This window comes from Netta rufina (genome assembly GCF_964035555.1).
Source record: "Netta rufina genome assembly, chromosome: 5".
NCBI classification, from domain to species: Eukaryota; Metazoa; Chordata; class Aves; order Anseriformes; family Anatidae; genus Netta; species Netta rufina.
Window position 1 is genome coordinate 12,769,551 of NC_140128.1, and position 71,731 is coordinate 12,841,281.

General features: G+C 47.0%; 1 protein-coding gene across 4 annotated transcripts; it reads right to left on the reverse strand.

Annotated features, from left to right (window-relative positions):
• Nucleotides 1-10,884: 10,884 nt before the first annotated feature.
• On the reverse strand, nt 10,885-51,128 carry PRDM11 (PR/SET domain 11). Of its 4 annotated transcripts, XM_084288216.1 has the most exons (8): nt 50,918-51,128; nt 36,744-36,862; nt 36,106-36,209; nt 35,126-35,388; nt 34,084-34,151; nt 18,370-18,557; nt 14,515-15,165; nt 10,885-13,655 (listed from the first exon to the last, which is right to left on the reverse strand). In XM_084288216.1, exons 2-8 carry the CDS (start codon nt 36,857-36,859, stop codon nt 11,491-11,493), a joined length of 3,555 nt encoding a protein of 1,184 aa, XP_084144342.1. In that variant the 5' UTR covers nt 36,860-36,862; nt 50,918-51,128; the 3' UTR covers nt 10,885-11,490. The 4 variants fall into 4 exon arrangements, with proteins under 4 accessions (XP_084144342.1, XP_084144343.1, XP_084144344.1 ...); XM_084288217.1 differs by lacking the exon at nt 14,515-15,165; XM_084288219.1 differs by lacking the exons at nt 10,885-13,655; nt 14,515-15,165; nt 18,370-18,557 and adding exons at nt 23,692-25,180; nt 26,948-27,360.
• Nucleotides 51,129-71,731: the final 20,603 nt, after the last annotated feature.

The following is a 71,731-nucleotide window of genomic DNA, read 5'->3' on the forward strand; positions in this document are numbered from 1 at the left end:
CAAATGACCTAGTTTGATTTTAGTCTATTTGTGCTACTGTAAAAGAGATCAAAAAAGCACAGATCACCGATAGTCCCTAAAACATCTCTGGGATATTTGAGAGTCGTTACTACCCTTAGCCACCTTCTGCAGTTGTAAGGGGCAGTGGTTGCAGTTTGTCTCCTGTAAGTGTAGCACTTTTTCAGCAGACAACTTATTTCCCTCATTTCTTGTCCCAAATATCCTTGCATGATGATAGGAACCATCTTTGCTTTGAAAAGAGGTAACACTTCAGAAATTAATGGAAAATTCCCTTCAACAGGACTGGGATAAGGCTGGGAAAATTTTCAGGTTCAACTGTTCTCCCAGGCATTACTGTGCTTTCAACACTTTGAACAAAAGTACTCTGAATTTTTTTAGCATCTGTCATCAGTACTTTGTGGGAGTAGTGTCCCAAGACACACATTTTTTACTGGAATGGAGGAGGTTGTAATTTGGGCTCTAGAAATACAGCCCAAGGTTTGCCCAAATTTTCCTGATGTGTGTGGATCTGAGATTCTGGACCTGATCTTCATCAAATGGTGTGCAGGAAACTGGATGTTACTTTAATTACTTGCTTCCTGTGATGACCATTGAAAAGGCAAACCGTGTAGTTATTTCCCACATCAGTGCTGCCACCTCTGCAGCATAAAGACACAATAGCTGTAAATTGCATACTCTGCGTTACAGCTCAACTGTTCTTCACCACTGGCAAGCACATGATTTATAGACAGCAATATGGTGGGAAATAGTTTAACAACTGTATCAGTAGCAGGGGTCTGAGTTAAGCACAATGACATTTAGTTAAATCCGGGAGCCAAGGTATCTTGGACCACGCTTCTTGCACTCTTTTGGAGCTCAGTTTGAAGTTTGATTGGATTGAAGGGCAGAGCTTTGGCAGCATCTTTTTTTGTGTTTCAGAATGTAACTATGTCTCAAAATGAATTTGGTTCGTGTGCTGAAAGATAAGCATGATGAGCAAATATAAATACTTGACACTTTATATTGTTTTATTTTGTGTTGGTAATATCAAACTCTACAACAGTAGTGGCAAAGTGAAATAGTGTTTTGTGGCCTTCCAGCATGAGAAGGCTTTTCTGCTTACTCAGTCCTTCAGTGTTTGAATGTGTTTATTGTACAGAGCAGATATTGTTTGTCAAGACTATATTGTACGCACAGTCCAAAGCACAAACAAGAGCATGAGACTCAACCATTGTGTCTAATGTTACAGCACAAAATGTAAATCACCACAAGTAAATAATTCCAAACTGTATTGGCGTTGTGTCTGTTTGTTTGCTGTAGGGTAAGTCCCCTGTGCATGCGGCTCGCAAGCCAGAGGTACAAACTACTGGGATAAGTCCACAGGAGGTCCGCTGAATGGTACCTCCAAGGGATGGGTATGTGATGAGAAGGGGAGCAGCCAGGAGTAGAGTCCTGTTCTGGCCAAACATTGGAAAGCTGATGGTTTTTCATCAGGGTGGTAGCTAGGCAAAGCTGTAAAGGCTTTCCTGCAGCTTGAAGAGGTTAGGGAATGGCAGTCAGCTTCCACCCAGATAACAGGCTCCATCCCTGAAACAAAGCTAAGAAGTGAACTTGGATTCAGCCTTCTTGCTGATCTCAGTGCTTTCCGGGGGGTGCTGATGATATTCTGCAAACCACGCACCAATAGGAGCAAATACCTGCCTAACTGACCTAATACTATCACCGGAATTAGCTGGTTCATAACAAGACATGAAGATCAAAAACTACACATAAAAGAAACTGAAGACAGATTCGGGGGGCAGGAGTGGGAGCTATTTACCTCATTGACAGTTTGGGGGCAATCTGTCACCCATCACACTCAGTGCTAAAGCACAAGGAGAAACAGCAAAGTGAAGTCTGACGGAGCTCCAGGCTGCTGTTGGCTTCACAGAGAGGGTTGCTGCTCGTCTGTCAGCTGCACCGCAGAGCTGATGCTGCTGGAGCATTCGCCACAGAGGCGGAGGGAAAGGAGCTGCATGTATGCCCCACAGGGCATTGAACAGGGGCAGCGTGTTTGACATGGACAAATCTTCCTGCCCAGGGGATCAATGCTGGGCTCCTCAGTAATTGCCAGCCCAGCCTGTTCAGAAGGAGCAACAGCCTCTAGAGAACCATCCTCCTTCTGCCCCTACTGCTCATTGCCACATTGGGTTTATTAGAACTTTTTTTGCCACCATTATTTAAAAATTAAAATGGGGCTGGTCCTTAATCCTCTGTGTGCCAGGAGAGAGGGGCACCTAACCCAATGGATTTGTTGCAGCTATGGTAAGTGCTGGGCATAGAGGTCTGTAGCCTGTTCCTCCCTTTCCTTGCACCTTGACTGGTGACCTCTGATAAACTGAACAAGGAAGGGGCCCCAAATGTCCCTGGAAAGACACCTCAGGTCTGACACAAACCTGCTGGCTCTGCCAGCCCCATCTCTATCCTGGCCCTGGTGTGCCTGCTGTGCCGCCTCCACGTGGCTCGTCCACCCTGCACCGTCTCCCCAGAAACGGGAACAGCTGACAGCAGTGCAGACAGAAAGCTTGTTTTTCCTCTTGCATCAAAACAACTTAAAACGAGGGACTTCAGAGAGCTGAGAAGTCTCGTTAGCGCAGATGCTGTTCCGCAGGAGCCTTTGATTATCCGTCGGATATTTTTAGAGCCCCTTGTAAACGAGCTGTGCTTCTGTTTGTGTGGCAACAGCTCTGCGAGCAGCTGCATCTGTTCCCCTGTGCCCACTGCTGTGTGCTGCCGTGGGGCTGGACCCTGTTTCCCCTACAAGCCTCCTGTTTCCAGGAAGGGACAGCATGTTTGGTTTTTGGCTAAATTAAGTTTTGAGTGCCAGCTGCTAACAACAGCCATCTCTGTTGAGCACGGCCAAGACACCAGCAGAGCTGGGGAAGAGCATGCCAGGCGTTAATGCTATGACAACCATCACTGAGGAATTTTTCAATTTCCTTTTCACTCGTATTGACATGGGAATCAGTGGTCCTAAAAATGAAGGGCACCTTTAGCCCTAGACCAGATAAATTCGTGCAAGCTTCCCTTCCTTACATTGACTCAGATCATGTACTTTGCTTGAAGGAATCTTGCTTTTAAGTCCTCAATCTGCAGTTATCAGCAAGGAGGCCGATCACTGCCAACAGCAGCAGTCAAGTGTCCGCAGCACAAAACCACTTCTAGGAAATTAATTACAAATCAGCAATGAATTTTACATGCTGCTCTTACTCTTCACACATGGCTGATCTGCTGAAAGTGAAGCATCACCCTGCCTGGTGTGCTATCAATTGACTAGCAAAGACAAAACCCCAGGGACAGGGTTTCCACTGCTGGCTGCCGAGTGCCCAGCAAACCCCAACCCCATGGAGCTGGAGCTAAGCCCTGGCTGCTGGCAGGGTTTAGCTGGGCTTATTTACTTCTCAGAAACAAACGAGTTTAATCAGTGCAGTGAAAGCTGCCAGAAAATGGCAAATTATTTGTAATACTTGGATTGTTCCGTGTCTTCAAGGAAGTCACTAAGAAAAACCTTTCCTAAGTGAGCACTAATTTTTGGCTATTTTCACTTCAGAGTCTGGAAATTGCCTCTTGCTTCTAGTCCCTACGGCTGTCATTGTCTTTGGCTAAAACTGGGGACACTGAGTTCTGAAACCGATGTACAGCTACTCACTGGCAGTCATTTGTGCTCCTGAGTGCGTGTTTTCCCCCTAGGCCCAGCTCTCCCATCAGCTACAGCCTGTGAGCCCCCTAAGCCCTAACCTCCTTCAGGGCCAGAATTTGTACTCATGTTTCCTTCTATATAGGACTAGCAAAGTGCTCAGCACCAGTGAGACACAGCAAGTCAACAGGTCAAAGCCCTTGACTGTGAGGATTTATATTCCTATGGATTCCCTAATGGGGAAAAAAACCCTTTCTAAACCATACACATCCATTGTATTAAGTTTGCTAAGAGTTAAATAACTTGCCTACCTCATGTAACACTAGTTGATTCACTGGTATCCATTTCCAGGATTAACTGGAAATCTCAAGATTAACCCATACCCAGTTAAATTAAACAGCCAGTCCTGTTTACAACAGTTTTCACGTCTCAGGACTGAGGCTCAGCAATATTATCTGTACCAACCCTCTCAGTTGTAGTTCTGCATACAGTATCCCTCCTCCTGTGTTTTCTGGTTCTCTCCCACTGACATACAGACACATTTACATTTGAGAGAGTAACTGTTTGAGCTGGAAGGGCCTTGCCCGCCTACGTTTCTGTCTACCAGATGTTGGCAGCCTGTGCTAGGGCTGGCGTGCAAAACTGAACCAAAGCAAAGGAAGGATGGGCCCCGTTGCACCTTCCTGGGGGTCTCAGTCCCCAGCAGCTACCAGGCTGAGCCAGCGAGGGGAAGAGGTCATACTTCAAGCTTTAACAGCCGTTAATTCAGGAAACACGACTCACAGAGCTCATCCATGGATGCTCCTGCTTGCCCTTGGTAAAATGATGTAGCTCCTTCCCAGGAGGTGGTGGACCTGCTCACTGAGCAGCTGGCAGGAGCATTTTGTGGGATTTTTGCAATTACAAACAGCATGTTTGGGAATGGGTCACCTAAGATGGAGAGCTACCAGTAGGTCAGGAGGCTGCAGCTTACCCTGCCGGATAAATGATCACTGGACCCGTGCCTTACACTCACCATCCACCAAAATGGGCTGGGGATGAGGGGGTGCATCTGTTTGGATGCCCTTGTTTTGGGAAAATCACGTTAACCTCCAATAACAATAGAAAGCATCAGCAACCCGACTTGATAAATTTAAATGTTTTTTTTTATTAACAATCATTTTACATTACAAGGATAATATGACAAAAGGAAGGTTCTCGTGTACATACTATGATATATCAACATAGCTCTATTCGTATCCAGTGTCCTAGGTCCTTTCACACAGGTACTATAAAGCATAGTCTGTAAAGTAATAACATTTTAATGTTCTCCAAAAGAGTGATATTAACATATTAATACATATGTAGTAATAGACTTCTAGATATTTTTCTCTCATTGTGTGTGTGTGTGTGTGTGGTGGGTGGGTGGGTGTGAGATAGCTTGAAACAGTTCAGCAGGGCTGTGCTTGGGTGGGGGTACGGAGAGGTTTGGGACAAAACCTTCTGTTTTGTGGAAGTAAGAACGAGAAACGCATCTCGCCAACAGTCGGGTGAGCCTGTGAGGACGCCACGACTGGCAGAAAGCTCTGCAGCCCTCCCGTAGCATCCAGGACATTACAGCATTATGAGACGCGGTTCCCCCACCTGGCCCAGCGAGCTTATTCGACGTGAGGTGCAGTGCATCAGAGTCCGTGGCCCGGCGGCAGCGTGCCCGCTGACCGAGCCTGCATGAGTGTCAGTGGCATCCGGAGGAGGGGGCCGGGAGCGAGGAAACCCTCTCTGAGGTTGGTGAGGAGCGGGGCCGGGAGCTGCCCGCTGCGGGCTGAGGTGGATTACCAGTTGTGTGGAGGCGAGAGGCCTTGTTATGGGGGGCGGGGGATGTGGAGTTTGGGGGGAGCTTGCACAGCGCCGGCTCGTGCGATACCAGTGTAAGCCAACTGTCGGGATTATCGCCCACCCTCCTCCCAGCAGAAGGTGAAAATGGAAACAACCGAGCGTGCGGTGAGGTGGCCACCAGACCCAGCCAGGCCTCTGCTCGTGGCCTGTCACCGCCAGACCCACTGCTGGGCCCGTGCCGACAGCTGCTGCGTGAGGAGAGAGGCACGGGGGCAGGTGGAGGAGCTGAACCACGGGAACCACTGCCTGGACCCACCCCAAGTCCCAGCACAGATATGCTGGGCACGTAAGCACAGGTCTGCTTGTGCGGCAAGCCCTTCTTGCTCGCCGCTCTGGCTCCATAGAGCGTCCCTGCCAGCTCTGACCGTGTGATCGTCCCTCAACTCACAACGCACCGGCTCTCCTTGCTTTATTCCAGCTACATCGCTGATCACCGACTGACTGATAACCTGTGCAAACGCGCTCTCTTGCCCCGTGCTGTGCTAATGACAGCAGGTGGGAAAAGTAGAGCCGTGCTTTCGCGGCACGGGTACGCTCAGTTGCCAACCACATCCATGCAGAGACAGAAAAGTGCATACGAGGGTGGGATACACGTCTGTCCAAGTGTGAGCACACAGGACCTTCACCAAAGGCTTACTCAGAAGAAGACAAGGGCACTCGAGTGTGCTCCCACACCATGACATTCCTGTGTTACACAAACCTTATTGAGCACTTGGTGAACATGCCAGCAAGGAGCCCCCTTGCCCTAACCACAGCAAAGCCCCTCTCTGTAGAGTGCTATATGTGTAAATGTAGGCCTCAGTGTATGGCTAAAACTGTCCCAAAGTCCAAAGTCTTCAGTGTTACATGCCTTGTGCCAGAACACAGGGCCAGCCTTACACAAGGGTGGTTGATTCTATCTCTATATTATATCTTTATATCTATCGAAAACATAGAAATATATAAATATATAGGATTTTATTTATAGATATATAAGCATGTGATTTTTATCTTTTGTACGGTGTGTATATGTACTGGGATGTGCGTATATACAATATATAGACTGTATGCATATGTACTGTATACATACACTAGCTTACATGCACACACATCATACATGTCTCCAAGGGAGACAGGAATTGCATAGGCATTACTGCATTGAATACAATGGCTGGGGGAGCAACGTACCATTTCTCTGCTTTTAAGACCTCTTTCGACAGGGCTGAGAGGGGAATCTGCAAAAGCAGAGCATGTTGCTGCTTATTTGCAAGCCGGCTGTTTAAGGTGTTTTACCCATCGGTCAAACAGCAATACAAATGAGATAAAAAGGAAAGGGGACACCGAAGACCCTGCGGGCCACCTGGTTGAGTTTGTGCTGTGAGAAAGAAATAGACGGAGCCTGAATCACGTCTGAGGATTCCTATCAGCAAAAGCGCAACTGGCACGGGGGACATCGCTGGGGTCAGCGCAAACCCCAGCATGGACAACACACCGGGACCCTGCCCATCGCCTCTCCTCCCCATGGCTCCCGCGCGCTGCTGCTGGTATGGGAAGAGCTTTGGTCTCTTGTTCCGTGAGGATTATCCCTGCTGAGTTCGGTCTCGTGGCCAGAGGGCCCTGGATCCCGCAGCCACGGGTGAGCCCTGCAGAAGGATGTGCTTAAGGGGTTCTGCTTTGCAGCAGGCGATAAGAGTCAAGGAGCTTGAGCAGAAATTGGCAACCAAAAAGCCCATGGGCTAGAAGTACAAACCCTGGGGTTTGAAGAGGTGCGTGTTATTCACAGTCAGATGCCCTAGCTAGGAAGGGGAGGGGAGGAGAAGATAAAGAGCTCATCTGAGAAAAACAAAACCCTCCTCTCTCTGCTGCTGTGGCCGCTCAAGATGCTGTGAGCAATATGCTCAAAACAACCTCCCCTTGGGTCAGGGCAGCGGGAAGGGCACTGATTAAAGCCGGTGCACAGCGACCTCCCAGCCGAGGTGGCCTTTCTCTGCCCTGCACCGTGACCTCCCTACCGCTGCCACTGCCCGGCCTCACATCCCCTCGAGCCGGCTGCTTGCATTTGCAAACAGGGCACGGAAAGGCACCTGCTCTCAGGAAAGGCTGGCCAGGCAGGGTGCCGAAAAGCCAAGGGCGCTTTGCATTGTTATTCCTCTCCCCCCCCCAGTCTTGCTCGTGCGGGCAGTCACGTTTCCATCCACAGGACTATCCATGTGAGTAACAGCTACAGATCTGAGATAGGTGGATAAACCTGGAGGGAAAACTTGCAAAGCACCTGCGCTTGACTAGTACAAAGGCTGGGTTTATTTTCTCATGTGGGGGTGATGGGGAGTTCTTTGTGTTGTGGCTGCTGCACCGAGTGCTCATTTCCCCCCCATGACCAATGCAAGGGGTCTCTGACCTTTCCCGCTCATGGGTATCAGCAATATCCAGTCCTGGGGAATTGCTCTTCCCACAGACACTGCTCACGGACACACGCAAAGTTATTTGCAAAAGAAACAAACGCTTTCCCTTTTTCAGCTGGCTGCCTGGAGAAAAAGTCACCCGCTGCACGTTTCACTTTGCCGCTGGGAATAAGAGCACCCAGTGAAAGATGTCGCTGATGAAAGTGGGATTTGCAAATGAACCAAAAGGAAGGAGTGGCAAATTACAGGAATCATTTCTGAACAAGTCTCTGGCAGCTTTTACCTTGCCAACCAAGGCAAGGTACCATTTTTTTCCCCAGTGGCAAAAAAAGCAAAGAGGTTTGGAGTGGAGGCTGCACGCAGGCATTTTAGGCGGCTCAGCACAAGCACTGGGGAATTGTTCCTGTTTACAGAGGTGCCTGGAGCCTGTTCCCAAGTGTCTCTTCCCTCACGTAGGCCTCCGTGAAAAAAAGCCCCATGCCAAGGAGTTTTCAGTGCTGCAAACAGTAAGGCAGGTGATTTTTTTTTCTCCCCCACAAAGAGGTATGGAGTTGAGAAAAGGAAAATTAAAAAAGAGGAGGAGGGAAACTGTCTTGCTGGCCTCTCTTACAGCAGCTCACAGCAAATATATATATTTTTTTGTTATTTTTGCTCCTGCTGCCACACTTCCCTAGACATCTGTGCACACCTTGAGCAGGAAGACTCTCCCACATCTGCCTGTCTCCAACATCTAAGTTTACGTCGCCCATCTCCAGGTCAGGGACCCACCGAGCAGCCATTCTTCTACAGGGACTCTCTTTTTGCTTTTACCATCTCCTCAAATTGTAATTAAGGAGGAGACCTGCCACCTCCCTGGAAGGAAACAGATCCGTCAGCTTTACGGCAGCACCATGAGCAAAAACCAACTGCTGGGTCTGGAGGGCCACAAACAGCTCGTGTACAGAGATCCCTATTTTGTGGTCACACAAAGAGCTGCCTTGAGTCTGTACCATGCCGGAGGGCTTCCGGCTTAACTCTTATGCCTTTAGGCAAATGGATCAATTTGATCACATCATTTACTGGGAAAGGCAGGGAAAAAAATGCAAGAACAGTTTAGGCAAATAAAACAATTTTCTGCTTGCTAGGCGCTGTGTATTGATGCCCCAACCTAGCCCGCGACGTGCCAGAGGGCAGTGGGGAGAAGTGTCCGTGCCCACCCACTGTTCGGAGGCACATGGGGGGCCCCGGCGCATTTGCTCCCCCCCATCCGAACGAGCCCGCGGCAGGCCACATGTCATCTGAGGTACGGTATGAGGGAAAGGGAGTAAGTGCTACGGACTGCAGCCTGCCCGCCTGGCCATCCCGCGGCATGTGCGGGAGCTGCTCTGCCCCTCTCAAACCACACCGGGGCCGAGTCAGGGCAGAAGAGGCAAGGGTTGGCCACGGCAAGAGCTCCAGCCAGGCTCCACCTCTCCTCCTCGCCATGGGGATAGAGGGAAAGCATTTCCAAAGCTCGGACAAAAACACCAGCCTGGCTGTGTCCGCGGGTCTGAGAGCTGAGCCGGTAGGCAGTGGCTTGGTTGCCCACCGACATTAACCGTGCCGGTCTGCTGAGGGCGAACGGGTTAGTGGGAGGTGAGTGAGATCTAGGTAGAGGTGTGTGTTTTCCTGGGGAAGACAGTGTGTGAACCCTGGCAGTGAAAGTGACTCCGAGAGAGATCGGTTCCAAACATGCTACATCTCCATTGAAAACAAACGAAAAAAGTTTAAAAAATAAAATAATATTATATATATATATATATTTATATAAATGAAAAGCTATCAACTAGCAGCAACGGTTCTAGAGATATCTTAGCACCAAGACCAAGGGCAGGGGGGTAACAGGAGAAAGGAAAGGTTCAGTGTTGCTGATACCACCATCATGTTTCCAAACAACACAGCTTGGCACAAAGCTCATCCCTCTGGGAAGTGAGAACCTGTCAGCTCGGAGACCTTCTGGACAACAGGTTCTCACTCCCATGATGGTCTGGTCAGGTTGGTGCTGTCCATGCCACATCAGCGGGGCAAGGCACTAGCATCTGTGGAGTTTTTGCACCTTTTTTGTTTCTTTTTTTTTTTTTTTTTTTTTTTTTTTTTGCTTTTCTAACCTGAAGTGATATTTTTGTGAAAGCGTGGAGCTCGTTTACTTTACAACAATAAAACAAAGAAGAACCCCAAGCCCACAGAACAATCTCTTTTGTGATAGAAGGTGCAAGTCCCCCATTCACATTTTGGCTGGACTCCGCATCCCTTCAAGAAAGGAAGAAATGTTTCACAGGAAGAAGTAGAGCATCCCTTCTTCCTGCTGTCATCAGTCTGCTGTGCTGTGGAACATGTTACCTTGGTCACAAGAGAATACGTGAACCTTTATAGGACATCATCACATGATTATAATCCAAGATAATCTTGCATTGATAGCCCCTGCTACCAAACTGCAGCAGGTTTTTCTTTCAGTCATTCCAAACAAAACAAAACAAAACAAAACAAACAAAAAACCCCACAACAATCTAGGATTATAAAGACATAGTATAAATAATGTAAATTAGAATATAATTTTTTAAGCCTTTGAATCTCTGCCCAGAGATGGCTCTTGACTCATTGGCTGTCTAGCTTCCACAGCAGCCCTGGTTTTGAATGAATAGTTGTATATATATATATATATATATTTATTTCCTACAATATAAAAATATAAATGCAAAAATTTCCCCCTGCCTTCTCTATTTTGCTATTTTATAGTCTGCACATGACATCATGTTATAATATATGTATGATAGACTGGTACTATGGTTATCATAAAAGGAGCTGAAAGCCAAGTATTACTCTACAGCCCAAAAGTAGGGAGAACTGAGAAAGGGGCATCACAGTTTAGTGGAGGCATGTGTTTCTGAAAAAAAAAAACACAAAAACAAACAAAAACCCAGCCCCAGCCCTTCCCTCCACCCAGTAACCTCTGTGAGTGCGAGAAGCTCCCACTCGAACAGAGAGCACCAGGTGGAGCTGGGCAGCCAGGGACAACACGAACGCACAGGATGCTCTGTCGGAAATCAGAAATCTGACGGTCGTCAACAAAAGGCTCAAATGGCTCAATAACTGGACTGAACAACGAAAAGAGAGGCAGAGATTAAAACTGAGGAAAACAACAACAACAACAACACAAAAATCAACCCAACAAACCAACAACACACATACAAAGGAAACCGCTGGGAGAAGGAGGCTGACAAAGACCCGTCATCTAGCTTATAGATTGTTAGGTTTGAACATGTAGAGTATGGCCCCAGCACATGCTTCTAAAGAATGAAATGTTGCCACCTACACTGCAGCTGCCATGGTTGGAGACACCAGTAAATTTCTAAACATTGTCTCAATCTTTAAAATTCTGCTTAGCTTCTATCAGACGCACATCGTCTTAACTTTTAAATTTTCAGTGTGGGTTTTTCCTTAATATATATAATATATATATATATTTTATATAATATATCAAAGTTTAGAGTATAGATTAAAAAAATTATTCAACAGCTTTCTGATCTGAGGCATTCCTTTCTAAATATCGGGGTAAAACTCAGAGCCATGGTCCATGCTCTGCAACATCGGCTTCTGATCGAGCGACGACATCCTGCTCAGCATCTCAGCTGACAGTGCGTAACTATTGCCCGACTTTTCCTCAAACCAACTATCTAGCGCCCGTTTGCAATCGAAGTTGGCAATGGGCGGCCCGTTAACGGCAATCGTCAGCAAATCACTGAGCTGCTCCAGTGTGAGCCGAGAGCGGTTGTTTTTGCGCACTCTCTGCAGGGCGTTGCGCCCCTTCTCACAGCAGGCCGATGAGGTGGGAAGGACTTTGAGGATCTGAACTATTTTATTTAGGAGGGGGAATCTCTGTTTGTATTTACAAATGTGACTGAGTAAGTCTTTAAAACCATTTTTGGTATAATAATCCACCTTGAGTTCTCGCCACTCCATCAGCAAACTCCCTCGGGTGTCCATCCCCTCTCTGCAAACCTCTCTGGAAAATGATGGGACCGTCTCCAGGTGTTCAAATATTTGTACCATATCCTCCTTCCCATAGCTCATGAGCTCATCAGTGCTTCTGGGCCAAGCTGCAAGGTCAAATACCTGACAGGCTTTCACAAATGTCCGGCTACGGGAATCGAACCTTTGGGCTAGGATCACCTGGGTCTTCTGGCAGATCTTTTCTCTGATTGACTGGAATTTGGCTTCAGCCACCCGTAGGTTTTTCACAGCAATGCCATTAAAGCTTTCACGGAAGTTTTCCTCAAATTCCTGCAGGTACTCCCCAGGCGAGTCTGCTAGCCGACTGATCTCCTGGATAGCCTCCTCTATTTTATCGTCCACCTGCGACACAAGAAGGTACTCCCCTTGGAAGACATAGGCAAGGCGTGAAAGCACAGCAATCACATCCAGCAGGAAGTAGATGAGTTTAATCGACTGGTAGTCCATTAGGAACTGGAGGAGGGCCAAGGCAATCGCGGAAGCATCTGCCCTCTGGGTCTGGCCGCTGACGTCTTTGAGATGGGCCACGACCTCCAGGTAATCCTTGATGAGAGCGTTGAGCACATTCTGCTCCCCAATGATCCACTTCACTGCTCGAATGTCCCCCAAGAACTCAGTCTCCTCGCACAGAGTGGCAGCAGTGACCCTCAACTCGCACATCAGTCGGGGAGAGTAACGATAGAAACTGAGCAGCTGCTTCAGATTGTTTTCCAGCTCCTCCAGGCACGGCAGTTCTTTCCCACTGATTGCATCCAAAATCTCCAAATGAGGTCTGTGTACCATAAAGGGCAGGCAGAGAAGCCACGGCAAGGTCTTTCTGATTGTCATGAACAAGTTAGCTCTCAGGCTGGCAGTAATGTTAGCACCATCAACTCCCAAGCCAATAGTTGGCTTCTCATCCTGCAGTCGGATTCCCAAGCTGGAAAAGGCCCTGTCTAATGCTTGGAGGTAACTGTCTGTTGTAGAAAAGCCCAGTTCTTGAAGAGACAGGAATTCGGTTGCCGGAGGCCCATCGCTGCTCGTGTACTGTACATAAACTGCAACTGTGTCGGCAAGCACGTCATCGCTCTGCCCATCCAGAATGATGCTGAGGAAAGGAGACTGTCGGATGCGCTCGACCAGGTCCTCTCGAAGAGCCCGGGCGATATGGTGGATTAAGATTTGGCAGTCTCCCTCATTCATGTATTGATCCACCACCTTGAGTTCACACTTTCTCAGTAGTTCTGCCAGAGGCCTGAAGTCATAGTAGGGCCTGCCTTCCAGAGCCAAGTGGTAGGCCGTGTTGAAGAGCAGGGTCATATTTCGGCACATCTCTTCTGTCTTCTCTGGGTGCATTCTGAGCTTGTAAAGCTGCAGGCACTTCTTGTGGAGGTTGCTCTGGCTGTGAAGCTTTATTGTGTGTATCTTGAACTGCTTTGAGCCAATGATGAAGGCTGAAGTCCGAGAGGATTGCACTGTGTACTGCCTACAGACGTGACACCACATTTCATTCAATGTCGGGGAGTACCGCAGGAACCAAAACTTTTTAAGCCACTCTTGCTTGAACCGCCGTATCCTCCGGCCCGTTGCAGAAGACATCTTGGAAGGCTCGTCTGTAGCAGCAATCATGTCATTGGAAACTGATTCATCAGCAGAATCCACCTCTTGATCATCATCCTCCATGATGGTGGGAACAGAGATGATGCTTTCTGAAGCTGGAAAAAAAAAAAAAAAAGAAAAGGAGGAAAAAATAAGGTATTTAACAAGACTTTGAGCTAGAGAAGCATACTACTTGTGACAGTAGAGCACTGCCTGATGAGCTGGACGTACCCTGCCCACAATGCGCTATGGGTACAATTTGAATTACATCTTTGAAGGAAAAATAAATCAACATTTCTGCATATGAACTTTGTCTCCAACATGCCACAAAGGACAGCAAGAAATGACAGTACATCCTGGCTACTTGCACAATACATGATATGACCCAAATATTCCTTTGGTGAAGGTTCGTGGCTGCTCAATAGCATGCTCCTGTCAGAAATGAAGTACCTTCAAAAAGGGCCCCTTGTTTTGTGGTAAGGTAGTGGAGAAAACAGAGAGTGCCTTCCAGTGAAGGCACAGCCTTCCTGACACAGCCAGGCACACATTATTTCATACACAAAGAGCGCAAACTTCAGTGTTACCACTGAGTCATTCGGACTTTCAAGCAATGCTTCTTGGTAGCATGTAAGGTACTGGGGAGGGGCTTCCGCTGAAAGAGAATGCATCAAAAATACAGCAAACAAACTGTCTGCAATGGAATGTCTCTTTTATTGGCAGTGCATGATTGATTACAATGGCAACAAATAGAGCGAGTCGTCATACAGAGTCTTTCCCAGACAGTGTCTTCCACTGTGCCTCCAGCATCAGTTCTTGTCCCACCCGTTCACAAAACCTGACAACGAACCTTCCACGGAACCACGTGTTCACCTGAATACTCAGAGCAAAACGCTTTAGATGGGTACACAGCACACAGGCATCTCCCTACTTTCCTTAGGCAGGGTTTGGAGAAGGCTGATACTCGGCAAGGCTTACCTGTGGGGTCTGAGAACTCTTGGAGCTCGGGTACCTGGGGCGGTAGCTCGGGTGGCTCAGGTAACTTCCCAGATCTCAGCATGTCTAACTCAGCCTGCAGCTCCCGGATCTTCTTCTTCAGGCGGATGCAGTTAGGGCAGAAGGAGGTGGTGGGGATTTCATGGGAGTTGCCCTGTGCAGAGGCCAGTGACAGCTCAGTTGGGCTGTCTGCTTTCAGAGACAGAGGCTCTTCTTCATCGTCTTCAAGGATCCCCACTTCTTTGGCAGAACTGAAAGAGGAACCATGGGGGATCTTCCACTCCTCTTCACTCCGGTTTCTGCTGAGGTTCAGGGAGCTGTGCTGCATGGCAGTGCCACACCTCTCAAAAATGTCTTCAGCCTGGTATTTAGATGCTGTTCTGATGGTAAGTGGTGTACTTGTTGCTAACTGGTTCTCTTCAAATTTGGCAGACTCCAATGAAGCCTCCAGGACATCTTTGAAGATGAGGTCAATCTTTTTTTTCTTTGTTTGGGGGTGAGATTCCCCCTCGTCACAGCTGCGCTTGTAGGGGCTCTTCCCTTGCTTTAACGTAGTGAGCTGGAGTGGCCCCCTCATGTCCTCTTGATTTTCCACATTCTTTTCTGACTTTTCCCTCTGTAACCTTTTGTCTCCTAGAAAGGAAAACGAGGGGTGGGGATTATCACCGGGAACCGAGCAACATCCCTCAATCTAAAACTTGAATGAAAAAAAAAAAAAAAAGAACAAAAAGGTAGGCTGAATCCCTGCAGGTCTGTACATTGCGTTATAAACCAGGGAACTGACACGACTCAGTGGAAACCGAGGCTCGCGAGAGGAGGAGCCCTGCTAATGGGCACGTCCGCAAAAACAGAGACAGTCCTGGGTAGCCACAGCGGAGTAGGACCCACACACTTTAAAGAGAAGAGAAACTACAGGCAGCCTGTTTAACCTAGCGGTATAACCAACCTGCGGTGGAAGGAGCCTATGAGGTAAATCACTGATCATGGTGGAACCTAATGCCCAGAGCCCAAATGCCATTTTGGCTGGCTGGAAGACCTGTGCCTGTTTTGACTTGGTAAAAGGTATCGAGTGTACAGCAGTGCAGCGAGAGATTCAGACTGTTTCACGAGAACCCCAGCATCTGTGCACGCCACAGCACAAAGGTTGCATCCCCCTTTACTCTTTTTCAGTTTGGAGGCTGCTCCAGAAATGCAAAGGCAAAGGAGTAAAAATAACTTGCAGTCTTAAAGCCCAAGGTACGCATTGTCAACTGAGCTACAATGGGTGTATGCCCTCCACAGATGGGATATCTAGCTTGTGCCAGTGGAGTCTAAGAGCATGGCCATTCAGTGATTAAAAAAAACAAAACACATTAACAAAAGCAACCTCATACAAATTATTAATTGCTTAAAATAAAGGGAATAGCCAGATTTCCTTACCTGGAAATTCAAAAGACGATAGGTTTGGCTCAATTTCCATCATTCTTCTATCTTGTAAATAACTTCAAGCATTGATGGCTTCCCAAACAAGACGCTGCTTTATGCTGCTTTTTGGTTTTGTTTGCTTTTAAAGTGTATTCATGCTTTCATAAGAGTTACGGAGTAAAAGCTACCGTTCCCTCTCTAAGGAGAGCAATGCTAAGAATGCAGAAAAGATGCAAGACTCAAAAACAGTTAGAGTAAGGCACCATAAAAAGGGTTGGCCTGCATGGCAGGGGTTATGTACTGGGTTTTGATGCTGGCTGGGAACCCCAGACACTTCTTGAGCAAATCCATAACAACAGCCCTTGTTTGCAACGCATCCTGTTGGAGAATTTATACAGACAGAGCTTTGGGTCTCTGTCCTAACATTTTCTGTTATGGACTCTAAGAACTATTGGCAGAGGTAGGGTTTTAGAGAATGGATCCTTCTTCTTTCTTGGTGATTTTTTCCCCTAGCCAACTGAATGATTTGGCCCTATGGAAAAGCCAGAAATCCCAAGACGATCCCTCATATTATTGGTATCAACTCCAGTGATGAGGCGGGTCAGAAACTACCGATAGAAACAAAACCCAGGAACCATGTTACTTTCTGTGAGTTAGTAAAGCTTGTGACTTCACTTTACTGGTTCATCTGCAGGGAATTTGGAATCTTTTAAACAGGAAACAGCCCAGCAGATTTTTGTGCCCTTCTCTGATCGCACCCCCAGTGCCCTCCCAGCTGAGGATGCAATGTCTCAAAAGTCTAGCAGTGGCCCTAAGTGATGCTCCATTTTAACAACACTCCTGTGCTCCTCTTGCGAACACAGCCTGGAGCCCAGCTGGTTGAAGGATGGGCTCACTGAGATGTCAGGAGTTTTCTAGCATGGTATACACAGCCACCTAAGCTTCTGCCCAAGTGTGAGGCAGGATATTGCAGGTCCTAAGGAGCTCAGAGGCAGATCTTCACAGCACTCGTAGCACCGAGCCAGCTGTGTTATCATTTCAGCTGACACAAACCATGATAAATCAAGACTAAAGGCAAGTCTATAGGGCAGGGCTCATAGCCTTGGAGCCCCTCCAGACCAGTGCTGCAACACAGCTCCTCTCAGGGCACAGCCTGTCTGTTGCAGTCCTTTCAGAAAGTACTAAGCCATCTGGACAGCTAACATCTGCATGGGATGCAGCAAAACCACTGCAGCATGTACCTTATCACTCAGTGATTAATACGGTCATTAACAGAGAAACGCACATTCATACCGGTGTTAATTCAGACGTGGGAATTGCCCAAGCACGGCCATCAAGATGTAACAACTGCAAGTGCATAAGAACTCCAAGGTGATGGAGGACAACCATCTTTTTCAGGACATCTTGTCCACCCCATGCTTAAAGAGGAGACACCTTTTACCAAGTCAAGGCAGCAACAGCAGCTGTGTAATAATATACACGGGAATTTTAATTAGAAAGTTATTTTTAGTGTGGCTGCCCCTCTGAGGCCCTGCTGTTCTGTGGCTAGGCCTGGAAAGAAATGCCCTTAATTAACTTCAGGTCTCAGCATTGTACAGATGAATAGATGCATTAAGAATTTTTGCCTTCCTCTAAAGCTTCCTGTAGTGCTGACATTACGCTGACCTAAAGGACCGCTGGGTTTGTTCCAGCATGACTATTGCTAAGACAAGATAACAATTTTTATCCAGGGAAGAATCAATCTGACAAGTACAAAGCCTCCTGTACGCTGTACAAGCACTCTAAGGTTGTAAGACTAAGGAGCTGATGTCGCGCCGATCCCAAATTATCTTTCTGAAGAAAGAGGAGATAAATTAAGCCAGGAAAATGGACATACAAACACACCAAGGAAATCTCTCTTTCATATGCACGCAAAACCAGCCAGAACTCCCTTGAACAAGCTGCTCAGGGGAGCCAGAGGAAGTGGTATGTTCAAAGACAAACCCAGCGCCTGTCTCTGGGACCACCAGTTTGGTGATCCTCAGGCCAGAAAGTTTTGTGAGAGGGGATTCCTGGGCTTTGCATCAGGCCCTGGTAGCACACAGACTATACAACACAACACGACACAACACAACACAAGATGGCACAACACAACACGATATGACATGACATGACACAACACAACACAACACAACACAACACAACACAACACAACACAACACAACACAAATCTTTCTTTTATGATCCCGTGACAGTGTTTACATTGTCCTTCTCATGCAGCAACTTCCATCCACGGCACACAGAACTGGGGGCTCTTGCCCAGATGTGAGCTGCGTGTACAAGGGCAGCTCTCCTCGCACAGCCTGGGCATCACCTACTTCACCCACTGCACTTGGTGCAACCAACGTGGTGGCCAAAGGGGACTGGGGAAAGGGTGGAAAGAGAGGGACTCACCTCTTGTGAGATTTCTGTTGATGGTCTCCTGGGACATACTGTGCAACCGCTTCATGTAGTCCTCGCTGTACCAGACCCGCAGCTTCTCCCCAGGACGGATGTCACGACAGGCACGGAAGTAAATCCTCTCGCTGTGCTGGAAGGCCATCAGGTTCTGTTCCCTCTCCTCCCGGGAGATGATCACATACCTGAGGGCGAGGTGAGAAGGCAGGCGTGAAGCACACATTTTCTCTCCTGCGCCCCCCCCAGCCCTTGCACCATGATGACAACCGTGATGATGCTGGAATGACCTTCAGAGAGAGCCATCGACACAGCCAGACTGGAAAGCATGGAGTTATACGCAATGGTGTGCAAATTGCCAGAGGTATAGGACAACGAGCATGGACACCCAGGGAGCACTAAACCAGTGAGTCCATTTCTGCTGGGGAAGTGACTACACTGTACATCCGACCTGAAGGAGTATCTCTGCCAGTAATGGTGATGCAGGTTCTCACTGGCAGAAGACTCTGCCTGGTGATGCAAACAAGGACTTCTAGATTCCCTACCAGCATTTCACATCCCAGGGCCTCGCTTGTTCTTAGGGGCATCCTGAATATGGCAGGGCCACTCCTCTGGTGTCTTTCCCAACATTATCTTCTTTTTTAGTAGAAACCAGATTTCCTTGCTTCTCTTCTCTTGGTCAAGCAGAATTGAGATAACTCAGGAGAGAAAGATGGATACCCAACACACACAGGGGTATTTGCTGGTAGTCCAAAAGGAAACCAAGCTCGTGCCAGTACTGTAAGATTTTGCATTTCGACATTCAGCCCTGAAGTCTAGGGAAACACTAACTGAAATGCCAGCACCGTGCTGTGGGGACCTCTGGGCAGTGCCAACAGAAAAGTTGCTTTCTGAGCATGTGGTTTGTCTTCCAGATATAAAACGTTTAAGTTTCAGCTCAGCAGAAACATACTAATTCACTACTCCAACCACTTGGCACCCTGTGCAACTTGGTTAGACAGAGATCTATAGGTAGGATCATACTATTCATGAAAAGGCTTGGTAATAATGGCTCTAGCTGCCTCTGTGTACAGCCTGACAACTGCCCAGGACTAGAAGACCTGCGAGCAGACCTGACTGGTTCACAGCTGAAAACCTTTTCCTCTCATGTGCCATTTGCCTCAGTTATTCAGCACTCCCTGCTGCAGTGACATTAATGGAGACGAGCAGTGTGTTGCTACCAGCCCTTGCCCAAACGTTCCCTTCTAGCTCACAGGCATTTTCTTGGCTTAAGGAAGCTGTCAATTTTTCTCTGAATGCCCTTTTTTCTCTGGCCACGTGCATGCACAGATAAAGACACCAGCCCACATGCATGTGACCACTCTCACCCACACAGATAAGGTCATAAACTTGGTCAAACTTCCCACAAAACACAGAAAATGAGTCGGCAGTGTCTCAGACCGCCCAAGGCTGCAGCAGTTCTGGTTTTAATGTTAAGCAACTGTGCATGTGCCTGGAATCAGCTGCATTTTTCCCAGCTGTGTTATCCGGGATGCTCTGCAGTCTTCAGCAATTATTTAAACAGGCTCTGACATTGCCAAAATAAGCCAAACATTGACTTTTTATTAACTCTTATTTTTATGTATTTTTTATGACAAAACTAATAAACCTTTAGACCACTGGTTTATGCATTTGAGAAGGAGCAGAGGCCTGACGCACTGTGGTGGGAAGGAGGTCCAGCAAAGGTGCTCAGCTGCTCCTGCCAGGCTGACACTTCTGGATGTTAGTCATCACAAAAGCTGTGGTGGTCATCCAGACAGACCTGCCACTGCACCCAGAAGATGCAGCCATTTGCTGCAGTCAGTCTGATGCTCTGCTGCGTGGGTGATCCTCAGAGATGCTCTCCCCCATGCTAGCAAAATGCCAGGATGCCTCCCAGCAATGAGGGTTAGAAAATTCTCTAAAACACTATTTTGTACATAGAGGGGAGAGACTGGTTAGCCACTCCTCTCTTTTCTTATGAAGTATTTTATTAAGCATTAGTGTGCTTTTCCTGCTGGCTCTCCTCCTGCCCCTGAGCTCCTCCAAGGTTCTGCCTCTGAGAGTCTGTCAGCGCTGCTGCCCAGCAGCGACTGGCACTGGAGATCTCTCTCTGAGAGGTTAAAAAAGCCCTTCGCAAACAGTTATGGAATAATACGGTCATTAACACGTTTCTTCATGGCTGCTGGCAGCCCGGAGCTGGTTTACGTTGTGAGAGAGAAAGGTTGTATCTGCAATAATTTCCTGAGGTAATGTGAATGCGGATGAGATCATCCACAAAGACAAAAATGCTTTCCAACCAACGCTGCCCAGCCCTGACTCCAGCAGCCCCAAAGGCACAAATTACACAGGTTAGGAAGGATTGCATAAAACTCGAATTCCACTTGTTGGGCTAAGACGCCCAGTGCTGCTGCACGTCATGGTTTGAGCCACTCCTAAACCCCACTCTGCTCAGAGAGGCAGGGCCACAAACTGCCTGAGGAGACCCCATGCCCAACACGCAACTGGTAAAAGGCAACAAAAAACCTTTGTTCAGACACCTGGGACAAAAATGGCACCGCTGTCACAGCAGGTTTCCTGTGGGACTGTGATCCCTGGAGGAGGAGCAGGGATGGGACCACTGCTGGGGCAGGCCCAGCCATCTGGAGCTCCAAGGAGGACGCTTCATCTGCCCTGAGGCACGGACCTCCCAACCACTTGGGCCCTGGGATGGACAAGGCTCCTGGCAAGGCTTGAGGACAACAAACTCTGCCCAGGCTGCTCAGGACGAACCGCTGAGACAGTCCTGGCACTGAAGGAGAGCATCTACGAGCTCTGCTTGCTGCTGTGGAGGCTTGGATCAACCCCATGGCTGGTGGAAGCACAGCTCCACAGGGGCACCTGCCCCAGCTGTGACTGTCCTCATAGTCCTTTTTTTCTAAGCCATGGCCCTTTTAGGAAGCCAAATTGTCACGTTTTGGGATAGTCCAGTGAGCACACTTAAAAAAAGGCAAAGTATTTTTTGGCAGCCAGGGCCTTTTCCTTCCCAGCCTCAGCAGCAAGGCAACAGGAGCAGCTGGGAGAGGTGGTGGGGTACAAGGGAGACCTTGCAGCCAGCAGCTCAGGCTTCTGCTCCTCTCCCAAAGATTTGCCCCATGCCTTCCCCCTCCCTGCTGACCCCTCCACTGCTCATCCTTTGGCTAGCCCCAGCGATGCTCTGTGGATAGCCCGTCATCAGAGCACCACCAGGAAAAGGCCACGGGTCTTTCCAAAGTCAAGGTGGGTCAAGTCACGGTGCTGCCGTGGCAGGAGGTGCAGCAGGAAAGCTGCTAGCAGCCCAGGCAGGCACCATGGCGGCCACCACTCAACCACCGCCCCAGCTCTCCGATGCTGAGCGCTCCTGAGGAGACTCAGAATCTGTGACGGGTAGGGTCTGGAGCGACGTGTAACATGTTCAGGCAGAAATTTGATGAGAGAAACAAATGACTCAACAGCAGCTGTGTTAAAAGTGTTATATATTTATTGCAATCTTAACAAAAATACTTTGAGAGAGAGGATTTTTTTCAGCATGGACAAGACATGGAGACAGCGGGGCTGAGCACAGCAGTTTGCTTTAACACGGGCACTTACTTCAGTTAACATGCTGTGTGCAGGAGGAAGTATCCTTTGCGAGCCAGTACAGAAAAGCCATTCCACCAAGGGGTCTACACAGGGCAGGCAACAGGTCCCCAGAGCTGGGCCAATCTGTAATAGTCCACAGAGGAAACTGGGGGAGAACTCAGTCAGTCCATAGTACAAGGTCCCTTCTCCAGACCAGAGCCCAGCCTCTGGGGGGTTGCACGAAGGTTGCAATTCCTGTGCAAGGACAACGGGTTCTCTCTCTCTCTCTCTCAAGGCATCTGTGCAGGCAAACTGTTGGCAGCGACGATGCCAACAGCACCCCTAACTCCCTCCAGCGCTCAGCACTGGCGGGAGCCTCCTCCTCTGCTGACCTGAGGGTTCCCGCATGGAATCCCCCCAGACAACATCAAAGGAACTAATCCTATCAGTATATCCATGGGAGAACATCAGCAGGGACCATTTATTATAAAAATATAAAATCCTACCTCTAATATATAGCAGCAGCACTGTATTGACTCAGAAAGCCTTTAAAACATATCACCATTTTTCATTTCTCCATGATTCATATTATTAGATCCACTTAGACCATTTTCCCCAATCTTCCCTTCAACTGAAGAGAGACTGTGACTTTTGCAGAACACAAACGGTACAACAGAAGTAAAAGGACATCCTCACAGGAAGGTAAGTGCCCTGGTCTGGTGCCAGCACTATGAGGAACTTCCTTTGCACAAAACCAAACCGGGTCATTCCTCAGAAGAAAGCAGGTCTTTCTTTTTACCAGACCTCTACTTCCTTGAGCCAGGGCCTTTTACCAAACCACTAAAAATAAATTACTCGAATTAGGATTACAGAACAATTAAGAAGAAAAAAGGAAAAGAACATCAGGAATGCCTGACACAGGAGACATACAGTCACCTTCCCATCAGAGAAGCTAGTGCACTATGCTTTGAAAGGACAGGCCAACAGATTGAAGAAGATCCTTCAAGAAGACATAAAATGAGCCATCCTTCTGCTATTCTGTGCTGTCTACGTTCCATTCCTGCTGAAATCTAAACAACTTTTTGACTAAGCCTGTAGCCCACACGTTACGTGATGATGGGTATTCATGTTAACTTGAACAGTTTTCAGCAACCCACCTTTCCCCACAATAGAACAGCCCAGAGAGCAGTGGTGTGCTAACTGTATGTGGATAACACCTCGGCCCTCTTCCCTGCTGAGGCATGACATGATAATGGTCCAGATTCATCCGGAGATGGGGGCAGCACAGTAGGTGCAGATGTGCAAATCAAGCGGAAAACAGAGATGCTGTAAAAAAGCTGTCACGTATGTTATCACCACCTGAGGTGACATTATTAAAGATTAGTTTAGGAATTGGGATTGTACATGGAAACCTCATGCAGCACTAAAGCAATTAAAATGTTTTAACAGTTCTCTCTTGCATCTCTAAGGGAAAAGGAAGCAGTATAAAAGCAACATGTTCAAGAACTTAAACTATACAGCTGGGAATTGAGGTTGTAAACTCTTCATGATAGAAGAACACAGTACAGATTCCACCCTAAGTAATACTGAGCAAGTCCCAAGTAGCTGTACTGAAGTTGACAGAGTTACAGTGACACAAAACCAAATTGTCCTTGAGGTCAGAAGCAGGCCCTGTATCTTCCCTTGTTTCTGTGCAGTCTCTCACATTTTGAGGAGGGAGAGGTGATTCAAAACTAAAGATTACAACATGCAAGGAAATAATATGATACAATTTTGTTTAAGAGCTGTCATATTACGAAATAACCATATTTTAAGTGCAATTGTGAAAGGTAGGTGAGGGTTTCAGATAAGACTGGAGGAGACAAAGATTAAACTATTTGATATAAATGCACGTGGTATTGCAGCATCCAGGCACATGCCATAGCAGCCCTTCTCAGCAGTCTAATGCCACACAAAGCTCAGATCTTTTCTCCTGTCATTCTGATGGCAGAAAGCTCTCTCAGCTTTGAGCTTTCTTCCCTTCCCTGCATATGCTCTGCTTTTGTATACCTTTCCCCAAACCTATGCCTAACAGTCACAGTAAGCCCTGAATTGCCCATTATTGCTGAACACAAGATAAAAATAATGAGCAATAAATCTTTAGAGCTGTAAGGATGCATCTGTTAGTTAAGACTCTGCAGAGCGCATACACTAATTCACAGGAAGATGATGGGAAGGCTGTATTAGGGTAGATTTGTGGGTTGATTGCAAAGGGAGCTCTCTAGGACACTGCCTCAGTAAATAATGTTTCACAGGCACAAAAAGAGATCAAGATAATGATTCCCTACTGTATCTCTTAGCTTACAGAGTGTTTAAAGCATGGGGAAAACAGTGAAATCTCCTAATCTCTATGAATAGAAAGATGCCCTACATCCCAAGCTCTATAAGGTCTGAGATTCCTCTTTGCCACTGCAGAGGGACAGCACTACTGTTCAGCTGCCATAATTCACAGTGCTTTATTGGATGTTAGCTGGGGGATGGATGGGCTGGGGGTGGCTGTCGACCTTCCCCACAGAGTACTAATACACATGTAGAGGCCACGCGAGCATGCAGCAGCTCAGCACAGGGCACCCTTCTTTACAAGAAGCAGACTAAAAATGGTGCTTTCTCTTTCGTGACCTGGTAGTCCGTGCAGGAGGAGTCTGTTTTGAGGGGGTTTGGTTAGACTCTGCACTGGGCTCAGGGGCTGGTTTTGTGCAAGCTGCTTGCAGAAGAGATCCCTGCACGACACTAGGACCCTGTATCCTATGGAAAGCCTGGACCCCATCACGGATTTCTGACAGGGTTTGGCACATCTGGCCAACCTGGCTGGTGAGGTCAGCCATCTTCTGACCGATGACATGCATGCTCTCTGCCATGTCCCTGTGAATAGCCACCAGCTCCTGGCAGAACTGCCTGAACAGCTCTGTTTGCTGCGAGTGGGAATGAAGAAGCTGGCGATCGAAGCTGGAGAGGGGCGGGCTCCTTGTGCGGGGGCGTGGGGGTCTGCAGGACGAGGAGGTGCGTGGTGATGGACGGTGCAATTCCTGCCTTTGGCTGATAGCTTCTGAGTGCTCCGACGAGGAGGAGGTGTGGAGGAAGGAGGGCCCAGAGAGCTGGCTGACTCCTGCACTGGCCCTCTTCAGCGAGGAGGAGCAGTGTTCCCGAGAAGTGCCTGGCATCTCTTCATCTTCAGCTTAAACAGAAAAGGAAGCATGAATTATTAACGTGAAAACCCTCACAACTCTGACTTCTGTTTCAAGGTATCTCAAAGCGTGTGGAAAAAGAGTTCCCCCCCCACCCCTGCAGCCTGTAGATGCTGGTGTGTAACTCAACATGCACGCGCTGCAAGGTTAGCAGCTGGCTGACAAGCTTAGCCACAAGAGGCCTGAAGAGTGGGCAAACCCAGCCAACTGAGGAGGAGTCCAAGCTGCCACAGTGTCTTCTACATAGCATTATTCATTACTAGAAGATCAACCAATTTCAGACCATAGCAATGACTCACTTTCTGCAAAATCACAACTAGCTAGAACACTCCAGTATTTTGGGGAGACAAAGAAGCCTGGCCTTTGGTTGAGCCTCAAAATAGCCAACACATTTGGTTCCTCATGCCAGACCCCTGCTCCCACATTATTTCTTACATCCTCCTCATCAAGAAAGACACAGATGTAGCACTTGCTGCTCACAAAGTCTGTGCTGCAAGGCCACTATGTGGCTTGCCACCACTGGGTAAGGTGAACAGGCAGTCAGGCATAGCAGCAACAGGACCTCATATTTACTGGGCAAGCACACTTGATGCAAAAACAAAATCAAAGCAAAACACTACCAGAAAGCTCTTGTTAGTCTGATAAATATCTAGTGATGTGCCAGTTCATGGGTAGAGGCATGCCAAGTATAAGAAGAGATGATATTTCAGTTGTTGCAACTGTCCACTATCTCCTTGCTCAAGCTGTATTAATTTTACCTCTGAAATAGCACAACTGGCTCCCGAGATAGATGCAAAGAATGACCAAGTCCCACTTCATCAGTACTTGAAAGATTTTCGTCCTTGCGTTCCCACTAACAGTGTTACTTCAGATATGAGATAAGACCTAACATGATAGGACAGTGCCATCCGTGATGTATTAGTTGGCCTACTTCCAGGAAGTTATCTCCTCTTTTTCTCCTGTGTATCTCTACAAGCTCACAGACCAAGAAGTTTCCACCACCACCACACAAGAAAACCATATATATGCAACTGGGGAAAGACTTGCAAAAAGCAGCTCATGGTTCAGCACCGGAAGGTATCCGAGAGTAGTGATGCAGGAAGATTAACTCAGAAAGCAGGGCCAGTAGTTTCTTAAAAAAGAGTGGAGAAGGGAGCCATTATCATCTACCTTTTTCATAGCACGTGCACCGAGCCTTCAGACCACTAGTAAGAAACCACTGGTGGCCTGGCCTCCTGCCACAAGTGGCAGTGATGACTGAGCTACACCCAAGAGCCCTCTTGAAAGGAAGATGGTTACCATGCAGCGATCCATTAGTGACAGGCACACGGCTCACAGCTTGACAGCTCTGCCGTTTTACTGGGGTGCATGCAAGATGAAGAACTCCTAATCCTTCACAAACGCTCTTTCACGGACTGGAGGCAGTTGCACTTCAACTACTGCTGTTCCCTCACTTGTAGGATTAGTTCAGGCTTATGACCTGTTAAGAAAGTGTAATCCAATGTCTACCCTTAGAAGACAGAATGGAAAAGGACTAGATAAATAGATAAAGGAGATGATCTTAACTCAGAAACAACCTTCCCTCAATCCATCTCATCACCCCACGATCACCAGAGTCTTGCCATGAAACCAAACACTGCAGCAGGACCTGGCCTGACGGGCAACCCCGCACCTCACAAAAACACACAACGCTCCTCCAGTGTCAAACTGAGAAAGGCAAGCATAAGACAGAGAGGTGTTAAGGCAATGATACTTACAGCTTGTTGACGGGCTGTCAACCACGTCCAGATCCGCTCTCCGGAAGCCGTGCATCTGGCGTGATGAATGCAGTGTTGACTCGATGGCTCTCTCATGGGCGGTCAGGACGATGGCCGAGGGCCGCCCCTTGCTGCTGGGGCTAGAGAGGGACCTCTGCATGAATGCCAGTTTGTCCTTGGTCCTTCTCTTCATGTCGTCCCATCTGTGTTTAATGTCTTTTACAGACCTGGGGACCTGGCTGACTGATGTGATCTGCCTGGCTATGTCTTCCCAGATCTTGTCCCTGTCAGCATGGGATAGACGCATGGTCTCCCTCCCAAACAGCATGGCTTCATTTCGGGTCACCTCAGTGACCAGAATGTCCAGTTCTTCTTTGGAAAACTTGGGCTTCCTCTTTCGTTCAGCCATGTTCCTTGGGTTGAACATCCCACAAAGCACAATTGGGTAAAAGGAAATCAGCGCAAAGTATCCCCCTGCATCCAACCACTTGACCAGTGCTGCTCCTGGGCAGAGGAGTTTGGTGGGATCCAGCTCCCCCCCACCCTCAACAGCCTCTCCGTTTTCCCTCTATCGCACCAGGAAAAGGCAGTCGTTTTGTTTTTAAGAGGCAACTTACAAGCTTAAAAAAAAAACAAACAACGAAAGACAAACACCAAGCGAGAGCAGTGTGAAGGAGCCTTCTCAGCTTAGCAGTTAAAATCAAGTTTTACACTTAGCCTGATGCCCTGGCTTACATAGGAGAATTTCAGTACAGCCTTGTATCGGTTGCTGCAGTTTGTATTCAGAAAAAAAAAAAAAGCATGAGGACTCGCAATCATATTCATGAATTAGCTTCAAGGTGTCATTGCTTGAAAGCAGGTTCTTGAGGAAATTTAGAGGCCTGAAACATATCTCATTGTTCTGCCTGGCAGAACATACCATGGAAACTTTTACACTACCCTTTTTGTTAAAACTCACAGGATCTCATGCAAAGGCTACACACTAAAGTGGATTTTTTATTTTTGTTTTCAGGGGAGAGAGATTTTAAGTAGATTCATGGCCAATTTCTGTAATTTGTTTTTCCTAAGGAAAAGTCTCTTCTTCAGCACCACGGCACTGAGCCTCCAACGTCTGTCTGCTTCACAGTAAGCTTTTGTTTTACCCAGAAATGGTTGCCATTTCCTATTGTTCTCAAAAGGAATGAGGCCACCCACTTGCTTTTCTTGGCTAGGCTTTGCTGTCACTGCTGCTGACAGGATCCTGCGCCTAGCCTCTGGTGCTTCAAAAGAACAACACGCAGCCTCAGCCCACTGAGGAGCTGCAGCCATTCTGAGAAATAGCAATTCTGTGTGGCGCCTCCAAAGGGGGGTCGTGAGCATTCATTTTTCCAGCTACAGTCAAAGGAAACTTTAAAAAATAAGCAAAATATTAGTTCTGAATATGTTTTTTTTTATTGGGGGAAAAAAAAACAACTTTATCTATTCCCTAGGGAAGGAGGAAACGGATTGTGTGAATATGCAATTCTGTGTGTAAACAGGGTGGGATTGTGGATAGGGGAATAATCCGCAGCCTGGGCAATGGGAACCTGTGTGTAAGCATGCAATGCAGCACTGAAGGGATCAGGCGGCTGTGGATGAGAAGAACCACTGGGATATCTTAGTGCATGTGTTGATCTGAATTATAACAGAGTGAAGTAAAAGGTCAAAACGGTTCCTCTAGTGTTATACACTTTAGAAAAGATTGCTTTTACTTCTCTTCAAGCAGTTAAAAGCAGGTATGTTGGGGACTTTTTTGAGAGAGGTCAACTTTTTCAGCATTCATGTGATATAATTCTAAGTATTTTAAAAGGAAGTTCTCAGAAATCTGCGTCGGCATGGACTTTTTGTTGAGAACACAACACATCCGAGGTAAAAGACTTCAGCTTTAATATAAATCATTCCCCAAACCATTACTACAAACCTAGCAAACTAACGTTTAAAAAGGATATCAAGATGTAACACAGAAGTAAAACATCTTCATAGTTAGGACACCTAACAACCTTAACATTGCTCTAAAGTGACACTGTGGGAGGGAAAACATATTGGCTTCCCTGTATGCTAAATTTTCTGTTCATGCTCCCAAATTAAATGAAAGCAAAAATGCTGTTATTAGCATTATTGTGATATTAGGGAGAAAAAAAAAATCTCACTGGGATAGCTCAGACCCTCCCATTCCAAGAAATGACATTTAATCCTAAAATCTAGGCTGGATGTCCCATCTCTCACAGCCAGACTTCAGCCACCCCACAGTACTTTCTGAGAAGCTGGAATGAGCCAAAGGCCTCACTTGTCCCACATCGGTGGGTCCTGCTGGCACCCCAGGCCTTTCAGCGCTGCCATGGCCCAGCAGAAGGGAGGTGGTTTGGGGTACACTCATGTGGAAGGAGCTTGTAGGCTTCAGACTAAGAAAAACTCACAGAAAGGTAAAGTGACTCTCGTCAGTCATCATCCTAGTCTCTTCTTAGCACTGTTACACTTCTGTTTAACAAATCTTGCTGACACTGCTGCCTTCCATCAGGGAGAGTGTCAGAAGCTGTGAACCTTGGTTGAAGCTGAAACACCAGTGGGAAATGCTGCTCAGACCCAAGGCACACACGGGGAGAGCCGGGAGCTAAGTGCACAGAAGTATTTCACCGGGACAACTGTAAATTAATCCTTGAGATACTGATTTGGTGAAGCTTCGTTTATGTAGGGCCAGAAGGAACGTTTAGGGAAGATGGTAATTAAATGATGGAGAGCCAGCAAAGCACTTGGGACACTGATCTCCAGGAAAAAAAAATTAAAAAAATTAAAACAAAAGGAAAAAGGAGTTTTCCCAGCTGAACACTGGAAGAGGGGGGGAAAGGCTATGTGAAATACTGAGCAAGAGAACATTTACTATTTGATTTTTATCATATCCAGCAAAACTGAGCTTCGTGTGTATTTTCTTTGAGTACCCACAGCTGCACAGCACCATCAATGCCTCCATGCACTGGAAACAAACCTGCACTGACAAGCTGCTCTGGTGAAAAGAAGTAACACTGTTTTGCTAAGTGACCCTTGGTAGAGGTGGACTTGCAGTATGTAATTCTCTCAGGAGCTGCTCAGAGCCTCTGATGGGGTCAGGAAATCTGTGCTCTTTCTCCTCTGCTGAACCTATAGCTGCTGTCACCAGCACAACTGCACCAACGAGGAATTAGAGCCCCTTTTTACTCTTCCCAGACAGGATATCCCATTAACTGCATTTAGCACAACGTCTAGCAGACCCAGCTATTCAGGTTTCAGGGCTTCCTCACATCTGCTCCAGCAGGACTTTGGTCAAAACTATTTACGACAACGTAAGTATTGCAATAACAAACTCGCCACACAAAGAGCAATGAGTTCTGGACAGTTTTGATCACTTAATTCAACTAATGTTAGGTTCCCAGCAGGCATATTAACCTCTTCCTCCTAAAAATGCTGACAATATTACTAGTTTCTGTCAGAGAGAGATTTTTCTGCTCATGCATTTCCCCTAGCATGCAGGTTATCACTAGGAGCAGTCACTGTCAGCTGCAAGTACTTCTCTGGGGATGCTGTGTGGGTTTTACAAGCTCCAGAGGAGGCACAGCTGTGGGGCTTTTAATCTCCTCTGTAGCCCAGGTCAATCTGAAAGTGTAAGACTTCACAGCTGTTTCTTTAAAACGAAAAGTGAAGTTGTAAACTACATGAGCAGTGGGCACTTAATGATCACCCTTACAACGACATCAACCAACTCTAAGCCTCTAAAAGGCCTTTGCTTCTAAGAAGCAAGCATGTAGTTGCTCCATAACCCTGGGGAAAAAAATAAATTACAGTGCTCACAGTCCTGCAGTGCTTTAGTTTAGGATCCGTTTGCTCTGCATAACTCTCTGTCTGTAACACGTAAGAACATTTGCGCCACTTGCTAGAAGGTAACAGAGAGCAGTATATGAAGCTCAACAAAATGACTTGTGGCTTTCACTCCTCCTGAACACAAGGATAGTGACAGTAACCCTGGTTATAATATATATATATGTATTTTTAAAGAGGTCCTTTAAAATCAAAGCAGAAACTCATTGCTTAAAGTTGTATTGATCCGGGTTTGTCCTGCTTTGAGTAAGCCACTGGAATGTGTGACCTCCAGAGGTCCCTTCCAAGCTCTAGTGCTGAACGAAGATCAACCCGCAGACATCTCCATTATAAGGAAGATATAAAACAGTCTTGCTCCCCATGGCCTCTCTGTCATCATGTTTTGGAGGGGGAAGGGAACAGAGAGGAAGGCAACAGAGAAAGAGATGAATGAAATTTGCACTAGCCTTTTCACAAGGACTGAGGGAGAGGATGAATTTCAACTGTACTAAAAACCCAAGAACTGAGACAGTCCCATGTAAGAATGGACAGAGAATATATATGCCAAAATTAGCCTGGAGACCCCCCACACGAGGCACTGCACTCCAGCAATTCGTTTAGGCACCACGAGCTTGCAGGTGCTTCCTATCCTGCACCTCGGTCTGAACAAAGTGACAGACACACAGGGGCACGTTTCCTGGACCTTCTGAACAACTTTCAATTTTCGGTCAGATCCGTTTTTTTTAAAGTAGGATCCCCAACAACCGAATAACAGAATTTCCTCAGAAGTAAACAGGAACAACAGCTGGTTCTGTGCAAGCCTTCAGAAGACCTAACCTCAGCAGCAGCAGTGTAAGAATTTATGTCCAAGAAAGCAACAGTTTTTTTGACGTTTGCTGTGATTCACAGTATTCAGTCACTGAGTCCCCAGAAACAAACAAAAAAACATAGGAAGAGCTTTACACACACCCCTGCAGTTCAAAACTGTGGAGTTTCATATAGAATTGGAAACAACAGCACTTTACGCTAGACAGAGATAAGGGTGTGTTATTGTGCCAGTGGCCAGCTTAGGGGAAGATGCTTGCAGTATCAGGAGCATCCTGACTGACTCAAGAGGGAAAGGGCAAGAAGATATTGCCATTGCCTTGTCATCTGCTATGCTTTGTACTCCTTCCTTCCTTCCTTCCTTCCGCTGCCCTGGGTAAACAGGGACTTGAAATTAAAACAGCGAGTGCTGTGGTGTACAAATTGTTCTCAGCAGGAACATGAAAATGGACTCAGATGTGGTAGTCAAACAACAAAAACAATCGCCAGATCTACAAGAAGAGAGAGGAGTCAGCCCAAGCTGCCCTCCCCGTGCCATACCCACCTACCCAGAGGGTGAGTAGATCTGCTTTGCAAAGCACTCCATCTGTGAGTGATGGCAAAGACCACCATCTGACAAACAAAAAGAGCGCTGTCTACAGCATCCTGGAAGTATGATTTCTGTGGGTAATCTCCGTGACAGGCAATATCCTAGTGCACAATATCGAGTGCATCTCTGTTGGAAGGCCAGCAACGTACAAAAGCAACTCTTTTTGAGGACCGCTATCTCCACTTGTACTGTCTGTCAGACTCCAAGTAGCACTGATATTACAAGTATTTTCCAAGAGTAAAAACAGAAAGATCAGTAAATATAGCCTGCACTGGTCCTCTTCCCTACAAGTTGCAAATACCCCCTTTACTGTCCCTACCCGTCTCACAAAACTGTAACCTCCCTGCCTTTCAAAGCTGTACAAAATGGCCCAGACCACATTCGTCTTAAGACTTATCCATGGCAAATACATGTTTAAACAAGACCATTCTGTTCTTTGGTGCTGGAACCATGAGTAATGCCCATATAAATCCAGATATCAAATCCAAGTTGGTGGTACTAGGAAGAAGAGTTCATCACACGATTTTTGCTTTCCAGGACTGTTTTCCCCCACTTTCACTGTCATCCAGATCACATAAAGAGGTGATATAATCCAAGCAGAAAAGTCTCACTGATTTCTGAACTTCACACTCTTTACTTCAAGATATGCATCTCCTACCTAACTGTCCATGATACCACTGCTTTTTTTGGGAGCGACGACTCCAGTCTCAGCACAGGACTGGCAGTTTCTCTCATCCAGTAGTGAACAACTGTAATGGCTGGAATTCTTACAGAAAAATTAGATCATTTGCAGAACTTTATGAACGTAAGTATCAAAACAGCTGTTATCCATGCAAGGACTCATATGGAGCAAGATGTTGTGCTACCAGCTTTGATCAGCTACACTGGTTTTACATCTATACGTCTGTACTTCATGCACTCGCTTCCTGCAGTGACCAAAAACTGAAAATCCCCAGCATCCAGGCCAACAATCCAGTTAACCCCCACACTAACTGTTGTACAAAATGCCTTCCTGACAACAACTGCTTCCAAAATTCACCCCTGAAGGCAGGATTGGTCCAAGATGGGACAGGCCACAGTACACAGCACTGTCCTGTTCAAGTGACTCGCCACATGCCCAAGGGCACATCAGTGTTTTGCCTCTGCCTCAGGAGGCTGCAAGAGTGACCTACATACGCAGATATTTGAAGCACTGCATTGTTTTCAAACATTTTCCCTTACTGCTGCAGTCAACGAACCAGAGCCTGCCACACTCCTGGTTCAGTACTAACTGGTGTTTGAGTTCTGCTCTCTTGAGTCCCTGGGCCGGCAGAGGGAGCACAAGCACGCTCATGATGTCTACAATGGGAGCTGCAGCAACTCACTCCACGTTTCTCATAACACAGCAGAGCTGACACTACCTGTGACAGCCACCACACACAACTGTTTCAAGTGAAGCCCAGAAAGGAAAAAAACAAAAAAACACACCTCTTTCAATGTCTGTCAATTAGGAAAGGACAAAAAATACAAACAGAACAAATACTACCTCAGGGATTTGTGCAAAGCATTTTGCAAATATTTGAACATAAAGTAAGGAAAACAAAAAATGTCGTGAGATCTGTCAGCATTTCTAAGAGCAGATAAGTAGGTTTGGTCTTTATCATTTGTTCTCATTCCAGAAAATAGCCATGCTCTACACACATCCTTGTTTTAGTTCCTGTCATTGACTCTGAAGGATTCTTAACACAGCAAATGCTGAAGAGCACAAGCAAACCCTTTATGGAAGTGGTTGTGTCGTTCTGGTTTGTTTTTCTGTCGCACAAAACAAGGAGTGTTTGATGGCCTCTCTCTGGAACACAAAGCCCCAAAACGGAAGGTAGAAGAGAACTGGACTCACCTCATCCAGTTTGCTTTGGTTTCATCTGTCCCATCGATGGATTTATAGCGGTTGTTCTTGTCAACGATCTGCAGAACAGAAGAGATGCAAACATGTGAACTAGCTGGTTCAGACAGAAGGAAGTCTGACTTCCAAATCTGTTTCAGTTTTAGCCTCAGGTCAGGACATAAAACTATGCTGGAATCTAAGTTTTCATAGTTATGGACTGCTGCACAGGGCATTTGTGTGGAGGCTACTCGGAACTTGTAGCTAGTCTGGTGACTTCTTCCTATGTACAAATATATGTAACAGAACTATGGATGCAGCCGACAAAATGGTTAAGTCCCAAGATACAAAAAACGTCCTTTTCAGGGCAGAGCTGAGACACACGTTTCACAGGCACAAGAGTGTGAGCAGCCTTTCATACAAGAAGCTCTCCTTTTTTCCTACCTAGAGTTCAAGTCCCACATCTTATTTTTAACAATAATTAATATTTGTTGATCTAGTGATACCTGTACCTCACTCATATAGGATTTTAGTACTAGGGTAAAAAATATGTTTTTTAGTGTTGGAGGCTGCTTGTAGATCAGTTCCTGATGGACTGGGAGAATTGCATCTCCTCTTTCCTGGCCTGTTGGGCCACCTGCTCTGCTCAAGCTGGATGGGAGGGATGTTGGAGGCCTGAGAGTGAGCTCTGCAAGCTCTAAATATGATCTTTTCTCTCTCCTCGAAGTGATCATCAGAGCAGAGGAGGTACTGGAGAAGTCTTTGAGACTGAGTGGGGATGGAAGAACATGGCAAGAGGGAGAGGAGAAGCAAACTCTGCTTCCTACAGCTGTGAACTGAACTCAGGCTTCATGTCACCTGATCTGCTTTCACTTATCTCTGTCCTTAAGCCACTAATCATTATAGCAAGTCAATGTTAGCCCATAGTCCACATGGGTCAGCAGAGGAGCTTTGGGAAAGGGGGAAGATGGCTAAGCTCTGGCTCCATGTGCCCCCAAGTCCCAGCCCTGAGCTGTGATATTGGGAAGCCACTTTGTTAGGGAGACACCTCACTTACCAGCCACGAGAAGAATCCTGCAGACTTGTCCTGGCTGGAGATCTGCCCCTCATACGGTCCAAAGATATGACCTTTGGGGATCACCTCGTTCATACAGCGCACGTCGTTCTCCCCGCTGGGCTCTTTCACCACCTCCATGCCAGGCGGGATGGTCAGCGCTGCCCGGTCTGGGATGCCAACAGGCACCGGGGTGTCGGAGACGAACACAGGGGGGCCGTGGTTGGGGCACTCATCCACGAAGTATTCCTGGCAGGACTCGCAGACTGTGAGTGTGAGGGGAGCAGGGGTTAGGTCAGGCAGATGGGATGCCCACACCAGCTCCTACAACATGCTCTCCCAGCACCTCAGGCAAGCAACAGTGGTGCCACCAATGCAGTGAGAAATCCATTCATTGTCTGCAGGGAGACCCCTGCAGATTACCCATTAGCAGTGACCTTCTCTACCCAAGAAGCTTCTTGACTCCCCACACACCAGAGGGAAATGAAAACCAATATCCTCACCTACAGCCTTCATCTTGTGCTCTGCAGAGAGACATGGCACGCCAGGCACTGGCCCTGTGGCCAAACAGGGACTTAGGCCTACAATATTCAGGGTATGCCAATGGAACTGGCACATGTTTTCTTTCCCAAAATAAGAGCAAAGAGCTGTTGTCCACACCATACTCCCTTCTTAGTTTCAGGTCTCATACTTTTGGCTTTTGCAGACTCTTGGGGTTTTTCCATGTCACTTGAACTTATATTGTCATGCTTCTAGCACACTTACCACCTATCTCCCTACCACTGCACAGCCCCATGACTGACAAGCCACTTTTGTGCAACAGCTTCCCTATCAGATGTGTCTTAGAAGACCCACGCATGTTTGTCCCTGGCTTTTTCCTTCCTTGCTTACTTCCTGCCCCAAACCAACAGGCTGTCAATTAGGAAAGCCTGAACTCTATATAAGAAGAGGCATTACTCTTCCCCCACCACCAAGACACTTACACCAGAAATCCACTTGCTGGAAGCTCTTGGTCACGATCAAATCCCGTTTCCCTTTCAGTTTCTTGGGCTCTACATCCATGGACTGCGGATCAGGCCTTCCAGAGCTGGGGAGAAAACAAAAGGACGATGACTTTAAGCTACCGAGACCTGGGAAACTAAACGAAGAGAAACAGAGGCAATCAAGCCATGGGGGCTAAACAACACTTAGTCAAAGATTCAGTTTGTCATCTAATCTGCCAAAAGTCAATACTTGAGAGGCTTTATGGTTTAAACCTACAGGAGTTAGTGGCTTCAGCTAGAGCACCTCCACCTATGACATGCACCTGGCCTGTCCCACCCACTGGAGACTGGCAGAAAAGGCTGAGCTGCTCTGCTGCAGCCCCCAAAACGTGCTGATCAAAGGCAAGGCATAGCCCTCAATCCAAGCCAGCACAAGGCTGGGTGTGAACTAGCACGTGTAGCACACACGTGTCTATCACATGAGTGGGTGATCATCCCTGTCATGCACCTCGAGGCAGATCTCACAAGAGAGGGTTTTAGCACCTTTGCGAGGTTTGAGCATACCCCTCAAACTTTAAGCTAACGGGGAGGTGGAGAGAAGAGGCGAGAGTGCATCTGACTGAAGCTCAGCCACGTACCAAGGTTGTCCATACTCCTGGTCCCGATGCGGAGAGCAGGCCTCTGTTTTTATTGTCACCATCTCCCCTAAGGAAGCCTGGGTCTGGTTCAAACAGTCCTTCAAGTTTTCACTCATGTTCTGAAAAAGAAGGCAAAGGAGGAGAAAAGTGAGCAGCCAGGAAATCACAGCCTTCCTTCCTGAGGTGAGGACCCAGCCAGCAGGTTCCCCCATAACCCTGGGCACCAAGAACAGCCACCACACTGAAACGGGGGCACCTACATGCATACATAGGTGGAAACCCCTTCCTGCAGTGGGGACGAAGCAGCAGTTCAGTCGCAGGTCAGGTGAAAAATGTGAGACACCGTGGAGCAACCCGAGGCACAGGGAATGCGAAGTATGCTCCACCGCGCTCACTGAAAACGTTGCACACAGAATTTAAGGCTGATTGATGGGACGTGTTACTGAAAGACAGGGCACAATTATTTCAGAGCAGGTTTTCGGGGACAGAATGCCAAGAAAAAGGAATACAGGTGGCAGCATGAACCAGGCCATGCCTATGGATTTAACACATCGGTATTCTTCTGGGAACAGAGCAAGGTATATTACAGCTCTGAAGATGGAGCTTTCTGTATGCTTTGGGCACCTTTAACAAACAGGTTAAGTGCCAACAATGCCCTGCAGGACTCTGACAAAACTGCACAAGTCATGTTCTCCATCTTCCTGTCCCTCGCAGTGGATGGAGCTGAGCTATCACCACCCTTCCAGACACAGGTCACTGTAACAAAAATGCTTCTCCTGTGGCCCATCACAGGAGCCAGGAACTACTTAATGACACTTAAAGACAGCAAGCGTCAAACCAATAACCCCTCACACCACTTGCTACAGGGTGCTGCTGACCAGAAAACATTGGTGTGGCAAGTGATGATAGTTAAGAGTTAGTTCAGTTAATCTTAAATTTTTTTGGTAGGGCCACTAAGCATCAGAGCTTGAGACAATGAATAAAACAGAGGGTTGCTCATATCTTTGCTATATTTGTCTCAAGATTTCCTCTAAAGTGCATAAACTGGCTGTTCTCAGGCCTGCTACCAAATTGGACAGGCTTCATGGCTGCTCCCCCAAAGTCTCCTGTGACCCCCTTCTCCACATCGGCTGCCTGATGAGACATTGCATATGAGCAGTGCCCAGCGGACGGGCCTCAGCAGCTGATCAGTCCCCTTCTGTCAGGGAAGCTGATGGAAGAGCCTATCCCCATCACAACTCTGCTCTGGACATCCTGAAATTCGTGTTCTTAGGCCACAAATCCCCGAGGACAGGAATTTTCTTATGCCACACACGCTTTGTGGACGACTGAGCACCATGGAAATCTGGTCTGCATTTGTACCCTGTTTACAATAAGAAGGAACTCTACTCCCAGTCTTTGTGGCTCTTCTTTGTGCCGAGGGACAAATGATTAATTTTTCCAGCCCAACTTCTCACATGCCAAAGAGCAGCCTGAAAGACCTTTATCATGTGTGTATCAAGGAAGCACTGGTTAATGTTCATACAACACTGAAAGCAAAGCCTCAACCTAAATTCAGATCAACCTAATCAGACACATGCAGACACACAATTTATGCCTTGACAACATATCCAGCACAGGATACACTCTTTTAGAATTACTATAGACATTCAGAAAGAAGGGGACGGGGGTGCTTATCATTTCAGCAGGCTGAGCCCCTGGCCTGCATTCTCTAGAGAGAGAGGAAAGAGAAAGGTCCTCTCTCCACAGCCAAGGCTACCAGAGGAGAAGGAAAGGTCTTTCCTGAGAAGTCTGCAGAAAAGCAGCTCAGGAGGAAAAAAGCAGCAGCTGTGTGTATGTGGGGCATTGCTTAAGAAACAAATAGATGGATGCTGCCCCAGAGCTGACTAGCTGCGGGGCCTGTGCTGGCGCGGGCGAGGCGGATGCTGGCGGTGGGGCAGATGTTCTGCAGTGAACACTGTCCGAAAAAAAATCACACATTCGGGAAGCTTGGAGGACAGGGCATGAGGAATTTCATTGCCCGCAAACCCCAAGGCCTTTTAGTAGGAAGAGCTGCAGACACATGCCCCTGCGAACAGACAATGGCTCTTCCTCTCCCATTCTTCCTTGAGGAGATTCCTGCGTTATGAAGCAAGAGGGACCCCAGGACTGTGCAGCCTGACCTCCCGCGCAATGCAGGCCGTGGCACTTCCTTGAGTGAATTCCTGGCTAAACGACAGAATATCTCCAAGAAGAGCAAGGAAAAAAATAAAAAATAATAATAAAAAAAAATAAATAAAAAAAAAAAGAGAGAAATGTAGCATTGATTTTACAAATGGAGGTTCCTTGTTTCACCACACGGTGTATTTTCCAGCCCTTTGTTCTCATGGTCCCCCCGAACTCACTGCAACTTATCAGCAACATTCCTGCCCAGCACTGACAGCCATGTTCTTGCAGGGACTGCAGCAGTACCTTGCACTAAGATAACACCCTCCCTGCTCCGGCTCAAGATTTCCATGTTTGTGTCCAAGTCCCACATTTACTTTCTGGCCAATGTGCCCGGCTGGGATTTTGTGTTCAGCAAAGCACCGCGCTGCTGTAAGAGTCCTAGCTCCTGCAAAGCTCTCTGGACACCACCCCTGCCAGCGCACCTACTGTCACTGTTCCTGGGTGCCTGGTTTTACATACCATACTCATGTAACTTGCTGTTTTCTCACCTAGCAAGCATGAGACCACACCCCTATCAGTAACTCGTTTTTTTTCTTCATTAGTGACTCTTTCAAGCCTTGCGTTGTCCACAAATACCAACACTGATTTTGTGTTTTCTTCCAGGACACCAATAAACTTGTTGATTAGCATTGAGCCAAAAAACTGAATCCCAGTGGACACAACTAGAAATACACCCGATCGAGCATGGGTTCGATGGTTCTCTTCTTGATACTGTGACCTTTCATTTAGTTGAGTTTCTGTTTATTCAGTGTGACAGGCTCAATCATTCTAGCTGCGTATTCCAGCGACCTGTGGTACAACTTTGTGCATTGAAGACTTAAGACACACCACCACTTTTACCTTTATTGAGCAATAATAAAGCAGCATCACAGGATGACATCAGGCTTGCAAAGATCTATTTTCCAAAAATCTATATTGATGGATTATTACAAATAATGCTCCCTTTCCTCATAGCCAATCAAATCCCTATCAGCTATCATATTATTTTACTGGATGCCAACTTCAGACCAAAGGTAGCCTAATATCCCAGTTTGAACAGATTAAACTTGGTATTAGCTTGCTTATTTATGACTTAATCACTAGCACAGAACATTTTTTGTCAGTCTAACTTGTTTTGAATACATTAAAAAAAGTTTCTAGTGTTTACAGCCCACAGAGAGCTGTTCAGCCAGCACTTTTAAAATCCCTCGATTTAAGTTAGCCAAAACAGCCAAAATGTTCTGCTTTAGTAGCTGTTGTTTGGTAATTTCCCAAGCTAATATTACAACAGAAAGCACTATGCTGCTGCTGTAATTGGTATCATCATCCAACTTACCTAGCTTTTCCTTGGGTTGCAGAAAAGAAACATTCATCATTTCTCCAGTTCCAGGTACCAGCAGATGACCATGCTTTTAGGACTCTTCAAGTTCCTGATGTATATAAAGCTGTATTTAATTTTTCTAAATTCTACCTCCCTCTGTTTTTGATTTTTTTTTCTTTCCTAGTTTTCCACAACTACAAGATTCCAATTCACATTCTACACTTTTCACTGCCTTCTTCCACTTCATTTTCAGGCAATTTTTACGGCTGTGTTTCAGGTAATGTAGATAAGCAATGCATATTCAGAGCAGGCTGCTTTGGTTAACTGCTGAAGGCATTCCCAGGATGTACATGTCCCTGTCACCATCAACACTCTCATTCCCCTTAATGTCAGCATGCACACAGCCTACTGCAAAATCCCAGCAGCGTGTTAGGGAAGACAATCCCTCGGTCAAAGGAATGCTGTGAATATCCAGGTGCTGTTTACACACAATCCCAAGTCCTTTGGACAGTGGACAGTCATGGTATGACACACAACAACCCTTAGGAGGTCTGGGACACCAGCGCGGCTGCTGCAAATCCCAACAGGCACAGGCAGTGCCATGTCATCTCTCCCTTTTTCACTACAAAGCAAGCAAGAACCTGTAACATCGCTGCTAGACACACATTAAGAACTCCAGTGGCTTTACCATGTTGCTAACAATAAAGGAAACAGAAGGCACAAGCACATCTGAGCTGTTAACCTCAAATGTGCGAAGAAAAGTCCAAATGGGGTTAAGCACGAACGAACCTGTGAATTCCTGTCCTCAAGAATGCCGTCTTTATCACTGCCCCTCTTGTAGTTATTAGTTAACAGCCACAGACTCTTATCTGTGTGGATCAGGCTCCAAAACAGAGCTTTAATTTTACGTTTTACTGGCGCATTTCCCAGATTTGGACATTCTTGCATGTGAAACAGCCATATAGGAATCCATCCCCTCCTCAGTACACAGCTCATTCCCTCCATTTCTCACTGCTGGCCTTCTAGGGGTCATCGCCTCTTCTTTTAAGAAAGATCTTGCATAGCTAGTGTAACATTTTAAAGTGTGGGCCCATGGTTAAAGATGGACTTTAATTCATACGCTTTTTCTACAGTTGCATATTATTACCAGAAATAGTAATCCAGAACACTTGGCTACTGACGAGTGCAGAAGGGGAATAAAGCACTGCATTCAAGGCTCTGTGCTCCCCCCGACAGCCACGAATGACCCAGGAGGACTATTTTCCTCAAGGTGCATTCACTTACCAAGGACCTTGGCCATGCCAACCGTTTCAGGTCACTTTATGATGCATCAGCTGGCTACACAGCTGGCCATGCAAGGCTGCAACCCATGTAAACACCACTGGATCCCGCAAGATGAGAGTGGGAACCAGTTTGTTCAGAGGAGGTCCCTGTCCACAGACGGACACTAACCCCATGTTATGACGGGAAAATTGCTTCTAAGTCAACAGCCTTGGCTTAACATCCCCCTGCTGAAGCATGATGTTGGGGGAGAAGCTGTCCTGCAGCCGGTGGCACAGCTAAGCGATGTCCTGACATGGTGACACCGGTGACCTGCCTTCTCGCCTGCTGCTGGGCTCTTCCTTGACAGCCTCAGTCAGAACAAGGCTGAAACGCATCCAGCTGCATGAGGTTGAAAGCTGGGGCACTTGCAAACTCAAACTTTGTGAACATTATAGTGGCATGGGCGATGTAGGATTTGAGCAGAATGGGCTGCAAACATGACTTGTTTTAAACATTGCCAATTACTTCACTACGGTTGGCAGCCATAAACTCAGTGGAAGAGAAGTATGACACATTTTCTTTGAGTTTTGAGCTCTCGAAACAAAGAAGATCAGGACTGCACGAAAGACAACTGGAAACATCACTGATTTTGCTGCAGTTTTCTGAAGAAGTTTTAAGAACAACCTTCAAAACCACAGGACTTCAAACAGTTTCACAGCAGGGAAGGCCGAGAATTGTCAGTGGTTTCAGCAACCACTCAAGACCAGCATCTGAAGTGACAAACAGCATTCGGGTGCCGTGACAGTGAGTTCCCAGTATTATCCTCACTGCATTAAGGGCTGAGGACAGGGGAAGTCCCGTTTTCCAGCCTGGAACTCCTCCTTTCATTTCAAGTTGACGCAAGACACATTCTGACTGTCACTCTTGTAAGGTTTGTTAACAAACGTGCCATGATCTACCTCAGGATAGACACATTTTGGACGACTAAGAAGGAAAACAATGTCTAAAATAATCCCCGAGTTAGTCTAAATTAGTTTGTCTTAATTGAACCCATGGTTGCTCCTAGTCAAGGTGGAAAACACCGTTGACTTTACAGAATTTAACACAAAACCCTGTAGTATGGTCAGTTCAGAGCGTTTACCCTTTGTTGATCCAAGAGCATCATGGCACAATAGCAGTCTCTGCAAACTGGATTATTTGGCGCAACTTCTGCACATTAAGTGTTGAGTAAGGAGATATTTGCACAGCAGGATGCTGACAAAGTAAAGCTCCCATGCAACCTAAGCCTCTCAAACAGTGCAGCACGCTATGGAGCAAAGACAGCTGCTCACTGCAGCTAGAAGAATTTGCAAGGGACTTGCATTTTTAATGTACATTGAAAATAATTCCCTCCAACCGAAAGCTTCTCTTTTTGGTGTATTTGGCTCTTTGCACTGATCTCCATGATTCATAGTTTAAGGGCAGAAGGGAGAATTAGGTCAACCTGACTGATCCCCTCCAAGTCACATGCCCTTACCTTGAGCCCATAAAGGGGACGAAATCTCCATCTGAGTCTGGCTAGGGGAAGAGGAGCCAACAGAAGTTCATTTCAATTGTTAATCACTGCCGCTGACAAGTTATATATGAATCTTTCGAGTTTTGGGCACCAGTCAGCAGTTCTTTTAAAGGGCCCTGCAACCTTGTGGAAAAGGCTGAAACACGCAGCACGTTGGGGGGCTGCTTTGAGCAAACAAAGATTTGCTTCCAGGGTTAATGGCTGTAAGAAACCTCACCATCTTTGGTCAGGAGTGCCAGTTGCACTTCTTCGCCTTTGGCTTCCTCAGCATAATATATACGTACGTGTATGAAGTTAAACAAACAGGAACAAAAATCTGGTACTAAAACAAGATGCCACTCAAACAACATTTTTCTCCCCAAGGGCAGAGCAAGAACACAACCAAGTGGCAGATGTAAGCCTTGTTCCTTAAGGTACTACTGGGAGGTGTTTGGATAGCAGTAGCGATAAGCACTGAACAAAAACACATCAGTGGCTCAGTTCAGTACGTGTCCCCATCCAGCATTCTCAGCTTTCCAACAATTTTCATCGTTCTTCTGTGTCACTGTTCCAATTTGCTGTACGTTATTTTAGGATGCTGGCACTGGAAAGCCACGCTGATGTAAGAGTGAATCTGAAGTAAACATAAGGGCTACAGACATAAAACTGCCTCCGTACCCCTATTCATTACTTCCCCGCTGGTGTGCCCAGACTTGCGGTAGTCTTTTTCAGCCATGACTTGGCACAGAAAGCTCCGCAGAGCTGCCTGCCCCTTCTGACCCCTCTGCTCTTGCAAGGGATGGCTTGGGATGCAGCCTCCCGTTTCACAGGTTGTGTTCAGGCCATTCCTCTCCACGGTCATAGCTCTCCACTTGTCTATATGAAAATGGTTTTATTTTCTGTATGTTTTTTGCTTTATATATAAGGGTCCGTTTACCAAAAGTGATTACTCCACACAGCTGTCCTGCCCTTGTCAATAGCTATAGTTCACCAAACTCTTTTCAGCTACACATTTCACCGGTGATGAGTCACGCTTTCTTCTGCATCACTGAGTAGGTGTCAAACAGAATTGGCTTCTTTCTTCCCCTCAGCTCAAGGGAAGGGTCACCAAGTCTACTTCTTTGAAAATGCAGGCTCCGCGTATCACATTGCGGAGACTCTTCTGTAAAACGATCAAGCTCTAGCTTAAAATAGCTGAATTATTTGCTCCCTTCGTCTAAGGTGGCAACGCCAGGCTTGATCTTTCAGCGGTGAAAAACCGTTTTCTATATTCACCTTAACGTTAAACCACAAACGGTTGATTTATTTGTGTGCTAATACTGTCCTTCAGCCTAGCGTATCCTTCATCCTCCTTACTGTTTATACTGCCGCTTCAGTTTATTTATTGGATGCTGACTCTCTATCAGTCACTACCTTCAGTTCCTAAGCCACTTGTATTTTACAGGTATTCTTTGGCATCGGATATTAATTGGGTTCTCTTGCACCGAGTTAACTGCCTTATGTAGTCTCAAAGTGTATCACAACTACTTAGCCTTCTTTAAACCAAATTTAAGTTTCTTGAAGAATAAAAACTGACCTGTTAGAGGGGTAGAAGACACTCCCTGTAACATCAATCACTTTCAGCTGAACTTCAGTCAAGTTTAATTGATCTCTTTATGTTTATCCAGGGCTGGCAGCACGCTATCCAACCCATCACCTCCTTGGCCATCCGCATGGCCATTTTCAGAACCGTCCCAACGCAATTACTCTTCCAGTCTCCTGGACTTTCTGTGATACACAAAAAGAGGTGAAATATGATCATCAGCAAGCTCAAGACATCCCCTCGTTAACACAGCGCCTGCTTTGCTTCAAAGGAAGGTGCTCAAATGGCCTTCTATTACGCTCATCCGTGGAAAGACTAAAAAGGCTGGAGCGAGGCCACGCTCGGTGCCAGGCTGAGCCACCACAGCTCAGTGTCCAGCCAGCCCAAAACCTCCCGTGGATCAGCAACACCAGCGTTTCATGAAGTTTAACACTGGCGAGGTAAAAAGGGAAAGGAAAGGGAAGGGAAGGCATGGGGGCGGGCAGGAAGCAAACCCAAGTCGCTGCTTTCTAAATAGCAGATGTGGCTATTCTGGCGAGCAAACTTCCACCTCAATTTCTAACCCACAAAGATGGGAAATGATTCATGAAAAATCAACAGGATAAAATTAGCTGGAAGGCAGAGAGATAATTCATGCAACCCAACCGTCACGGGCTGGAGTGCCAGCACTACCAGCGCTGCCTGGCATTTCAGCCTCCGGTGCCCTTCAGTGACTGGCATCCGGCCAGCGATCAGCCTCACATATATTTCCTTACTGTCTAAATTAGCTCCTCTGGAGAGCACATCCATCTTACAACAACACAGCCTTTCACTCAACGCTTTTCTAGGAGTTCAAGCTTTCTTTCTTTTTTTTTTTTTTTTTAAATGTTACCTGAAGTACTCTGTCTTTTTTTCTTCCACCGGTGGTAGATGGGATGGACTGGCAGGACACAGGCTTGCACACGCGTGCAAAGCACAGCCAAGCTATGCACGAAATCCAAACCCATCAAGCCAGAAAGCTCAGTGCATGTCAGCAGAGCACTCTGTCCCTGCACCAAGGCAGCAATAACTGAGCCCCCGTCCGCCTTTATGCACAGCAGTGTATACACACACCTTAATAACGCCGGCGATTTTTGAGAAACTGCCCCCAAACTCTGTCACATGGAAAGCACAAGCCGCAAAACACAATTTTATCCTTGATACGGCCACGTGACATCAAGTTTCTCGAGCAGCCGGCACTACTCGCAGATCACAACCCACAGCTCTTTGCCCTAACAGCAGTTGAGACACCTCCCCCACCTCCACCAGCCCTCAGGACTTCCAGTAGGTATCTGGCCACTGTGCAAGACCCCTTCCTTGCCACCACCCCAAGGAAAAGCTTCAGGAACCAGCTGCCAAAGCCTCTGCAGCCTAGAGCAGTGACACCTCCAGGCAGGCTGTCTCAGCCGCAAGGGGGGTTCCCATTCAGCTGAGATGTAATGTCAATATGAAATCCTGCTCTGGTGCCATTTGGTACCATAACGCTTTTGTTGAAGGATGTTACATGACAGCTCCTTGATGCTTGTTATAGTGGTGTCACCCTCCTTGGGCTACAGGACACACCAAGCAGCTCCTTTCTTTGTACAGATTCAGCCTTTTGCCTCCATCCCCTCCAAGCTACACGGGGGGAAAGTGAAAAGATACCCGTAAATCGTACTCTTAACTGTTTCTAAAACACTAACAAACTAACTCACCCCTTGAAAGGCACCAATGAACACACGGAGCAGAATGAGCACAAGTCAACGGCTCTACAAAATGCAGGGAAAGCAAAAGCAAAAGCCATATTTATTTCTCCTCGTTTCGTACCCTCTTGCAGGCCATTACGGAGATAAGATCTCACAGCACAACAGACATTATTCAGGGCTGGTAAATCTGTCTACAGGTTAGGGGCTCATGTTACACCGCTTGGATGAGTACTGGCTGAGCGTGGGTCACACCGACCCCCTTTCCTTGGTGCAGGCTGCAGTCCAGATACTCCCAGTGTCAGATCTGCCAAGAAATCAGATATCCGTGTGCTGAATTCACCACCACCACCACTTGATCTGCACATTCCCTTCTATACAGAGAGCGAGGGGTGTTCAGATCCTGCCTATCCTAATGCAGCAAAAAGTTTCCAGCAGGAGCCAAGCGCCTCTAGTCTACCCCTTCAACACCCCCCCGTCAAGTGTCTTCGAGGTAAAGGTGTCAGGTTGCCCAGAAATAGCTAATCCTTTACACTACGGGCATTTTTAAAACGCTTATTAGTAGAAGCACAGAAGAGCTCATTCAATTCCTGTCCAAAGAGAAGAGGGGGCACGTCACAGGGACTTCACGCCTGCGAGTCACTGGTGGGCTAGAAAAATTCACTGACTACACCAAGAGAGCTCAAAGGCAACATTTCAACACCTGACGACCGAGTGAGACCTGGTTAAAAGGAAACACAACCACCAGTTAAGTCCCTCAGACCTAAGGAGCACACGTTAACATCTGATTTAGTTGGTGCTAGCTCTCAACACGTCTAGGAGACGCAGTAAGTGGATCCACCTTTCTGGAGGTGCTGTCCTTGCAACAGCAACGCAGCGCTGGCTGGCGAGGTTCTGCACAAGAAGTCAGGTACTGCTGCACCCATCGGTCAGTCCGACACTATGTGGTTTAGGAAAAAATTGTTAAGGAACAATGCAACTTATACACTGTACATACAGTTTTCTTTGTAAGGGGAACAAAAATTCAGTAAGTGATTTGTTTCTGTTCTTCAAAAGCTGATTGACCTCATATGGGCTCAAATAAAAAAATCAACACCAAAAAAATCAAAAAAACAAACACTGCATGCCTAGGCAAGTACACAGCTCCAGAATGTATGTTATTGTTCACAAAAGTATGTCATCAATACCGATTTTTCCTTTAGCTTCCAAATGCTTTCATTAATTTCCTCTGAATGAAAAGACTGGACTCTGCAAACTGTGGCATATTTAACTTCTGCATCAGCCTTTCCAAGCAAAATGTCTCCAATTGAAGGAGAGCAGCAGACCTAATGAAGTACTCCCTAGTAGCTTAGGAAAGAAAAAATCAAAACAAACACCACAAGAACAGAAGCCAAGCACACAGACACCAGCAAGTCAAGGATTATCCAAACGAAAGGTGTGAAGAGGGATGTGCTCGGAGTGAAAAGGTAACCCCAGCCAAACTTAGGACGCCTTTCAAGAAATATAGTATGTACACCTCGTCTGCTCAGCTATTTGAGGCTCCGGGTGTAGGACTGCATTTCACTGCACTCAGTTTATTATGATACAGTTTACACGACACGTTTTCAAAATAAAGCTTCGTTGTACCGAGTGGGAATGCGCTGGACAACATTTCAAGTCGATTATCAGCCTGGAAACAGCTGATGTCCCGGGCCAACATCAGCTCCAATTACTGGCCTTCAAAATGATACGCTCTGAAGCGGCGCTCGCTGGGAGCAAGCAGAAGCCGCGTGCCCACGGCACTCTGATGCTCGCTGAGAAGGGTGCGAGCACTGCTCCCAGGTGTGCCCTGCCCACAGATGCAGTGCTCCTGATGTTCAGTGCTTGGCCTTGCTGCTGAAGCTCATTTCAGTGCCCCCTCGGGCTAACCCTTCCTGCAGCACTGCTGCCAGCACAGTACTGGAGAGCAGGCTCCTGAGAGAGGTGCTGAATTTTGGAAATCCTGCCTCCACCTCCCTCTGACAGTCACAACCCGAGGCACCTACACTTTTAATAAAGCCTTCAAAGGGAAGACACTCACTTTCAATGTTAAAGATCCACCAGCTTAGACTCCTTCACCAGTAATCCTTATGTTCATACAAGTGCCTAAAGCACATTTATCATGAAAAATGCAGAAATTACAAGTTACTACCATGGCTTGGGACATGGTACAATTTGCCCACTAAAAGAAACCACAGATTCACTGGTCAGACCACGGAAGTAAAACTATTCTGGCTGAAAAGCCAAAGCCTAAGGAGGAAAAAAAGAAAAGGGGCAAAGAAACAAATCCATTTGTCAGCATGCTCAAATGGGACGACTTCCCTTACGATACCCTTCTGATGGGCCCCTTATTGATGGCTGTTTGCGACCGAGGGACTGTGCTGAAGCGCTGCTCTGCAGTATGCATTACCGATCCCTCTCCAGAGGCTGCCAGATTCTGCAGATTGCAGCTTAAACCTTAAATTATATGTATAATGTTTTTACCTTCTGACTGCAGAGAAGCTGTTCCGAGTATGAAAGGCTGGACGGCTGCCTCCCCGTGTTGCGGACAGAGGAGCCCTTTGAACAACAGCTCTCGAGGATGTAGGCTATCCTGCTCACACAAGCACAGCATTGACCAGGAAGCATAATGGCAAAGGTTTAAGTGTCAATATTTTGAATTGCTTCACTGTCTCTCGGCAGAAACATATAGGTTCTTGCAATTATGTCCGTAGTTTGGGATGGAAGGAGGAAAAACGCCAGTGCTACCCTCACCAGCTCTAGCTTAAGTCAGAAACCCACATGGTAAGGACAGCGACTAGACATGTAAAGATCCACACTGCAAACCCAACTCCAGACGACAACTCAAAATTTGCACCCCTTCCCCTCTGCTTTCTTCCCTCCCTGCTCTCAGCCTTCCCAATCCTCTCTGGTATCAGTGCAGTGCCTGCCAACCACGTGATGGGCATCTTAAACACAAACATCTCTAATGTGGGATGCTCGTGCTGCCCTCCTCATCAGGTCACTCCTCCATCCACTTTGGCAGCCCTCACCTTCCCGAGAAGCCATGCAACTGTTTTGTGTTTTCCACAGCACTTTGCTCAGCCTCTTCTACCTGCACACTTTCTGTTTCTGGAGCACTTTTCCCTAGCCTTCTTTCTGAAGATGCTGCTCAGCAAGGCAAGAGCCCGCCTCTCGCCTTGTCCTCTGTTTTTTCATCAGGAGGTTGGACTCGCTACTGGAATCCACTTTCACCAGCAAGTTCAGCTAGCAGGGATCCTCGAAAAGCAACATTTCACAGCGTCATGTTAGAAGGACCACTGCTCCACAGGCTTTATTTTTTCTCCTATTTACGAGAACCCTCAGTAGCAGAAAAGAGGTCACCGGGAGAACGGAAGAGTCAGCGCCTGTGAAATTAAAGCCTTCTTCACCCGACTACTGCGGAGGAGGTCAGTGCAGAAGACGACGACGCTAAAACTGCCTGCAGCGAGCGGCACGGCATTTCTGGTCCACGCCACTTCCCCCTGCACCACAGGGCTTCAGGCAGCAGCGCTGCAGAGAAGTGCTGGCGATGAAATACTTCAAGAAGCAGAGACACAACGGGAGAGACGCTGAGCAGGGATGCTTGTGGCCCTGGCACTTGCTCTGTGACAGCGTGAGGGCACGTGCTGGCTCCTTGTCACCAGGTCCCTGCCACAGCCCTGGGGCTGAAGGACCCGTGCTCATAGAGCTCCACGCTGCAGTAAGGAGAACCTCAAGCCTACACTGTTAAAGAGCCCGGATTTCTCCAACTGCCAGAAAGCTGCAACCCAAATCGAGGAAGGAAAGCTGTTTTTGCTTGTTTTGGCGTTCTCAGGAAGACTGGTTGTTCGTGGGGCTCGGATGCACGTTCCCAGTGCCAAGCTGGGAATCCACACCAACAGCTCCCACCTGCCCTCCCACCACTGGGAACAAGCCTTGGGTCTCCACACCAAGCTCCAGCGGCTGCTTCCTTCCCTCTGGAGCCCCCCCAGTTCATCTGTGGCGCTATAACTCGGTTATAACTCCGTTACCGACCCCAAACCCCTCATTTTGACGTTCAGCCTCTCCACGCAAGCCTCCACACAAACCCCACCACGACCACCAGCGACCACTTTAATGATGCTACCCCAATATCCCCAACTTTACACATTTCCTGCTGCTGAAGCAGCGCGAAGCACCCCCCTCCCCACACACCCCCCCGCCCCCCCTCCAGCCCCTCCCCTCCGGGCGCTCCCGGCCGCGGCCCCCGGGGAGCCCCTGGCCGCTCCGCCCCGCCCCCTCCCGCCCGCCCCCGCCGCCCATTGGCTGCCGGCGCTGTCACTCAGCGGACGCGCGCCCGCCGCCGCGGCGCGGGCGGGAGGGGAGCGGCGGGGCCGGGAGGAGGAGGAGGAGGAGGAGGAGGAGGAAGAGCAGGGGGCGCTACCTGGCCGCGGGTCGCCGCCGCCCCGCCGCGGCCACCCCCCGGCGCGACCCCCGGGCGGGGCCCCCGCGCTGCTGCCCTCCCTCCCTCCCTGCCGTCCCCCGCAGCCATTTTCGTGGCCACCTTGGCTACCAGCGGGGCTGACTCACCTCGGCGCTGCGGGCGCGGGGGGCCCGCCTCGGCGTCCCGGGGGCGGGGGGGGGGGGGTGCCCGCTCCGCACCGGGGTGTGGGGGGGGCCCGGCTGGCTGCGCCCTGCCTCCCCGCCGCCCCGCCGGCCCCGCTCGCTAGGCGCAGGCGAGGACGGGTCCCGGGGCCGGGCCGGGCTCGGCGGAGGCGGCGGCGGCTCCCTCCCTCCCGGCCGTGACCACCATCTTATTAGCACAGGAAATGACATGGAGAACGGAAGAGAGGGGCGTTCGGGGGCCGAGCCCGGGGACCCCCCGAACCGGCGGGGGGAGGCGCCGCCGGCCCGCCCGGCTTGGCTTGGCCCGGCCCGGCCCGCTGGGGCTCTCCCGGGGCCGCGCCTGCGAACGCCCGCCCCGGTGCTTGGCGCCCGAGGTGAAGCGAGAAGGGGGGGGCAAAAAAAAAAAAAAAAAAGAAAAAAAAAAAAAACAAAACATGCACAAAGCAGGAAAAAAAAATAAAGCGAGGAAACCCAAACCGCCCTCAATTCCCACCTCCTGCTCCGCAGCCTGCGAGTTCCGCGCCGAGCCGGCGGCGATCTGCTCGCCCGCAGCCGCCCCGGCCGGGCAGGGGCTCGGGGGGGGCTTTTAAGGACGGAGGAGCCGGCGGCCGAGGGGCCCCGTCCCGTCCTGTGCCGTGCCGGGCTCCCCCCGTGCTGCCCGCCCGCAGCCGCGGCCACCACCTGCCGCCGGGCCGGGCCCGCCGGGCCGCCCCCCCGGGGAGCTCGGGGACAGGCGGAGGAGCGGCCCCCGGCCACAGCGAGGGGGCTCCTGCGGGCTCCTGCGGGCTCCTGCGGGCTCCTGCGGGCTCCTGCGGGCTCCTGCGGGCTCCTGCGGGCTCCTGCGGGCTCCTGCGGGCTCCTGCGGGCTCCTGCGGGCTGTGGGTGCCCCTGGTCCTGCCGGGGTGTCATTGCCCCCCGCAAGGAAAAAGGCGAGCCTAGGGATTCGTTTCTAATCCCCCCCCCCACACACACACCCACACCTCAAAATAAAACCACCAACAAAACACAACCCACCCGACAGCAATAAGAAGGACCCGGCCCCCCGAGCTCTGCGCAGAAATCATGGGCAGCGTGATGACTGACAAAAAGTAGGCATAATTTAATAAAGAGAGGAAACATGTCTCACCAATAAAACAAATTCTAAATAAAACCATCTGCGAGCGTTAAACTTGAAACAATGCGAACTGCCTGGCTGCTTTGCCAAAAGAGGCACAGTGGGGGGTAAAGAGAGGGATAGATAAATGGCCGTAATTTTTCAGTTCCTTTGGTTGACAATGAGCTTGTATGTGAACAGGGCTGTGGTGGCAATGTACATGCTCCGGTGCTCGGAGCTACTTCCCTTTTTCTGCAGCCCTGAGAAAAAACCCTTGTCTGCAGTCCCAAGAAATACAGATTTTCCCTAATACTTGCCATCCTGCTGTAAAGGGACGGGATGAGGTGTGGAATGGAGAGTAGCGAGGACATAACCTCAGCAAAATCAAGGCCTGCTCCTGCCACCCATGAGCTGCTTCCACTGCTGTCACTGAGGGCTTGGGGGTGGCAGGGCTTCAGGACCAGGTCGTGGTATATTACTCGAGTTGGCTAAAGATACTGTCTGGCCAAACAATGAGGGAGGTAATCAACACAAGTGCAGAACGAGCTTGCTTTACAGCAGCAGCACGGATGATTATTTTGAAGTTTAAATGAGTGCCGTTTGTCAGGTCCCCAGCTGCAGTACACTTTTTGTTCCCCATTTCTAACCTCTCCAGGGAGGATTCCTTCTCAAAGGGTAAACGTGCTGTGTAATTTTACCCTTACCAGTAACCACAGATAGATGGACTTTGAGGCACTTGCACTTGCCTGGGACAGGCATACCATAGGCTGTCAACACCTTCAGACTCCTCAGAAATATTAGAGATCCTAGCAGAGCTGCTCTAGTTTGCAGTTTCTGTCTATGTGCTGAAATGTATGAGAACACTCCGCTGGCAGCCAGGCGGACAATGGGCTTGTAAATATGATTGATGAATGAACTGCGAGAAAAAATAATAATTAAAAACACAATAAAAATCATGGAAGTAATACAAATGCATGCTGAATGCCATGTTAATTTGAAGTAATAGTTTTGTCATAACTGTTGCAGTCTAAGGCGGTAAGAGCAGGCTCAAAGGGAGGCATAAAGCTTTTATTTACAAAGAAAATTAAATATTTAAGTACAATATAAATAACAGCTATTATGTCTCCTTGCAAACACGGGCACGCTAATTTATTGGGAGGGAGTTCTCTTGTCTTAAAGTGTGTCCCTATGTGTTTAATAGTCAGGCAATAAAATCCCCGCAAAGAAGATTTTGCATCTTTTCTGTTGAGAAACTAGGCACATAAGGACCACAGACTGAGGTATCTCTGGAAAAAAAATACCTTTTTTGGCTCGGAAAGGCACCCCCCTTCTTCTGCAAACTGCTCCCTCCCTCATTAAAAAGACATAGGATTAATTTTTGCGTACATGTGCTTCAACACTTCTCATTGCTGGACTCACTAGTGTTCAGACCCCATTCTGCCACCCACAGCAAGTCCCCTCCATCTGCTGTGCTCTCAGGAAATAAAAGTATTATAAATGGCAATGTCAGTTAGGAATGAGGTAATTAGGTGTCAATTTTTTGGTTTTAGACTGTCAGATCTCTTCCTCCATGAACTGCTGGATGGTCTCCCAGAGAGACAAAAGGGTTCCTTTACTGACACCGAGCTTTTAGCCTGTGGCGTAAAAAATATTGTGCACAAACGTGGATAAAACAGAATCTGGCTTGTCAACAACTGGTTTTAAATGTTTGTCAGCATTTGTGGTGCTGGTGGGGACCTCTTTCAGCTGGAAGGTCTGACCCCTGCCACGCGAGCTGCTGGATGTTCTGTGTACCACAGCATTCCCTAAAAATACCCTAAAAACCCTCAGGGTTTTTAGGCACCCTGTGAGGAGGGGGGATGCCGGGCTGGGTGGGGGGTTCCTCCTGCTGGCTGTCAACCACAGGGGACCCAGGGAGAGGCTGAAAAGCATTCAGTTTCTTCTAGAAGTCCACATACAGTGTCCATCACATAGCTATGTGACCACAGGACACGGTGTCCATAGCAGGGGGCTCACGTCTGCTCTCCAGGCTTCGAGGAAAAGGTTCCTTGGGGCCGGCCTACCCCTTCTTCTGGGAGAGGTCAGGCGGTTGCAAGCAGAAAGGAAAATTGTGCTGCCATTAACTAAACAACACTTTTTCCTCACATGGAAAGGACTCGGATTGTCAGGACTGTCACGTTGGTGCTCTTATGAAGTGCGAAATGAGCTGCTTGGTGAGTCTGCCAGCCAGCTTTTAGCTCTAGAAGCACCAGGGAGAAGCCACACGAAAATTAAGGGCATTTCTCTTCTACACTAATGGTTGTTGGATAGAGAATCAGAATAGAGGTTTTTCCCTTTGAAAATCTGCAAAAGTCCCACGAAAAAAAAAAAAAAAAGGCAGAAAAAGGAAATTACATGACTAAGAAGGAAACCCAGCCAGAAACTCCCAGTTACCTCCCAGGGACCGCAGCAGGGTGGGACAGGCCCTGAAGGAGGTGCGGGGAAGAGCTCTTTGAAAGCAGGTGTCTGGAGAACTGCACCCGTACCCAGCAGGGCTATGTCTTTTTCCTCTCTTTGGTATGAGTTTTTCACCATTAATGGCAGAGGTGTATGAATGTGTTGGAAATGCAGTGCCCTGCAGGGTTGTTATGAGTGACTCTGGGTTAAGCCTGATGAACAGGCCCCTGGGCGGCCACTAAATCCTGCTGAGTTCAACAGCAAAGCAAGAAGCTGCCAGGTTGCTGATCTCAGTTCAGACTGATACGTGCAACCCCCTCCAATTTTTTCTTTCCTCTGGTCTCTGGCAGTTGTGCCACCATCTGCTGAGCCCACCTTGAGAGCCCACCTGAGCCTGCTCACCTGGAGGCCACGTAACGTAAGAGAGGACAAGGCACTGACAGGGACAGTGAGCAGGGTGGGATAATCCTGCCTGGGATTTAGATCTGTGCATGGAGCCAGGGAGCCCTCTCTGGGAGCACTGTAGAGCTGTATGGGAATTTGGAGCTGTGGTTTTGTCAAAACTGGAGCGATGCTGCAGGTAGGGAGAGCTGCTCCAGCAGGACCAGTCCCTCATACTGGCACTACCATCCTCTTTGAAAGGGCTGGCTGACCCTGCAGAAAGCTAGCCAGGTGAGTGCCGACACCAGCAAAGAGGAGGTGGTGGGACTGCTGTCAGAGGAGATGAGGAAAGCAGGACTTCTCCCATGGCAGCATCAGCCTCAGCATCTGTGTGCCCCCGAGGCAGTGCTGGCTTTAGGATTTTCTGCTCTGCCCAGCCCTGGCAGTGCTGACAAAGCTGTTTGCAGGCCGGGAACTGGAGCAGTGAGCTGGACCAGGTTAAAAATAATCCATGGAAAAAAATATATTCTCCTTAGTTATTGTAGTATTGGTGTGTGCATGCACATTGCCTTTTACCCAGATCGGTGCCCAGATCCTGTTCTCAGCATGGTTCCATGACAGGGCTGCAGGGACAGCAGCAGGAGCGAGCACTCAAACCAAAGCAAAAAACCCAGAGAAGAGATGACTGAGGTCAGTCCTGAAATCTTTTAGTCTAGGTAAGACACATACCAATAATGCCATTTTTTAAAAACTGGGGCCTGAGAATCTGCGCTGGTGTATTCTTAATGAATGATCAGAACTGCTTTTTGGTATGAAATGTTCTCTCCATAGCTCCCCCAAAGGCTGCAGAGAGAGGAATGTCTCCACTCACAAGCACTTAAAAACTCAGCGGTTTGTTTCTAGGCATCTGTCACATGTTTTGGCAGTCCATAGGAATGTGCATTTCTATATATCGCAAGCAGCTACCCAGACTTCAGCCAAATAACTTGCATTTAACTAAAAAGCTGTCTTTAGGGAAGGCACCGAGTTCTGATCTGAAGGAATCAAGAGACAAATAACTTCTCTTTCCCTATGCATTCCCCCTCCCTGTTATGAACATGGGTGTTAATTCTCTGTATGAACTTAGACTGCATCCACATTGTGGCCATCAGTTCTTCTGATGCTTTCCTTTATACAGTCTTGGTACCTTCTTCTTGGGAAGATATATCTAGACTGTAGTCTAGCGAACACAAAGTCTTTCTTTCTGGGTAAGTTAACAAACTGATCTCTTTAAAGCTCTCATTGCAAGACATTTTCACCAGTCTTTGTATTGCTTTCCAGGTTTTGCTGTGAACTCTGCTCAGTTTTTCAACTTCCCTTTTAAAACATGGTTAGGATCCACCTAACCTGAAACACACATGTACACAAATTGCTTCTTTGTTCTTTGCTTCCAGGGTCAACTTAGTATTTTGTCATGCCATTACTCTGCAAGCTGCCAGTGACCTTTTCAGCCTTTCACTCTTTCCAGAGTCGGTGCTGCCAGGGGATGGTCCATTGCGCTGTGGGGACGGGTTGTGCCTGCACCACTGGGCATGGCACTGCCCTTGAAACCCCCCTGTTTTGTGAATGGGCCCACGCTTGTTAAATCAAACACTCCCAGATCAGATAGCATAACACTGCCTCTTCCCTAGCTTGCACATCTGCATGTCACTTCTGAATTTTATCAGCAGTAATTTTATATTTAACTTTCTGGTACCAGTTAAAATACTGAATAGGTTAGATATAAATACACCTCCTTTAAAAACCCCACCACAGCACCATCTCTGTTTGCTGGGGATTCTCCATCGACGATTTAAGTTTTGAGATCTAAAAGGAACCAGCTCTTAATCTAGTTAATGGGTGCATTATTAATATAAATCATTCTATTCTGGATTAATTAAAGTGTCATCAGCACAACATTACCAGGTTTCTGTAATGGTGGTAATGTGCAGTTTATTCCTACCCCGGGGGATTTCTTGGTACAAACTCCTTGCATTGGCTTCCCTCCAGCTGCACGCCAAAGTGTGGGATGCAATACCCCCTGTTCCTCTGTCCCGTGGGACCAGCACATCACTGAGAAGAGAGCTAGGAATGCTTTCAGCTCCACAGCATCATGTATGCTGCTGCATCATTTCCTCTCCTTGGGATATTTATGGGTTCCTCACCAGTAGTTTCTCTATCACTGTACCTTTGAGGCTGAGCGGCTGACTGGGGGACACAATTTGCAAGATGTTGTCATTGCTCCAGCCCAAGTTTTGCAGTATGTTCCGTAGCTTTGTTGCACATTGACCCTTCTGCATCCTCCACCCACTCCTCGTACCAGGTTGTGGCAGCTCTGCTCTGACTGCTGCCCTGGGGGGTTGGGGACCCTCTAAGTGGCTTGCTGCACCATGAGGGGACGGCACTGGTCAGGAATTTCTTACAGCTTGACAGTGCAGCCAGACCGAGTGCTTCCCGCACACATCATTTATTAATAATTCATTTTATTGCAGGGGTGGCAGGAATGTTGTGCTTCCACAGCTGTTAGGACAGCGCGTTACGGACTGTCTATGCAACAGTTATCTATTAGCTGTGTGTTATCCCTTACAGGCTACTTTATGAAAAGAAGCTAATTCAGCTGAGTGACCAGAGGACTAATGCAAATACTTGCAGCAGATTTTCGCGGACGGAGCCTCCACCGCTCACTGCTGCCCCGGCGTATTATGTTACGAGCACTACATCATGAGAACATGATCTATAAACCTCAGGATTCTCCCTTCCAAGTTAGAGACGTGTAGATCAAATTTAGCTTTGAATTAAAGTTTTATTTAAAGGAAGCATTTGTCTGTGTCAAATAAATACTTCCGTGTGGTTTTGAAGTCCTGGAGAAAGGGAGAAAGAAAAAAAAAAAAGATTTTGTAGCAAGCAGTTTGTCTCCTGCTTTTTTGCCATCCAAACTATTTCACGTTGTTCTAATGCATCACAGTCTGAAAATAATTGTAACTGGAAACTAATTATAAACAAAAAGGAAAACGACCATCCAGACTTCATTGTCTGTAATGAGAGGAAAATTGAATATAATTATAAACCTTTGATATTTTGCTGCTCTCAGCTGTTGATAATAGCATAATTGAAGATAATCAAATTGCTTTTTTAAGGAAGTGTTTGCTTAAAGGGCAACACATTACCCTTAGCTATAGCATTGAAGAATGTAAGGGGAAAACAGCCTTAATTTTGCACTAAAAACAGTATCTGGAAACAAAAACAAAAACAAAACCAACAGTGGTAGAGTTTTGCCAACTCTCATGACACTTGGTATTTTCCTTAAAGCTTCTGATTACTTGGGTTTCTCAGCTTTCATTTTAAAAATAGTGCTTTCTTGTCCTTTGGCTAAGAGGTTGCAGAAAGCCTGAGCTTATGCACAAAATATTTAAAGATTCCCAAGCCAGAAGCAAATAAAAGGCAAATTATTTATTTATTAATTATTATTATTATTTAAATTTTTATTTCTTTGCATGCCATAATTTTAAAGCTAGCTCTGGCTGCTTAGTTATTGGCTATTTTCTTCTTTTGTCTCCATGCTGCCAGTACTCCTGTGCTGTGTTTAGGGCAGGAACCACCTTTGTATTGTGTGTTTGTGCAGCACTGGGGGCTTCTAACAGTCTCTAAATCTTACATTAATACAAGTAATATTAATGACTGGGGTGCAGGGCATTTTCAAAGCTAATCAAATGACTTTATCAAAAGCATTAACACTAACAGTACAGATCCTGTTCAAGATGGAGACCTTCATCAAAGTCCCACTGAGCTGAAAATGGGACAAAAATGACTGAAAACAGTGGCTTCCATTGGGAAGTGTTGCACTGCAAGATGTTTCAAAAAATACCTGAAGATTCTTTTCTCATTTTCCTTCTTCTGTTTTTTAGTGTATGAGCTTAATTTTTAAGGTGTGCTTCAAACTGTGTTGGGAAGAGGAAAATGTCAACTGGTTTGATTTGTTTCAATTAAAATTTCTTAGCTAAAACACTGTGTTTTCACCAGGTGAAAGCTTTAGTTTTCCCCAAAAAGTTGGATGCTGTTTTCTTTTGACTAGTAACGTTGTTAAGGATTTGCTCATAAAAGGAACAAAGTGTTTGTCTAACAGAAAATGTCAAAAGTGTTTTTAACAACTATTTCAATAGCATAGATGGAAATGGAGACAAAACCAGTAAAAGATCTGGATTATTATTATATTTTTTTTCCTGTTTTGAGATTAAAGCAACTTCATTTCATTAAAAAAAAAAAATCACTCAAATGGAGTTTCATGTTTTAGTCAATTCACATAATGCATGGGCAAATAAATGCCTTAGAAGTATGGAGTGGGTTTGGTGGACTTTCCATCTGAAAGAGTTTTCATTTTCTTTTAAATTGGCTCTATCAGTTTTGTCCAGACTTGTCTGAAAATTGTTTCTCTTGTGTTTTTATAAGTGGCCTTCTTAGTGGGAGGAAAAAATATTGTGGGTTGTGTGTTGTTTTCTTTTTTTTCTTTTTCCAATTTATTTGTGAATATGATAGCGCACTGTGTATATTCCCTTTCATTGTTCCCCCAGTACGGGCACTCAGGCAATTTCCCCTGTTTGTGTGGGTCTTTAAAAAAGAACCAATAAAATGTCACAGCAAGCCCACAATCGCTGGCAGGCGGAAGACTTTACCGGCTTCAGACCGGCCGTGGCTGAGCCTTTTGCATTTGCACATTATTTTTCCTTGGCCTGCAAGTTCATGGGGATGGTGGCAGTCCCGGGTGACAGGAGGAAAGCAGGGCCACCCATGATGTACTCAGGGAGGAGTTACACACTCCTGTTTGCACACAGAGGCTAAGCATCATCCTTACAGGCGCCCACAAACCACTAATGCTCGGAGATACCCCCAGAGCCAGGGACACCCTCGCTTTGTGTGCCAAGGAGGGATGGTGACAAGAGGCTTAGCAGAGCTGAAGTGGGAGCAAAAGCTCAGCCTGGTGTTGTTTTTCTTTTACAAAAAGCAGATGTAGTCATCTTGTAGCTTCCACATGCCTGGGACAGAACACGAGGAAGGACCTGGATTCTGTAGCTGTGATTTGGGGCATGCAGCTCCTCAGCTGTGCTACCAGAGGAGGGGTTTTGTCTCCAAGAGACAGCTCTGAGCTATGTGGTGTGTTATACCGCCAAGTGTTTTGGAAAAGCATCTCCCCCTCTCATGGTCAACATGCACAACTTAAAACAACTTGTACAGGAGACATCTCTGGCAGTTCCTAAGTATTTCCTTCTTGTTTTCTTTCCTTGTTTTTTTTTCTGACTGGTTCCTGGTGCCATTTTCAACCATGTTTTCTCCTTTCCAATTTCCTACTTGACAGACATCTTCCAGACTCAGATTCTGACTCTATTTCCTTATCAACGTTTTTGTTATTTGATAAAACCAGAAAATGTGAGAGTTTCTTATAGGACACAGGAATTCCTTTTGAGAGTAAAAATCCTTTTCCTCCCTCACAGTTATCAGAAATGTGTGGTTATTGCTGCTTTTAACTTTGGAAAACTGAAAGTTAAAACAAAGGGCATCAGAAAATTAGTCATTTGTTTATGCAGGACCTAGATTAAAAACAATTTTGTTTTGGATTGCTACAGAAATTTCATTAGCAATTCCCTCTGGGCTGCTTGGTTACTGTCACTACCAAGAGACAAAGCAGAAAGGAGGAAATGAAATGTTAAAAGATGAGTCCACTCACTTTATGCTCCATTAGGAACACATTAAATAGCAAACAACCACGATCATCCTTACCAAATAACAACAATAATAATAATAATAATAATAATAATAATAATAATAATAACTCTATTTTAAAGCAAATTGGGCTTTCTTTAAGCTTCCCAAAGACTGTGTGCAGAACCACAGCCTCAGCCTGGGCTCCTGCAAGGCTCTCCTGGTGCTGCTCCTGCACCTGATACACAGCAAGGAAAGCATATTTCCCTCAAAGCCAGGTGCCACTTCTCTTGCCTCTTCTGAATCCATCAGTGCAAACTGATTTGTGAACACAGCCATGGTTCTGCTTACAAGGGCTTGCCCATTTTTCTAGGCAAGCTCAGTTCCAAGGAAGGTGTCTCCCTGAGGACGGAAAACAAGCCAAAGCAAGAGGAAATTGGCAGGAAGGTATTTTGGGATTGGGACAGCCTGTACGTGGGACAGAACAAAGTGGAGCAGTGGAAAGGGAAAAAAAAAAACAACAACGCAGCACTGATAGGAGCTGGCCGACTATGTAAATGCAACTATCTCGTCACATGGTGATGCTGAAACCTGCAAAGCCCCTTTCCACAGTACTGCTGAACCCTCCACCAGCAGCAAGCCCCAGCTACCTCCAGGGACAGCAGTCTCACTGACTTTTGAGGAACTTTTTATAGCATTTCCTTTTTCCACATAACTGCAACAAATCCAAACCACTTCTCTTTTTAAGTTAATGCCCTTCTTGTGGCATTTGCTGTCTGTGTGCAGGAGCTGCTCAGGCAGTTTGGCTGTGCCCATGCTGAAGTCACAGACTCTGAGCGGTGCCAAGCAGAGACTCCCCAGCTGGCCTGGAACTTGCTAACTTGAGCAATGGAAACAGCCTGGGGCAATGCCGAGCCCAGCAGGGACTAACAGGACACCTGATAGCCAAATTGCTAGCAGGGCACCAGCTACTTATTTTGAAGCTAATTTCAATACCTTTACACTGCAACCAAATTACTTCTATGCCAAATCTCTTATAAGCATCTAATATAATTTTCTGTGTACTACAGGTATTTTTTTTTTGTACCTTCTGGTTTTAAAAACATGAGAATTTGCACTGTTTCATCAGATATGCAGTGCCAAAATGTGGCAGGCATGTCCCAGTTTACATCTTCGGTTGTGTGGTTTTCTTTGTTAGTGTTTATTTCTGTAAATGAGTTTCTGGAAACCTATTTATCCACGATTTTTTATTTATATATATATTTTTAAACCCGTCTGTGATTCTCTGCTTTATTTTCTTCACATCCAGCCTTTGTCAGGAGCTCTGCTGTTGCACAGTTTTTCCACCAAGGGGCGTAAGAGATCTTCAGCTAAAGCCTGAAGCTGCTTCACCGCGTGGGTTTTGTGCAAAGCTGCTCCTGAAGTCCAGGTTGTGCGTTTGTGAGTGTGTCTGAGCCACCCAGAAGGCTGCATGAAATGAATTTTCAAGATACTTTGTCAGGCTGATCTCGGGTACTACCCCTATGCTATCATTTACACCGCTTTGGATCAGGAGGCCATTCAAATGTGGGTTCATTTGTAGGAGACAGGAAAATAATATATTCCTCTCTCATTACTGTAGATACACATGCAGTCTTTCTGGATAGTCGTGGTGGCATAACACATCACGTTTTGTAAGTGGGTGTCTTATGATACAGTTTCACAGACCCTTGCACTGAAGTATGATGCCTTTCCTCACTTTCTGAACAGCCAGCTGACCCTTCTAGCCTCAAAGCAGCTGTGATCGCACCCAAAGTGGTATCAGTGAACGCTGCAAAAGCCCTGAGCAATATTTCGCAGGAAGATCATTTCCATTTTCCCTCTCTTCATGTCTCTCTAGCTCCCCAGTGATGCATTTGCCCTGGAAAACACCATCACCACATCTGAGGACATGGGCATACATTACCTGCCAGCTGATTGCCTCTGTACATGCCACTTTGCGTGTCCAGTCCAAGCCCAGATGCAGTTGAAGTGATGATGGAGGAACTGCGGGAGGGCCCACCTTGCCATCAGAAGCACCAGGCTGGTTGGCAGAGGATGGCACAGCCTCAGCCGATACAGTAAGTGTGTTGGCGTAGCACAGGCAAAGCAATAATCACAGCAAGAGAATAAGGAGCACCATGGCTGACTGAGCTTTAGCTCCCTGGGGCTCAGATGGGTTGTCACAGCTAAGTGGGGCACATTTCTCACTCTGCTGCAGCCTCTGAAATGAAGGGATTTGTGGTGTTTACTGAGATTCATGCGTTGGGCACTGGTGCTGCCTTAGGTTTGGTAACTGCCTGCTTTTAATCTTCCTGTCAAAAGCTGACAAAGCTTTTTTTTCCCAGGGCCTGTGTTTACCTCTCTGCCTAGAGAAGCTGATGCAGTGGGTAGATAAGTCAGCCCTCATGCCCAGGAGGGAGCAGGGAATCTGCAGGCAAAGGGAAAAAGTTTGACAAGAGCAAGGTATCAAAAGAAATAGGAAGTGTTCAGATACACGAAAGAAAGCACTGTATCTTCTCTGGCAGTGCCTCACACACAAACACACAGACATGACTTCCTTATGCCCCTCCCAGTGCCTTAGAAATTCGAGGTTTTCTCTCTTCTGTGCAAGTGCATTAGCGTACCTCTATGTGCAGCCTCTTCAAGTGCCCAGGTCCTCCTCCATTAGCAAAAATTTTCTGTGATGCTGCCGGCATCACAGAAAAACAAGGGGAGGACCATCTTCTTATTTATTTTATTTTATTTTATTTTATTTTATTTTATTTTATTTTATTTTATTTTATTTTATTTTATTAATATTTTATTTTATTTTATTTTATTTTATTTTATTTTATTTTATTTTATTTTATTTTACTTTATTTTATTTTATTTTATTTTATTTTATTTTATTTTATTTTATTTTATTTTATTTTACTTTATTTTACTTTATTTTATTTTATTTTATTTTATTTTATTTTATTTTATTTTATTTTACTTTATTTTATTTATTTTGTAACAGAATCCCTGATACTCATAAGCTACCTAAGAAACCTTGAATAGAAAGAGGGGATGGCTACTACAGTTTCAGCCCAAACAGTGAGGTAGAGGCAGGCAAGAGTTAACCTCACCTGTTTGGAGTTGCAGCACGGGCAGTAAAAACAGGGATAACCTCTGCATATCTGTATTTATCTTGGATTTAGCCATGGTGGCCATGTCCAGGCATTTCCAGTTTACAAGGGAACATGCGAGATCAGATACCTGAGGAAGGTCCTGGGAGAAGAAAAGAGCCATGTGGGAAGGTCAACACCCCAAAGCACCTTGAGAAACAGCCAGTATCCAAAACCAGAGGAAGCCTTAATACTAAAGGATGATGCAATGCCAGATTTGTGGCCATTCCCAGAGGTGTTCATGCCCAGGCTGTGCCCCTCTTCTGCCAGCACAGACTGCATGCGTGAGGGTGTGCTGCGTAGGCTTTGCTAGGTGATAGGGAACCCAAATCCCAGCTGCTCACCATGCCCATGTCCTTCCTGGGATTCAGGATGCTTCCCAGCTGGCTCAGTCATTCAATGCTTCGGAAGATCTGCCTTGTCCAAATTCAGCATCTCAGGAATGTCTTGAAACAAGGAGAGCTCTTTTGAAGAGTTGCTCTTGCAGAAAAATTGCCGGCTTTTTAGATGTCCACATTGCCCAGTAATTGCAGGTCTGGCCAATATCTCGCACAGCTGTATGCAGGATTATCCAGCCAGGGCACCTGCTCTGCAGGACCACATCGGTGTATCAAAGACTAAATTTTCCCTCTGGCCATAGCAGCTCTTGGCAGCTCCTAGCTGTTGTGCTGCGTGTGCTTGTGCTCCCACAGTGCTGTTCAGAAATGCAATTTTCTAGAGAGCGCAGTCTTTTCTCTGTCACTGTAACCAAAATTTACCTGGGCAAATACACAGCCTTCTTCATTACTTACAAGCAGTGGGAGCTGAGGACTTTGCTGGCAATGATTTTAAGTTCCCTTCCAGACGACTGCTGGAACACGAGAAAGCAGCGGGACAGGAAGGCGCCTCTACGAAATCTGGTGAGATAGTGGGCATACGTTGATGACTCCTGGTTGGCGAATATGCTCCTAGGTCTATCAATCAGTCAATTTGCAATGCAAGAAATACCAACCCCAGGGACCTGGTGTAATTTAGCCAGTTTAGTGATGGGCACTGTTCCAGGCCAGCAGCACATTTGCAGTTCTCCTTGCTCCAGATGACTTCAGACACAACCACAACATCATGGTATCTGTAATCTCTGCTCTGCACTCTGCTCAGCACCATGATAACACATACCCACATGTCATTGCCTCCTCTTTGCATCCTTTTCCCTAGGGAATGGGCCGGAGGCAGCCTTTACCTCCCTGCCTCCCTTCTTCCCCTGGCTGAGCAGTGTGCCCTGCTATCCATTGCAGTGCTGGAGCCAAGCAGCTGGGTGTAGAGGGGCAAGGGGGCTGGGAAAGGGAATGTGCTTGTGGGCAGCACTGGGGTAACTGGAGAGGGGAATGGGGCAGGAAGGAGAAAGTGCATAGCCTCCACTGCCACCTCACACCCTGACTATGCTTGTTTTGGTATCAATATTATTCAAAGTGTATGCTCTCACACTCCCACTGGTTAGTTTTGTGCTCACCACATCCTGTGTTGTATCGTTCATTGCTTTGCTTAGAATTTGTTTCTGGTTAGCAGGATACGGCACCCTTCTTGTCCTGTTCATACTTTAAAAGTGCTAATAGTATGACAGTTTGCAGCCATTTCTCAGTTTTTCCAAATTTTATTAAAAATTGGCATGAACTATATGGAGAGGTGTCTAGGGAGCTTTTAGAAACCTTTTAAACATTATCTGGATGTCCTGACTTTGAAATATTTAACACTAGAAAATTATATTCAACAACTTTGATTGTTAACACATAATAGAGTAGAATAATTCATTAATCTCACAGGATACTAATATACTACCTTATTTCTATAAGTACACAAAAATAGAGATTAATTGGATGCCTTTTTTTTTTCTTTTTCTTTTTTTTTTTTCCCCTACAAGAATATTAGATATATCAGAAGATATCTTCAACTCTATAACAAGTTCAGGATTTCCTTTGTTCTCAGAGCATTTTTATCCACTTTATCCATCTTGATATTGTTGAGTCATAGATTTGCCACCACTTCTTCCAACTCCCGTTAGAGCCTCCTCTTCTTCTCTTTGTTATGCATTTGCACAGCTACTCACAGTCTGCCTATACGCATGTTACTCATATTGTCTGTCTCCAGAGCTCCCCTCAGCCAGGATATTTTTAACAGAACACATATTTTTAGCTACTGAAAAATGATGGTAACTTTTGTATCTACGGGAGGTAATTTTTTTGTTTGTTCTTGTGTTTGGTTTTTGTTTTAACTACCACTTTTCCTTTCCTGACCATTTTTCCTCATAATTACTTTATCTTGGAGGTATTGCCTGTTTTACAGGGTCAGGTAAGGACCACAATCTGTACAGCCATTACAAATTTACCCCGGTTCTGATCAATATACAATATATAATGGTATAATTTTATGGCCCTGGAACTTCCATTTAGTTGGCTGAATCCACCTGTGCTCATCGGCAGAAGCTTTCACTGTTCACTTTGCAGGTGGAGGAATGAGTCACAGACAGACAAAGTGATGTGGCCAAAACCACAGGGAAAACCTGCAGCAAGATTTTTCCCATTTCAGCCGAATCCCCAGTCTTGGGCTGCATAAACATCCTCCTGAATGTGCTCCCACGTGTGAGCACGTACCCACATGTGTGGGTGCCTTCACTGCCTGTCCTCTGAGGGAGCCAGATGTGCAGATATGGCCCAGGCCTCATGTTCCAGCAATTAAATAAAACTCTCTTTTCTGTGTTTTCTCCTCCTGTCAGCACGAAGCCTAGTGAACACGGTGAAGTCCTGTGTGGCTGGTTTTGTTGCAGCACTAAAATGTGGGACGATTATTATCCTGGAAGAGAGGAGGAGGCCTAGAGAAGGTGTCTGAATTATTCAGCTCTCTATAATGGGAAGAGAGACATTCCTTTCTGCTTCACAGGCACCTACTGAAATTATGATATGATTAAAATGGAAACACATTTTGGCCTTTACAGTTCCCTGTTCTCTGAGGAACAGAGGCTGGGATATGCTGTGTGAAAAAGGCTTGCTAAAATATGATGCAGAGCAGCGTTTGCTGGTTTAGTTTTCTGCCTCTGGTCTGCAGGCCAAAATCTATGGGCTGCTTCTGTGGTACCCATGAAAAGCAAAGGAAAACTAGGCCAAGGCCCTGCCTAAATCCTCTGTGCAGTTGTCTGTCTGCCCAGGCAGCTAAACATTTTCAGAGGCCACAGACCAAAATTGGTGGAAAGCCACAAAGCACTGGGTTGAATGCAGGGGAAAAATATTCCTTTCTTGGAGGCTTTAAAGAACCGCAAGGAGGAACCAATCTGCAGGATGGCATCCTTCCCTCCTCAGCAGTGGAGAGGAGGGTTATCTTTGTCTGACCTGATCCATGTTCACAGACAGTAAGGGTATTTGGAAGTGGCCCCCAGGGGCTGGTCAGCAATACCCGACAGTGTCACAGCAGGGTATGTGTCTGATCTTGCACACGGCTGAAATGAAAGGTGGAAGCCAAACATGTTTTCTTGATCTGGAATACTCTCAGGACAATAGTTCTTGTGGGAAATACAGGCAGCCCTTTGATGACTCACTCTTCAAGATCTTTCTTCAGGGATTCAAAGCAGTCCAGGGGATTTATCCACACGGCTGCCATTAAAACTGCTGCATGAGGGAGGCACAGCTACATTCATGGCTAGCTTTGAAAATTGCGGCCTTCATTCATCCATAAAATGCCAGAACGCCCCTTCCTTGAGCTGCAGGGAGGCAAGGTGCTCCTGCTGCAGGGTCTCACAGTGTTGAACAGATCACACACGAGCAAACAGGCCCAGGGCACCTCTGGCTGGCAGTGGCAGCACTGCAGGCAGGAGGATTTAGGAAGCAACATATGGGCTCTGTGTATGTGGCTGTGAGACAGTGTCACAGAGATAAGGTGGGAAGCCAGATTTCAATAAGGCTGAAGAAGTGACAGAAAAAGATAAGCTGGAAGAGATAATCTTCCCCCCACCCCGCCTCGGCTTTTCTCAGGGAAATGGCCCAGAAGGGACCTACTAGGGCTGTTTAATTCTCACTCCTGACAAAGAGGGACTGTACGATGATGCGGTAGGTTTCCTCTGGGGAAGCTAGATGGAGGTTTTTCCATTCCCAGCTAACACTTGCAATATAATAGACACTAGTACTCCACACCTCCAGGGCCCAAGGCAGCCCCTGCCTGCCCTGCCTTCAGGAGCTGGTTGCAGAGGAAGCTCCAGGACCTTGGGAAGCACAAGTCCTCCAACTCATGCTCACAACCTCGTCAGCTCTGTGTGCAGCTCAGGGGGTGTTTGCCATTGCCCTGGCATCACTCTTCTCCCACTGCTGCCATCCCGTCTAACAACTCTCTTCTCAGTGCTCTTTCCTCTGTGCGTGCTGGCATCCACAGCTCCAGCACCATCACATCTAACGTTATGCTGGCCATTAACCCAGCAACATGCCCCTCTTTCCTGCAAGAGCAGCTGTAAGTGACAGGCTAGGGAGCAGGGCATTTGCTCCTTGAGCACTGATAGCCTGGTGTCTTCCTTACCAGTCCCTGAGGGACACCCAGCAAAGCCAGCCAGTGATGCTATAAAGCTGCATCCCTGAAAAGAGGTTTCATCACTCCCGTTCATCTGTGTGGGCTGTGAGGTCTGAGCTTTGTGCCAGGAAGGTACCTTCAAAGCAGCAGCAGTGCTCCCCTGCCCCTCACATGTGCTGTCCGGTGTGGTTATACCATGCATAGGACACAGCTTTGGCTTTTTCTATGTTCACACAGGCATAAAAGGAAATACTAAAAAAAATATGCTCCTAACAAAAGGAGCATAATGTGGTGAAAGTATTCAGAAACTCTTAGAGATCCGGTATATCTAGCATGAGTTATTATGCACCTGGGAGTTGATACCATGGGCATGAGATTCAATATTCACCTTCTGCTAGTTATTATTCTCCACTTTAGAAATTTCAAGCCTACAATTAGAGAGAGGAAACAATGCCTACTGACCAGCTATACATCCACAGGCACGAACAGTGACATGTAGAGGCAAAACAATCAGCAAAGAAATGATGGGCTGGAAATTGTTCAGCCCAACATTTAGGCAGTGCTGTTATTGTCAGAGAGGAGCTGTATGCAACATCGCATTGTTTTATCCATCTGCCTTTGGGTTAAAGCATAATGGTGCAGACCTGGATCAGGACATCAGGGGCTTGTCTGCTGTGATGGATGATGCCTCTCGCATTTCTTTCTTTGCAGTTTATTACAGACTGAGTGCTCTGTGGGAGGGCTGCGTGGCCAGGCAAGTGCCTGCTCCCTTCTGCCAGCAGCTGCATTCTGGGTCAGAGGGTTGCCTCTGGAAGAAGGGAGAAATCACACTTTCTGAGAGAGAAAGTGAGTTTGCAGAAGTGAGAGAAGGTACCAATGCGGTGCTCTTAGCATTTGGGTTTCCAGTCTGTCAGCACTGGTTATTTTTACCTCCAGCTCTGCAGAGCCAGTGCGATGGGTGAAGGTTCGTGACATTTTCAGTCCTTCCTGTGAAGACCCTGTGAAGGTGATGCCAAGCCACTGGGGTGCTGGCTGGTTAGTAGCTGCTCTCTCCACAGCCTCCTGCTTTATCTCAGCATGCTTTTAGGAGCTGAGATGCCCAGGCACAGCAGCCTTGCTGGTTTGGGGTGGATAGCGTGGAGATGAGGAAGGGAACCAGCTCTGTGCCTGGAAACCAAACAGGCAGATTTTTAGAGCTGAAAGATTATTCCCTTGCTTTGCTTTCAGATAATAGAGTCCTCAGCTGTGTCCTTGTCTACACCTCTATGCATGGCCATTACCTGCAGTTATGTCTTAATCTGCAGCTCACACCGTGGGTGGATATAATCCCTTAACATACTCAGGGAATCCCTGTGCACAACTCAAAAAATGAAACAAGCAGCCTGCCAAAGGGATGTGTGGCCTTTTATTCCTAACAGCGCAGTGATACATTGTGCCACAGGCAGCTAACAGCTCATTGATAGAACAATTGGTGGGGTTTGGGGTCAGCAAACATTGTAGGATGTGAAAGGGAGAGAGAAAAGCTCATACCTGAACACAGCATAGAGTATCATTGTACATGATACTGGGCTGAAATGCTGCACGTCTCAGGTGCTGTTTGGAGGGGAGAGATGAGGATTATTAACACTGATGCCTGCAACCTCACAGGTGCCAGAGGGCCAGCAGCCTGCAGATGGTTTGTCTTGAAGATAAACCAAGTACCTCCCAAGTGGAGACACTGGAAGGTTTCTTTACTCTTCCTAGCTTGGTAGGTGATACTAAGCAGCACACGAATACAATGCTCTTGTGCCCCAGGAAACGTCTGCAGATGACAAGGATCTAAATTAGAAAATGTTGCCTCCTTGGCTTGGCTGGAAGACACAAAAGCCTGCTGAAGATCACGTGAAGGAAAGCACAAAAGGGAAGGTTATGTGCTCCTGCTCTTCTAGGTTAACAGGAAACTGAAAGCATGGTGTAGTCAGCATACACCGGGAAGGCCTAAGAGTGCCTGACTGGCACAGATACACCCTCCAAACCTTGAGCAACCGAATGATCTTAGGGGTGAGCGCTCTCAATGGAAAGGATCTTCTACAGCATCTTCCAAATTAATAAATCACTACTGTGAAAGATTTCCTTTGGCAGTCTCTGTGGCTTTGGTCTTTGTTGTTCTAAATTCACTCTCTTCCATCCTTGGCTGTTTTTTCCCTCAGATCTGCAGGAAATGAAGCTAATATTTCATTCTATCTGCCAGCTTGTTGTTCTACAAAGGAACATGTAAGAAGAATAAATGTGACTGTACCCTGACCTGCCTGCCAAAAAATCTGACCCTCTCCCTCCACAAACACACACGCTTTTTGAGTCATTTCTTTGAGGAAGAACATGTGCAAAGCCAGATGAGACCAGGAGAGAGAATGAGTTCATAAGGAAGGATATTCCCATATTCCCATTTCACCAGTGGCTTTTAATAAATAAATACAGCAATTAATAATTAATAGACCTAAACTTGAAGTCCTTACTCCAGGCAAAATTCTCCTTCAATGAAAGTTTTGCTCAAGCAAAATGTAGGTCAGAAATGCAGACCTGGAATAAAGAAAATGTTAATAAATAATAATGGTGGGCCGACTCTCCCCTCCCAGAAGAAACATTAACTGGAAGGCCATGTGGGAAGTACAAGTCTGTATTATTCTGCTGGATCTTGTCCAAAGCTGGGGAAAGGAGGAAGCTAATGCAAAGTCTGCATCTTTCTAACACACATCTCTGATTTAACAGCCAGTGGTAAAGGCAGCCAGAGAAGGGCATTACAAGGCCTCCTGAGCCTTGCTTTGTATGGGGCAGGGAGATGATCTGTAGAAATTCCTGAGTGAAAGAAACTGTAATAGTGATGGGCTCACTGCTAATCCCGTCTACAAAAATAATCTAAAAACTGTCCAGAGGGATTGTTTTCCTTCCTGCCTGAAATCATGGCTAACAGCTTCAGACTAAATGCCACATGACAATCTGGCAGACCTGGAATATTCTCATGACTGAAACCAAAACTTCAACATGTCAAAGGTGTGACTCGATAGATTTTGAGGGTCCCTTGCCCACTGTTACCTCATCTTATGTGCATTTCTGCTTCCATTTTTAATGTGGAGAGGTGACACTACAACATTAGGAGGAAAGTTTATGTGAAACCAAGTCATAAAGGGAATCTTAACTGCCAGTGCTTGGATTTTTGTTTTCTTCCTTTTTAAATTTCTCTAGTTCTGGATTTTCCTCTGCTTGCAAGCTAAATTTTCATCCAAGAAATTTATTCCTTTTTGTGCTGGTTTTTCTTTTCTCAGCTTTCCTCATGCCCACATGATGCTTCTCCCCAAGTTCTTCCATGGACCCCTTTTGTGTCATAAAATTTCCAATGCCACCTTTGCCTCCAGGACTTCTGTCTATCCCACTCATTGGCAACCGTGGCATGTTAGGCTGCCTCTTTGCTCACGATGCTGGCCTAAA

Bases quoted from the DNA above. Each gene is read 5' to 3' on its own strand.
- PRDM11 (XM_084288216.1), bottom strand. From the start codon at position 36,859: ATGAGTGAAAACTTGAAGGACTGTTTGAACCAGACCCAGGCTTCCTTA. The intron at 36,210-36,743 runs GTACGTGGCTGA...TTTTCTCCCCAG, and splicing joins CAGGAGTATGGACAACCTTG to CTCTGGAAGGCCTGATCCGC. The intron at 15,166-18,369 runs GTGAGTCCCTCT...TTTCCTTTCTAG, and splicing joins CAACAGAAATCTCACAAGAG to GAGACAAAAGGTTACAGAGG.